Source organism: Pipra filicauda, unplaced genomic scaffold (genome assembly GCF_003945595.2).
Source record: "Pipra filicauda isolate LSUMZ 115617 unplaced genomic scaffold, ASM394559v2 scaffold434_size586239_pilon, whole genome shotgun sequence".
In the NCBI taxonomy this organism is placed as follows: domain Eukaryota; kingdom Metazoa; phylum Chordata; class Aves; order Passeriformes; family Pipridae; genus Pipra; species Pipra filicauda.
In genome coordinates, this window is record NW_024104570.1 from 511,653 (window position 1) to 583,741 (window position 72,089).

Genomic DNA, 72,089 nt, shown 5'->3' on the forward strand with positions numbered 1-72,089 from the left:
AGAGCAAGAGTGTTCACTGTGTGTTGCTGAGTCTGCCTCCTTTCATCATTAGTCACCCAGGTATCCTTTTTCCAAAATGAAACAGAAATGCCTTTGAGTAACACATATGAGCCACTTCAATGCACTCACAGTGTTTCGTCTATTGAACACGCTCCACTTCTTTCAGCTAATTCATGCCCGACTCTAAATTTAACCTAAAAATACATATAATTATACAGATCAAGAATGTGCAGGGTCTTCACATGGTGTAAGGCAACTTCAAAAGACTGAAGGGCTGCACCTACCTGTGAACTGCTGTTGTCTGGAAGAGATATCCTGTCTCTCCAACATGACTACTTTGATGAGACTCCCTTAATAAGCTGCAACCTACACCAGCATCTGCCATCAGATGTACAGCAAGAATTTAACACTCTGAGGACCTGGTAGCTGATATCTAGTCTGTGACTTCTTTAGGCAGCCTGCAAACAAGCATATAGACCATGACAACAGTGGCACCAGCAGGAATCTGTTAACGAGTGACAGTGAGACACGTCTACCCTGCTCTTTCACTGCCACTGGTTTCAGGGCAGGGGAAGAGAGGGTTTTTGTGCGCTAATAGAAGCCAATACGTTATAAGACACAGCCATATGAAAGAAATATTATGTTGTCCTGCTTTGCAAATATTTGATTCCATTCTGAAAAATGGACCAGCTTCAACAAGAGAGTATGTGATGGCCAACCCTGCAGAGCAGCCTGTGTACTATGGCAGCTTTCTGAATTTGTCTGCCCTCTCCTATTAGGGCAGCTGGCACTCATCAGCAGGTGAATTTGCCTTGTGTTTCCCCCATAAGGAAGAGATTACAATACTTTTTGCATGCTTTTCTCCTTATTATTTTGTACAACTGTCCCCTGCCATCTAATCAAAAGGGCTTAAATCCTTGCCTTATAGGTACCCGCTGGCTAGATAGTTCTGTACTACTCCAGCACTCCTCATTTTTCTCTTAGAAGCTTAGCTTTTCACCCTTCATCCTCTCTGTTTCACTGCTCCAACTTCCTTTTCCAAATGTCACTCAGCCTTTTCCCTTACCTATCTGTTCTCCCAAGTAACTGACCTTTGATTTGTAGAGACGAACTGTAATTTTTATCTGGCAGTTACATGGGAAGAGTTGCTTTTGGAAACCAATCACATTCACATTACACTGGTTTCCCCAGGCTTTTTGTTTGGATGACCACATAAGTTCAAACAGCCAGGGTACTAGTGAAGTCAGCCACTTAGCAGAAGCACTGCAAAAGATTTTGATAGTTATAAACTGCTTTAAAGATTTTTTCCCCTTAGAATTTTTATCAAAACAGCAGAGCATATTTTTGGAACATACCTAGCGAAAACAGAACATATTTTTAACGTTCCTGATTTTGCTCTAGTGAATTCCAACACTTCCAAAAAAGATTTATAATGGAAAGGACTATTTCCTCTGGTCCTGGAAACAGTTATCAACATGGTTTGTGTTCATAAAGCACCAGATGTAAGATTCTTGACACACTGTCATTCTTCATGTGAAAAATTAAAGCTTAAGAAGGTGCAGTAATATCTGCAAGAATGTGAATCCTGATCCTATGATTTAATACTCAAATTACACTTTTCTGCTCCTCAACTCCGTATGCTTAGTCTGTGTGCATGATAACCCTCATGGATGTGGTTAGAGCCAATATGCAATGAATGAGTGAAAGAGTTAATCAATTAATCAATCAATAACCAATGAACACTTGACCACCAGGAGAAGAAAGGTCCTTTACAGCTTGAAAGTTATTTTTCATCTCACAAACTCAATACACTTTATGGACCCCCCAAATATAGCACAGAGACAGGAGAAAGAATAAAAACATTACACACAAAATAATCTCTAGGCAGTCTAAAACCAACCATGAATGAAAATAAACACCACTTCTAATTTAAACTTCCTACAGGATGCAGTTTTGAGGGGTATATTTTAGTTGTTGCTTTGTTTCATATCATAACCTTTTGATAAACACTCTGTGTTTTTTTAAAAAGGCACCTGGGTAATCTGAACAGTGTCAGTACATGGTAGCTGATACTTCTTAAGTCATTTTGGCCCTTCTGCTTGGTCTGTACAAATCCTGCTGATGCAAAGTGAGCAGCTCACAATAATCTACCAGGGACCTCTGCCATTGAGCTGCAAGAGTTTGAACAAAATCGCTCTCTTAAGTAAGTAATGGGGCTTGAGCCATTACAAACAAATAATTGGGCTCAGGGTTCTTGCGTTTCTCTTCTCAGCAGGTACTGCCAGTTAGTTGTCCTGTGAGAGGGATTTAGGATGGGTTCTGTAATGACACTGAAAGTGAACATTAACAATTAATGCAATTCATTATCACGCTGGTTTTAAATGAGTGCAAATTGGTTTTTGAAGGGGATCCAAGACAATCTGAGTTAGAGTAACTGCTAACAGCAATTTACCTCTTTGTGGTGTTTAGCATTTACTGAAATAAAAATGCAGTATTCTAAAATTTATGAGAATTGACTTCAATGTTTTAATGAACTTTTCAGAAAGTGCAAATGTCTTGAATAATCTGCTTAGACTGGGATTCTGACAGCATAACTGGCATTCAGGAGACATATTTTATTCCAAGATAGTTATTAAAGTGCATCAAGGCCATTTGAAAGACCTAAACAAAAGTGTGTAATTCAGTATGAGTAAACATATAAAAATCTGGTATTATGAAGTGTTTCTCTGCTATCAGGAGCTTTGCTGTTCTTGTATGGAATCAAAAGCACTCACAAGTTCTGACTACCTATTTACAACCTCACAATCAATTAGTGCATCATTACTGGTTAATGTAAGAGTTACAGGAAAGCAGTGGTAAGGAAAAATAAATACAAGGAGGAAATACACAATTATTGAAAGTCCCCAACTTGCTAATGGCTATTTCTAATTAAATATAAATGGATGAGGATTGTCTGGCTCTAATCCTCTTGTCAGTTCACCATGGGGTAACAAAATGATGGATCACTTCACACAGGCAAACAGTTTTTCATGTAAGAAAGAAGCCAGATGATCTCATTTGGATTCTGCTGAAGCAAAGGATCCAAAGTGAGTTTGAGAGATAAAGTCAAGAGATGTGAACCTAAACCCCGGGCACGCTTTATACCCTTGCAGATAAAGCAGGGCTTCAGGAACTATGCAAAGAGCCACATCAGAAAATCATCATGCTGTCATCATGCTAAGAGGGTCACAACTCTCCATCAAGTAGAGTCATTAATATAATGGATTATACTGTGGATAAATATAATGAATTATACTGTTTGCACTTAGACATTTTGGTAGATTTGGATTTGAAAATACACAAATGAACCTCTTGTTCATTGAGTGATCCACAAGGTGCAGAGGTTTGCCATGTGTAGTCAGAATTTATTTAAAACAGGATATGTTGACCAGCAGGGACCGAGCTCTATCCAGAACAGAACAGTATGTAGAGAAAGACAGTTCAGCAACACACATCAACAGTTGACAAGGTGAGCACAAATATTTTTCCATCCTACATCAAATTTGAAACTGAATAAACAAACTCGTTTTCTCATGGAAACAGACTTTAGGTAAATGTCCTGTAGTTTGCTGTTCTTGCTAATGAAAGCAATATTAAAAAACCACCAAATTTAAAGCTTTTATAGTCTCCAGTAAAACACAGTCATTTCAAATCTGGTCAGTGTCAGTCTGATAACATTAATTCTTACTCAACATGAAAGCTTCAACCATTTCTATGGCTTCTTATGTTTCTACATATTTCTCTATTAAGAAAGAAAATTATCCTCATATGCATTTTAGATTTATGCCTTTCATTCCAGCTTTACCATTTTCTCATCTGGTCCCAGCTGCAGTGGTGATTACCATTTGAAAAGTTAACACTTATCCTTGAAGGGAAAAATATCTTCTTCTTTAGCTTCTGCTAAAATCCACAACACTGACTTTCAAAGAAACTGCCCTCACCAAGAACAGTACAAACAGGAATTTCACAGTGAAGGCACATAGTGCATATACCCTCATGAGGTTCCTAGCTTCCAGAAGGGTACCACTGACTGTGGAGCTGCCATGGTATCAAATCACCAGCTTGTGTAATACAATATAGATGCTCTGAGGTCTGAGGAATGATCACCTGGCAACCTAACACACCAACACAGGATCACAAGTTACGCTTGGAGACCAGGACTGGGAAAAAAAGTCCCTAATTGGCTACATCTGACTCCGGCACTTGTTCCAATGTGGATACTGCATGCCCTGACTCCCTGCCTTTCCCAAGTGTATCCTTTTCAGATCTTCTTGAATAACATATGTGGTGTTATGGCACATCTGGACAGGTTACTGTGGGAGTTACAGGCAGGATAAGCCTTTCTATGCAATCAGATCTTTGTGTAGTTAAGAAGCTACTGAGTTACAGTAAGTGACAGTATAAGAGTTTATAATCCACTTCGGGGCTAAGTGATAAATTATGTTACTCTGTTATGGATTGCATTGGAACAGGCTATGAATGCTTATTTACATCGTGCAAGCTGCGGGACAGCGATGGATGAGGCAGGTGTGGTAACTGTGCAGTTTGTACATCTCTCCCTCCAGCTATAATGTAAGAAGCCACTCTGACCTCCAAACTTATTGAAGCACAGGTACTTCCAAGACCCTCCTACAACTCAATAGGTGGCTCACAGTATTAGAAATTCTGTAGAAAACATTCTCGTACCCTTTGAGTTGCACTCTTTGTGAAATGTCACCTTTTACTCAAATATGTTTTCTCCCATGCACTGTAATTCCATCCCTTTGCTGACAGCTTTCTATAGTGTATTCCCAGCACAAAAAGACTCTATTTTTTCTTGCTTGAGCTATAACCTTTTGCAGGCATTAAGTGCCCACAAGCACAGGGTAAAAGCAATTCAGCATTTATAGCCTGTAAATGAGATTCAAATGCTGGACCTTTCTTAGTCACTATTAGTCACTGATGTTTCTCTCGCTCCCAGTTAGCTAAATCTTGGATTTTTCTGGTAAGATAAAAATCAAAATGAGTATATCCTGCTCCTATACTGTTACTTGTTCCCAGCAGCTGTGTGACAGAGCTGATATTCCATGTGAATCTGAAAAACATTACAGTAATCTTTCAAGAGTTAGCATATACAAACTAATTACAGCCCCTGAGCAGAAAAAAACCATTTTATATAGGTTTTAAATTAGTATGGCCACAAGTAAAAAATTGAAGTAATAGCAGCAGGTTGCAGTTTTCACAACATGTCTATGGAGTTAACACCCAAATTCCTGTTTTCCACAGAAAAATGTCAGGGTCACATTTCTCCTTAGCCATTCATGACAGATGATGGTTGTTCTTGACTCTTTCTGGAAATCAAAGGGCCCAAATCTCTTCCCACAGAGCACTCAGCTCTGCACACACTAATACATGTGAGATATTTCCATGTTCCCCACAGGCTCCTTGCACATTTGCTGTGTTATTTACCCATCTCTGCTGAAGTAATAAATCTTTTGGGGCAGGAGCTTCCTCTCACTGAGTTGTAGCACAGAATTTTGCTTCCAATCTCAGTGGAGGCTTTTAGCTGCTGCTATAAGATAAATTATAACAGACAACTACATTATAGATGCTCTGAGGTCTGAGGAATGATCACCTGTCTACAAGATTAGTGTTTCAGATGTCTCAGCTAAAGTTTATTTGCTTCTTGTTTATCTATGAAGTGAAAATACCTGTGCCCAACGGTAAGCAGTCAAAAATTATTAGTTTTCATTTGAAGGAACAGATATCTAAAGCCCATTTTAACCCCAGCTTTTGTTGATGGCTACAGTTTGCAAGCTCTTACAGGGAAATATTTTTTTGGATTTATTCACGTAACAAATAATTAAACATAGTACCAGGCAAACCCAGGGAATTGAGAAAACTTACAGATAATTCCTCCAAAATACTTCTGCTTCAAGTCAGGCAGAAAACACCCTTCACTTGTTTTCTCTGATCCACTGACTCAGTCAATACACTGAGCAATTTAAAAGGTAGCTGATGATAACATCTGTGGGCTCAGATAAGCAGTGTACTTGATGCTACAAAGAGCAAATGTGAAAAATTTGGTGTAGGATCACAAAAAGCATCCTTCATTTCTCTTTAATGATTTCTAACTGATAAGCCTCTTGCAAAATACACTTTAAAAAGTCTTTCCATGAATTCAGGGCTCACAAACAGTACAGGATTATCAACCCTGAGGCACAAGATGCACAAAACACATCCTGGAAAAACAGAAACTTGAGAAAACCTCACTCTGCCTGTTTCCCAGCAGCTCCTCCTCTGACAGCACCTTTACAAACATTAATCTTAAGGCTCACCCAGCCTTTCATTTCTCAAACTGTGAGCAAAGGTGAAGCCTCAGAGTTCAAGCAACCAAAAAGGAGAATGTGAAGGTGCATCACTGGGACCAGATGGGAGGTCCTGTCCCTCGTTGGCATCTCTCCAAAACAGAGGTATCTGTAGGGATAACGCTTGGTCCATAAAGTGCTCCCTGGGGAGGCGCTTCTGAGTCCTACTCAGACCTACTTCCCAAAAAACTCACTTCCCAATATCATGCAAATTTGGGTAGAAGTTTTGCACATCTCTTAAGCAAATAGGGAGCTGGGTAGAAAAGCTACTTATTTTGCAGATTGTATTATGTTTTCATGTTTTGTTTTTTGAATTAGTTTATTTAGGGTAAGAACATGCTGCTATGAGCTACTTTAGTACGAGAAAAAAATAACTTTGTCACTAGCCAGTGTATACAAAGAATGTTTTTCCTAATTTCTTTCCACAAGTTGTTTTCCAGCAATTTGTTTTTGTTTCTGTCAGAGGGATGCAGTACACACAAAGCTCATGACAGTAGTGCAAAGAGCAGAGGCATCCTGTCTTTGGAGGAGTAGAGGAGGATAATATTAGTAGTGTAGAAAAAGTTATGTATTAAGAGGGCTGTGTTTAGGTGTCACATCTCGATTTCAGGAAGCTGAGCTGATGAGAAGACTATGAATACACACAGAGTAACCAGTGGAGGTAGAAATATGGTATAACTGCCCTGTTACATCACTCACAGCTCTCAGAAACAGGCATTCAAACATGATTTTACACTACATCCCTCTGCAGATTGGCAGTCAGGAGTGTGTTTTGGTAGTGGAACAAGCTCCCGTCCCGTCAGATGGTAAACCCATTTGAAAGTGCAACTGAAACCGATTGATGTCAATTTTTATGAGAGGTGGCCTCAGGCAGAGAGCTGCACACGAATAACAATTGCTCCACAGCACACAGCAGTTGGCTTTTGATATTTTTTTCGTTAAAGAAAAAGTTCTGGGATAGGTTAAGCAAGTGACCCTGCAGGAAGGAGAAGCAGCAATGACTACCTGCAGTAAAGGGTGGCTATACTCCCTCTTCCTGCCCAGTCCTTCATGATGGAGGGCAGGGAGATATCTCTCATTTACCTCCTCTACTCTTTATTTCATGTACACTTAAAATAAACATTCTTTTTGTCAATAATCACAAAAGAGGAGGTGATCAGGGAAATCATGTATTTTGTTTAGAAAGAAATATAAGTTCTCCCACTTTGAGGCATAACCAAACTCTCACCACCAGAAGTTAGTAGGAGACTTTCCTTAAGGGGCAAATTTTTGCATAAATGTATAATTTTATTCTGCCCACCTCCAGACTCAGGGGTAATAACTTGAAAGTAGGTAAAACGTGTCAAACCAAAGGTCTTCAGAGGTTATTCTCCCTCTAATTGTGAATATGGATGTAGACTGTTCTGTATCCTCTTAATTATTGTTATTTGTTGTCCTCTGGTATCAGTTGTTTTTCTCCTTGGTGTTTTTTTGTTGTTGTTGTTTTGTTTTTTTTTTTCACTTTTCCCTTTTGTGCTTTGCTGCCCTGGAAGACTTCATTGATTCCTTAGGTTCATACTTGGCCGTACAAGGAGGAGCTAGCAGGGAATAGAGGGAAGAACACAGGAACAGAGAGAGAGTCAGATTTTTCCACAGGGGATGGAGTCTCAGCCTCCCCCTGTGTTTACAGCATCTGGGTTTACTCTCTCTTAAGCTGCAAAGCAGAGGTTTTGCTGCTCTGCATCAAACCAAGTATGAACGCAGACTGCAAACCATGACCTGAATCTGTAATGAATGACATCTGAAACTGTTCACAGATGCTCCATGAATATTTTAGTTAGAAATAGGTAATAACTCAGCCTTGCAAATGCAATATATAGAGAGTTGCCAATGAACAGGTGTAGAATGGTAAATCAACACAGCATTTGTCCTGTTTTTCCAGACAATACCTAAACCTTCTTTGTAACTTTTGAATACATGGGAAAAATAAAGTGTCTTTACTCTGGTAAAGCAGTTTTGACTCTACTCCCGCTCATGTCATTGGAGTTTGGTGATGGTCAGGAAATCAGGTCTTACATGGGCTTTTACATTTGAAATTTTTTTCTCAGTGTCCATAAACAGAAAAGCCTCATCTTAATCTACACAAGCTATACTTTCTCTTGTTTTTTGTCTGGGTGTCATCAAAGGCAAGGTTTGTTTTATCCATATAAAGCAAAACCAGATGAGAAATTGCAACCCATACAAACTGTTTCTAGAGCTTAGAATAGGTGCAATGTTTACTTCCTACACAGTGTCACTAGTAGAGGTATCTGATATTCTTTTGCGAATTCAGTTATTGAGAAATACAGGTAACAAAACTTCACTGAATTTTTAGTACTTCACTATAAAATAGTGTCTGAGAAACCAAGCAGGATGTGCAACCTATATTTGCATTCAAGAAATGCTGTATATGCTACTTCGGACAAGCCAATGAATAGACTACATGAGAGCTAAGAAGCTGATGACCAAAAGAAGTTATTAAACACAATCTCTTCAACTAGGAATATAAGGAATAAGTTGTGTCCCTAATGCAAAAAATCTGTAAAAATTTAGCTGGGATGAAGCTCTGACTTTTATACATTCTCTGTCTTTGGATTTGGGAGATTATGTTGCTAATGTCTTACAAAAAATATTTTTACATGGCACTTTATCCTTACCCCATTGCTACTGGATACTTTATCCTTCTCACTAAATACCTATAGTCTACAGAGCTTAAATTACTTAGCATCGTTTCAGTTCTTAAGTTGAATACAACACTAACAATTTCCCTTTGGGCTCTCAGTGCATTACTATAACACTGCTCTGCTTCAGATTGGCAAAGTTTGTATTTTTCACAATTAGGTGTATTTTTTCAGCATTTTATCCATTCAGTGTAGCAGCTCCAAGTATCTACACACAAGAGATGTCCCTCTTTTGTACATGAAAGACCATGTGGCAATGGTGGTCCTCAGCAAAAAAGCAGCAATCCGGAAGAAAATGAGGACCAGGTACTCTTGAATGATATCCATTTGTCATCCGACTTACGGGAGCCAGGCGCCTGCCTCCATTCCATGATGGCATCTTTGAAAACCTCCCCAAAGCAGTTTCTCAGAAGTCTGCAGTTACCCAGCACCAGTGCCCCCCTTCACAACGTTAAGATGGTGAAGTGCATTAATTATGGATTCAAATGGCACATTCTTCTTCCAAAATAATCACTGTATAATTGGGATAATGCTCTTGATTGTGTTCTACAGCCTAAGTAACACTCGGGTAGTAAATAACTCCTGGCTTTCAGCCATTTGATCAATAGTCAGAGCTGACTGAAGACTTACCATCAAGGCATTCAAGAATAATTAAACTTTTTAAATAAACAAAAATTTCACAGTAATACTCATTTTCCTTAAATATAGTATTTTTAGATCAAAAAGAATAAAACCTCGTGTTTTCTCACTTTTTTAAACGTTTGCAATAATGCACAAAGCAATTATGACAATATTTTCCACCTTTTCTCCTCATTAACCCCTTTCTATTATTGATCCCCTTGTATAAATAGGTGACTGTCAGATTGCAGTAGGGAGTTATTACCTGTGTGTAGGCAATACACATGTGGTATTCATGCCACTGAAGCCTTGGGAAGGTTTCAGAAAGAAATTAGGAAAGGTCTCCAGACTCCAGAGAATACGCTTTATAATGAGAAACAGGGGAAACAGAATCAATTTAGGAACTAAAAGAGAGAGTTAAGACTATGATAATCTTACTGGATGTGTTCCATAGTGTCATCCTGGAAATAAACTCAAGTTGTTGTAGCGCCACAGTAACTGTACAGCCATGGTAACATGTTGCTTGGGATGTTAATCAACTCTGAGTTAATTAACTCAGGAGTTAACACAGATTTCAGAGGAAATTTTGCAGAACCCACTGAGCCTTTGTTTTGCTAAACTGAGGGAACAGAGAACTCCACCTCGAGAAGTCTGAAGCCATTTGGAAAGGATTTTTTCCCCTTGACTTTCATGTCTAATTTGGAGAGATTCCACTTTCAATAAACGTATAAAAAAATGTCCTTCCTCCCTGTACTGAAAAATAAAATTTCAAATCCATGGCAGAACCAGACACAAGGGCAGGAACTGCACGCCTGAAATAGCACATTTGTGAAACAAAGGATCAGCAAAGGATCAACAGCACACCCAGGACTGAGCACCTGTGTGAGGGCAAAGACAGTGGCTCAGACACCTGTGACTACATATGGATACACCTCTCCAGGCTCACTAGCTCTGACATCATTGGAATATTCCAAATCACTGCCTCTCAATACAGGGTTTGCTACTGCTTAATAGTTCTTGGTAAATCCTGCACATTTTCTTATTGGCAGAATTACAAAGGTCTTTTCCCTTAAGTATCCAGCATTTATACTGGTAGGGCTGAGCCTCCAAGCAAAAGCAGATGCATTTCCTACAAAGTTTTCAATACCACAAGGCATTTAACAGCTTCTGTTTTATCTCTCCTGAGCAGAGCTGGGTCTGGAGCTGTTGCTGTTTGTCTGTGTGAGCTTTATTTCCCCATTTGTAAAACGTGATTACAGCACTTCTTTACATCACAATGATGTTACCCATTAGATTTCAACACAGTGAGCAGCCTACAATTAAACATTGTAGGAGAGATCCCCGAGACAAAATGGTGATTTAAGTATGGAAATATTCAGTGACCAAAAGAACCCCCCAGAAGATTGTTCCATATGTGGCACTCCAGTAGGGCCAGAAGCTCCCTTTCTTCTCTCTTTAATATCTGAAGATGTTAAATAAGGAAGACTGAGACCGGAGCAGCTAGCAAAAGGGAAACAGAGAACTATACAAGAATGAAAACATGTGCATGGAGAGTAATTTCCTGAATTTATCAATCTACACATACAAAAGGAAATAATTTCTTGAGAATTAAAGCAAGATTGGAGATAAAATAATTTGATGAAGTAGCAGCAGTAGCAGACATCTGCCTAGGTTGGGAACCTGGCTGTAGTATTGTGGATCAAGTGGCTGATATTTTTCAGCACAATTTTCTGATGAACCCAGGAAGATAAAGAAAAGAAATCACAGTAAATACAACAGTCTTCAGCAAAGTGTTTCTGTAGGTTCCTAAACTAGTAGCGAAGCAGAGGGAGGGAGGAAGACTATTAATCAGTGAAGTGTTGCCTTTTCTCTTACTGATCTGCCAAGAAAAAAAATCTACCTCAAATATCTAAAATAACTATTTGTATATGTTGAGAGTAATGATAGTGAAAAATACCATAAATCTTCCTGGCTGATTAATGTGATCTTTTAAAAGGCATAATAAACATTAATTACATGCAAATGACCACAATAAAATTGGGATAGCAGGACTGAGAGCTTGGTAATGGGCACTGTTACTCCTAATTCCCTTCACCTCGTGTAGTAGTGTTGAGAACACTCTTAAGTAAATAATATAACGATTGATGCACACTGAATCCTTCTTGAGCTGGGTAAAGATGGTGAAAACAGTGCACTCCTAGCATTGCATGAGACTGAGTGAAGACGGTACAAACTCAGTCCATCAAGCAGAGGGCTGTGCTGCAAGACACTACAAGAAACATGAACAGCAGTTCATTTTCCTGCATTTCCTTTGTACAGTTTTCCTTCTCCTCCAAGCTTCCTCTGCAGCAATACAATAAGCTCATCTACATCCTAATTTTTCAGCTTCATACCCCTGTTTTAACAAAAAATAAAATAAGCAGATTGAATCATGGTGCCTGCATTTTCTTGATTGTTCATTGAGATTTCCGGACAGGAGGAACCGAAAAGGTTCAGACAACCATAACCTTGAAACTCCTTGAACATGAGAGATGTTTGCCCTTTCCTTCCCTCCTGGAGGTAACTACAGAGTGATGGATAGCTCAGACTGACATAGCAGAACTAGAATCTGGCATTGAAACCTTTCTGAAATGCATTTGTTTAGTATTTCATTGCATGAGAGGTCAGATGTTCTGCAGTGTTTCTTTTGGAGGAATTTTGTATTTGTTCTGATTTCCAGAAGGCCAGAATGCACAAAGGATACCTCTCTCAAAATGCTGCAGAGCAATGTTTCTGAACATATATAAGCTGTTTCTGAAAAAAATAAATCTAAATCATAGTTTGCAGGCTCATAAGAGGAGTTTAGCTTTTAAATGAATTTTTAGATTGCTAAATAAAGGTTCTTAAATGAGTTACCACCCTTTCCCAATGTCTTTTCCAGACAGCAGAGATGCAAACAAGCAATTACTGACGTAAGACATTGGAGACTTCTTCCATAGAGGGTCATGTCCCAGCATATCCATAAAAGAGCGTAGTTGTAAATAATAAAAGTGGCTCCATGTGGTTTTGTATGGACTGGGATCTCCCAGAAGCATCTTTCAATCTACTTACATGGGATTATACCAGCTAAGATGCAACCCCGGTTGCTCTGTGCTGGAAAGACTGATGTAATTTGGAAAATCCAAGCTTTGTGGCCAATACCTCCAGGGGCTGTCACACAATGGAATTACACTCTCACACATCCCCTGAGCTGTGGAGCCTATCCTATTCGTGCTCTTCAGCCGCAGCGAATTTCATCTGAGTCTTTTCCTCTAGGAAAGAAAAGCTGAACAGTACTTGCAATCACTCCACTGCTGCCTCAGGAACCAACGGATGGTCATCTGGCTCACTTCCCTGCCTCCAATAGCAGCCAAAATCAGATGCCTTGGGAGAAGGAGGTGGTCAGAGCAAGCAAATATGAAGTACCATCTCCCAAGAGATGATATGCAGCAGGCTCTGCGAGACACTGGTGACAGCAGCGGGCTTGGGACCCTGAACAGATAAAGAGATGCCCTTGTTCACAGATAAATCTATCAAGTTTTCAGGTGTTTGCTCAAATATTATTAATTCTGCTCAGGTAAGGAAACATTTACTCCTAAGACACACAGATAACCTGCGCAGGCTTGGGGCTCTGTTGGCTACACCTCCTGCATCCTGTGCTGTCACTACATTGTGCTGCCATGACTCTGCAGACCCTCTCACTGAACTCACTCAAAAACTACCAGTGTCCTCCTGCTTGCAACTTGATGAGCCCAGCCTTAAGAGCTTTGTCTCTCACACAAAGCCAGGACAAATATGCCATTCACTGGCAAAACCTGCCGTTCACAGTGACCAAAAATTATCTCAGTGGTCTGGGGAGAAAAATAAACAACCGTTGTGTTTTCCGTGACTTTCTCACTTCTGTTTTCCAAGGAAAGAGAGACACAAGGCCTTCTGTGACTGAGATTTGCTCTAAGCTACAGCAATGTACAGTCAAGGTGACAACATCAGTCATGTTTTAAGGCAGTTGGACTTCTCAAGCTCCTCACTCTGGAAATCTGAAAACTTCTGGGGATAGCTGTGAAATTTCAACTGATCAACACAGATACAGCCTATGGAGTTGTTCACTAGTACACAGATAAACAGAACTTACTGCAGCAAATACAGCAGATATCTAATTAGTAAATGGACATTCATATTGTTTGCAGTAGAATTTGGATGAAGCCTCTGATTTGTCTCTGAATGGTCAAAGTTGGGATGGTGGACACATCCTCACATGGTGAAATAGCGATGTAAGAAAGCGGTATGCACAAAGCAAATGTGAAATCAGGCTGTGTACTATTTCCAAGGTCTTGTGCTGTTTCACTGGCACTAAGTCTGCTGTTTACTCTTCACTTTTTGCTATGCATAAGTGCCAAGTATTTATTAGAACAAATTATTAGAAATAATGAGAAGCCAATCAGTAAATCAGTAAATACGTTTATCCTCCCTTCTGATAAATAGCCAGGCAGGCAAAGCTGAAAGATCTCCACGTCGAATGAATAGTCAAGGCACTGAAAAATAAATTTTGGTGAATTAGAGCGGGTTCACCTAAAAGGATACTAAATGTAGTTTCATTTTTTGTGCCTACTCAGCATGAAAAAAGTTGGTACACAATGAAATCACTAGATGAAACTACAACATGTATGTGACTTAAACTTATTAACATCAGTTTGCCCAATTTAGATAAAACAGATCAATCGCTGTAGAGTTATTCCTTATTTGGAATAAAAGGGCTCAATTTCTGGTAATTTTTATTTCTTAATGTATCATATTTGTCCTGTTAAAAAAGCTCAGTTGTTCTTAGCTGTACCACACTGATATCATGGAAAATATCTGTCAGGAAATCTCTTTCGTCAGCTCTGTTTAGCCCACAAGATTAATAAAGGCAGACCACACAGACATCCTCCACCCATTTCATGGCACTCTAAAAAACCTCCTACCACAAGACAAGCTCCAATTATTTCATTTTCTTTCTTTTTCTCCATTTTTGAGAATCATCTATCATCATCTTAATGGAGCTCTCAGCTCATACATGTTGTTTTTTTTCCTATGATTTTCCTGTGACTTCCTATGTTGGGGTCATTCTCCTCCTTTTATAGGTGGGGACACTGCAGCAGGATTTGGTGTTCAGTGTGATGATAAGGAAAGGTATAGGCAGCTGTGGTCCTCTTTCAGAATGTAGGAGAAAGAGGATGACAAATTAAGATAACCAGAAAATTAGGAAATAAATAAATTTAAAAAAAATAATCTAAATTTGGTATGGACATTTGAGGTAATTAATGCTTTGGGTACCTTCAGGACCCCAAAAGCATAAATTGTATTATCAGTGTTAATAGCTTTTATAATATCATTGTATGTTATTCATGTTCCTGCTGTGTTTTTCTTCACTAGGTGGTAACCACAGAAACCAGAAATCAAACCAAAAAAGAGCTATCAGTGACAGAAGCATGGTGATATGGCACAGAATGATACTCTGCATTTGTTATCGGTGGCCGCCAGAAAGACAGAGAGAGAGAGAGAGAAACACCACAGTTGCTTTAAGATGTGTATTAACCCGGGATATCAAAGCGCAAAACCAGAAATACGGTGTCTGCAACAAACTCCTGAGGGGAGAAAAGCAAAGAATTACCTGACGCAACAGCTTCAGAGGATGAAGCTGCGTTTTTTTCCCCATAAATACAGTTCCATGATTTAGTCTTTCCTAAAGGTTGAATATAAGCTCTCAGCAGAGAGATGGCTCTAGAAAATAATTAGCTCTATGTGGTGAGCAGGCTGCAAGCTGCCTGCACAAGTCAGCATTCACTGCTTGTGGCAGAGTGCCAAGTACATACACATAAGATTCACCCAAAACTAGCTCCTCTGATCCCACAGCTAGCTGGAAGATATGGAATATTCTTGAATAAACCTCCACTTGCACAAATATAAACTTTATGTCCACCCATACACAGAACTTTAAGAGGTAAAACCATCCAGATGTTCACTGCTTTCCAGAGACAAAAAATGCAACCAGTACTAGAATTGCACATTAACTCTTGTTTAGAGAAATGTTGATCCTTTCACACTTCTTTAACTTGGGCAATCACCAAGATGAGCTGTGTCTAAACAGCCTCAAAAGTGTTCATAACCTGATTTACTTTCCATGCAGAGAGATTTACTTATATTCTGTAGCAGTGAATTTTACTTAAATAGATAATACAGAGAAGCACTTCGAACTCATGATTTCATAGCTCCTGCACTCCTCCGTATTCTGTGAGGCCTGAATTTCCCTGTATGTGTGGCATGGGAGGTGATTTCTGTTCACACACAATTGAAGAAAAGAAACTCAAATCTTTTAAAGCCTAGTCTATCATTAAAAAGCCAGCCTTAGCCAAGAGCCATCATACGTAATTGTTACATTTATTCTAGGTTGGTGGGTTTGGTTTTTTTTTTATTAAATATAGTTTTATTTTCAGTATGCAAATGTCTCCATCTAACTTAACTTCATCCCTGAAATGAGGTGGAATGCTGCAGGGTGAGGTTTGAAGGGCAAACTTAGGAAAATTGAAAATAGGTGATCTTACCTGACTTCTTTATCTTCTCTGAGAAGTCAAGAGGGCAACTCCTCACAGAACCCATAAGAATGAGCAATTAAAAAAATTGTATAACAAACTATTCTAGAAATAATAATTAAATTTCCCCCTGACCCATAAGGTTTGGGAGCCAAAAGTTTCTTCTGTCCTCTTTAAATAAAAAACTCTGCTACAGGTTGCTAAAGAAAGGGCTCTGACAAATATACTAAAGATTTCTGCTGAAGTGATTTGAGTTGGCAATGCAGCTCATTGCTTATTATTTTCTTTTCCCATTTCATATCCAGACAAGATGACCAAAGTATAAAACCCTCAAGCAAATTTTCAAAGCACATGGCACTAACAAAACTTCAACAGAAGCAGTTTAGACACTGAGTGTTTTTGGAAAATCCCATTTTCCTGATGCAAGATGAAGTTTCACATTACTGGGGATTGCTGCAGCTTAATAGGAATAAGTGTAATAACCATAACATAACCAAAGAATGGCTAAAATGCCTCTTTTCTCCTACCCTGTGACCTACTGTTTGGGCCCCCATCAGTCTCAGGGGTATTTTTCTCCCCACCCCCAACTGAATAGGAAAAACATTTTTCTTTTGCAAACTCTTATTTTGCAAAGGTGACAAATTTGCTCTGTTCTTTTGTTCCCTTTTGGGAGTTTTGTGCCTATTTCAAATGATGAAATCCTTCCTTTGTATCCCTCAGCCACTGGAACAGAAGCCACGTGATGCTGATAACTTTTAGAAAGGCGAGGCACTCAGAAGGGTGGGTGCTGCCATCACCTGCCCAGTTGCCCAGCATGGAAAGACCAAGTCAGGTGGAGGATTGGAAGCACAAGACAGAACAGTGCACTGCTGGAAGAGCTCCAGCTGGCTGTTAGTCCCTGCTTCAGGGCATCTTCCTGTCTGAAGGCAAAGAAGAAGTTATAAGGAAGCTGTGGTTTTAAGAAGCTCACTGCAGACCTCAAGAGAAGAAGGATGCTTTGAGAATAAATTTTATCATCAATAAGTAAAGGGATTTTTTTTCCCTCTTACACTTAGTCCATGTTTTATATACCAATATTTCTAATTACATGGACATGCACTACTAATGCTGACTTTTCAGAATGCTGGAAACTCACTGATTTTGCTGGAACATGTTCAGTAGTGAGGCCATTAAGCATCCCTGCAAGGAACAGATTTGCTCAACCACTTGTCTCAACCACTTGAGAGCCTCTATAAGAGAAGCAAATACTGAGACCTGTTAAAATAATGCAACTTCAAGCAAACATAATTGCTTCAGTTACCAGGTTGGAGGTGTCACCAGCAATTCACTTTCAAAGGAGTAGAATTCTATTAAAACCCTTCACTGGTTTGGCCTGGACAGATTGAAAACAAAGCCAGGAGAGAGATTACCTTTTGCACATGGCAAGACATTGCTGACTGCAAGAGTAACTCACAAGAGAAAAAACAATCCCACCCAGTCAAGTTTCATGAAAAATTTTTATTAAAAGAGCATTTGGAAATAACATATTTCATGAAATTACAGAGTCCTAAATAAATTAATTCCTAAATCTTTAATACAATATAAACTTCTGTTTAATGGAACAAACTATATTACGTATCTACACAGACAACACTTTTTTCAAACAACAACTACAATTAAAACTAACTACAAAAATGTTCAGAGAAATGGTTTCACATTAAACTATTCCAGAAGAAAAGGACATAACATTTATTATTTTTATATATTACTTATATATATCATATATTTTATTCATATATTACTTATATATATTATTATATATTACTATTGCATTACTTTATATTAAATAAAATCATTATATATATATTTTATATATAAATGTATATTAATATTTTTAACTACATATTACTTATATTACTAACATGTATTACTATGATATGACATTATTACTATATAATAATGTATCATCAAGAGTGATCTACATGGTGGATTGCAGCTGGTTCCATAGTTTAACATTAAGCAATCATAGCATTTCAAACCCATCATAAAAGTCCTTATTTCAAAGCTTCCATTTCCTTTAGGAATCCAGACGAGGTCTTTTCCTTGGACGTGCCTCCTCCTCTTCATCCTCATCAGTAAAATTAAATATTTCAAATATACATTTCTGCCAGTTGGAAAAGGAAAAAAAAAGAAATTTATCATATTAAAAAAAATACAAATGAGCAATTGCAGTACACAACCCCCAGCCAACCTGTGCAGGACACATAAGCCTGCCAGTAGCAAGTTTCTGGGTGATGCCTTTTGCATTCCAAGACCCTTTTGTCTGGAGAGTGGTTTTGAACCTCAACTTGAGCTTCCTTGCTCATCTGATCTGACCACAGAATTGTTTCAAAATCACTTTGTAAACTCCCAGCTTCAAATGCACAGATCCAATGTGCAGTTCTGCAGAAGAAGCAAGATTAACCTGTGCCCACCAGATTACCAGGAGACTCCAGTCCCACCTAAGCATTTCTTAAACCTTCCCCCAAATTAGTCAGAGTTTCACTAGGCAGAGATTTGGCTGCATTTATCTCTAACTAAGACACCCTGCCCACAGGTCATTGCTGACCGTGCCACGTTATACCCGGCAAAGCACCATGAGGCTGCTGCGCTGTCCTACACGAGGGCAACAGCTTCCATACAAGTTCTCCCACCTTGACAGGTGACATCACTGTGGTCAGGGGCGTGGATGTTGCATTGGAGACATTGGAGCTTTGTGGTGATGTCGGAGCTGCCTCCTCTTCAACTTTACTGCCCCGGGGTCCTTCATCCGCCTCGGAGACTGTTTCATCTCTGACAAATGTCTTGCCAAGCGACATGGAGGAGACACTGCAAGAAACATAGGACAAGTGATTTGAGCTTTGCCTGATGCTTCAGACTTAGACAGACTCAGAAATGGCTTCCCGAGCTTTCAAGGGAATTCAGCATGTTGCAGAAGGCAATCCAGCTCGATCTCCAGTTCCACCCTCACTGTAAACTTCAACAACGCAGCTGACAATGAGGCAAATGGAATCCTAACTTGGAGGGACAGAGCAAGATCCTGCTCTGCATAAAGGGCGAGTTTCTGAATGGAACACTTAATCTAGTGACCCATAGCAGCTCTACTACATGAGGCCACAAGAAAAGGCAGATGAGGGTTTACTGCAAATTAAGAGGGTTTTCAGCAAAAACGAAACCCAACCCCAATCCCAGCCACCTTCTTCTGCTGCCCTTCTGGAAAAGAAAAACAACCAGCAGTCTTGTGCAATGGCAGTCACTGGCAGTCTCAGAAGACAGAAATTGGGCCATACCTGTTCAGTGTCTGGTTTTGACAGTTTTTTTCTTGCTCGTATTTTGCCTTCAGTCCCTGGAACGTGCGAACATATTGGATGGAGTCCAGCTTGTCAGAGAAATTCTCAACTATATGTTCGATAAGAGACTGGATGTCTTCCTGCAGAAGAACAAAACAGGGTTTTAGTCTCCAATATTCACATTCATAAGGTCAGAAAGCTTTTGAGTTTTGTTTGGAAAGCAACTAAGCCCTTCTCCAGAGCCAAAACATTCTTGTCAAGAACAAATGGGAAACAGGCAGATTTATCCTTAAAAAAAAAACTGAGATCTAGAAAGAATTATTGAGCTTCCCATAGAAACAGACAATAGACTCAGCAGTGTCTCAGTTTTACTTGTGACCCTTCCACCAAACCAGGATGTTTCCTATCTGGGAGAGCTGCCTTTTGCCTCTCAACCTGAGAGTCCATGGATGTGTCAGTGCTGAGGCTGCTGCTGAACTTACCACCCGGATGAATTCAAACAGCTCCAGCAAGGCAGAGTTGAGCAAGTTGTACCTAGTCCCATTGTCCAACAGAGCATTTACAACTGGCTCAAAGAGGTTTCCCAGAATGATGTACCGGTTGTAAAGATCGTCTTTCAGGCCAATCATCCTCCTCATAAAACGAAGAGCAGCTGTGTGAAGAAAGACATTCAAGCATTTACTAACCCCATGCCAGGGCTCCAATCTGCTCCTCGTGGAAGAACTGAAAATTCTGGTGTTATCCCAAGAGGAAAATGCACCCCTAAAGCAAGAGCATTAAGAAGCACTTGGGGAAAGGGCAGAGGCAGCATTTGCTGACAGATCCCCTTTTCTTTCCTTCTTGGACTTTGCTGGGTATTTGAAGGTCATCGGGGACCATCGATTTCTTTCTCAGGTCCAGCAGCAATACACTTAAGCATGTGTGAAGTTCAACTGTTCACTCCCTCCTGTGCTTTTCTCTGCTCCCCTCCCAGAACCAGCCCCAAGTCTTTAACTATCCTACTTCACAGAATTTCATTCCCTCTCCACAAGGAGCACCAGATTTAGGACCTTCTTAAAGAAGGACACAATTTCCATGGGAATGAGACAAGACATCTCATCACTAAGGATCCTTACTGCCAGGAAGACCTGAAAAGATCCCTGAGGACTTCAAAAGAGACCACAATCCTCCTCCCACCAGGAACTGCAGTGGTCTACGCTCACGGACAGCTGCTACCTTTCTTGCCAAATTACTTCATGGTAGCCAGTAAAACACAGGAAATCAACAGGATTTCTAAGTTCAAGTGTAGACACTGGTACTCTGGTGCACCTTCCACACAGGACACACAAAGCCTTGATTAAGGAAACCACAACAGCTCCATACTCACACAAGGCCAGAAATTTGTGTTTGGATTTCAACAATACCAGGACTCTTCTTAGCAGATCATTGCTTGTAACATACTTCTTCATGTGATACCTGTGCCGTCGCACACAAAAAGAAAGTACCTCCAAAACTAAAGCAAGTACTTCTGCTGTTTGATAATCATCTACAAGAAAAAGGAATGTATTCAGTTATACCAAAGAAAGAAATAATGTACTGTCGTGTACACTGAGCTCCGTTGATATTACAGTTTGTGATGTGTTTTTAGTGGATTTTTGTCTTACTGGATTGCTTTAGGAAGCAGCACGTTGGGTCAGAACAAAACAACAAATACAACTGTGGCTTTTTTCCCCATTACAGCCAATATTCTTTAAAATCAGACTAGGAAAACTACTACATGACTCACAATAGACATCAAGAAAGTACATCTGTGCAAAGCACAGCATCAAGCTACATCAGCATTCACAGCTGCAAGAAAGGGCAATGAAAACTCCTGCCAGTAGAACCACTGTCCTTGAAGGAACAACAGTTTGTAGCGGGAATATTCCCAGCTGGCATCAGGGGCCTATTGTTGTTCTCAGGACTATAACTCCCATCAAAACATTTCAGGATTAAAGGGGGAAAAAAATCGTCATTACCTTTGTCTGATGTATCAGCCAGAAGTGGGGCAGTAAGAACATGAATGCAACGGTCGTAGAAGAAATCGAGAAACTCAAATATTTCTAAATTCTAAAACAACAGTAACTGCATTAAACTCTGGCAATCACATATAGTCTTTTAAATATGAAAGAGTAGTAGCAGAAGAAACAGCCTGGGAAGAATTCTACTGACTCCCTCAGTTCTGCCTGTATCTTTTATTTAGGCCTGCAGCACTGTCTTCACTCAAGCAAGACTGACTTATTTATTTTGGGAAAAATCTGTGAGACAGCCAATCAACCTAGCTATCACCAAAAGGCTCCCCAGCATGGATGCAAATATAAACACATCAAATGCAGAAACTCCTCAATGACTCAAAGTGCTTTACCAAGTGACCTTAAACCACTCTGATGTGCAGTTTCTTCTGCAGCCAGAACAACCTGCAAACCTTTTGACTGGTATTCTGGGACATTACAATGTATTAAAACATTGATTTGGTTTCACACAGACTCTACTGGACTCTCTTATTTCAGGATTCATCATCCAGCTAGAGGGAGCTACAGTTAGACAGTGCTATGGCACTGCCACAGGGGACTGCTTGGTCTTGTGCCTGCACAGTGCCCCAGACACACTTTCATTAGCAAAATTCACTTCTGTTTTGCTTATTTAAACTCACTACCAGACCACACTCCACTTAATAAAAAAACTCCTAAAATTGTTTATTCTCTGCCCACAATAATAGCAATAGAGACTCTCAGGCTTTTAACTTTGCTGAGACAGTGATGTCTCTTCTGCCCTTCATGTTCACTTACACTAACGCGTTCCCGCATATTCTCTGGATCAATCAGAATAAGCAAAATCTTCTTTAGCTGATTATCTCCTCCAAGTCCAGGGTCAGAGTTGTTGATCAGCTGCTCAATGATCACAATGAGGAGTTGGTTGTTCTGCAAAAAAACAAACCAACCAACAAAGAAAACACAAAATAATTACTAGCAGGAATGGAATGAGTTCCCCAGTTTCTGTAATTTTTTAAAATAAAAATGAAAAGGAAACACAGAAATTGAGACTTTGCCTCATTATTTCCCTGTTTGCCCTAAAACTAGTATGTTAACAATCTCCAAACCACTTTTACTTACATTGTCACTCTGATGGGCCTCTTGCAGTACAAAGTCGTGGACCGTGAAAGGATTAAAGTATCCTACATAAGACAATATATCTGCAGCAACAGATCTTACTTGCAGATCATTCATTCCCTAAGACAAAAGAGATTAATTTGTTAGAGTATATCAAGTTTGGTATTTATTATCAAGTGAAGATTCAAAGGAGAGGCACTTAAAAATCTGGACAATGTTTCATTACAAAAGTTTCTAGGAGAAACACAGTAAAACAGTTACAGAAGAACAACAAGAACCCAGACAAATCTTTTCCCACTCTTTCCCTCCTTTAGAAAGGACACAAGGTTTTCCGTGAACTTGAGAGCCCTAATTTAGGCCAGAAACATTCACATCAGCCTACTTGCTAAAATATCTCAGACACTGATCTTTTCTACCTGTTATCCACAATTCATTTGGTACAAAAGGACCAGCTGTACAAATCAAGGTGTACAACAATTTCTCTGCTCATTTGCAGGCAACAAGAATTCAGATAGGATTGTGTCTGACGAAAAAACCAATCAAGCTGCCACATCAAGAAGAGTCTCTTTCAAGGTTCACACCACCTTGTCCCAAGGACTGCACTGCCCATAGACTTCTCCATCATGCAAAGTAAAAATAATAAGAGCAATCAAGCCAGGCTGCTCCAGAGTAGAACTGTGGGCAGCTTTTGGAGGCTGAACATCACAAGGAACTTCCACTCTCAGCAGAGCAAAGCTCTCCCATCAGACTTAGATGAGGTAGGTCCAAAACACTGGTGAAATCACTAAGACCTTTTCTAGTTTTATTAAAATCAGCTGTACATTTTCACTTACCATTAACCTTTCAAGAGTTGGAAGAATTTCAAACTTTGCCAAAGTGTTGAGAAATTCACCTCTATTCTCAGGTAATGCATAAGAAAAGGCAAAGAATTCCCTGAAAAACTTCACCTAGTGCACAAGAAAAAAATAAGGCCAGGTTTATTTGAGTCAGAAAACTCTCGGAAAGGAGGAAACAGTTCTGCGGTCCTGGAGGCGTTTCTGGAGAATCAGCCAGGACACCCTCCCTTTAACACAAACTGTAACTATCAGAACAGTTTCACTCTTTCTATTTCATCTCTTTCATTTAAAGCATTCAAGGAAACACCGAGAACACTGGCTTACCAATTCACGTAGTTGCTCATCAGCTGTAGCTTCATCATTCAATTTTGCAAAAATTTCAGAGAAAAATATCTCATCTTTCTGTGGAACACACAAAAAGAACACAACTTAGACAGTGCCTCTGGAGAGTGAAAATAAATCTTTCTAGGATCCTCCACTGCACAAAGTCAAACTCTCCACACTGCCATTATTTTTATCCCAAAGAAAGCAAATGCCGGAGTACACATTCAGCAGGATCATTTCCAGTGTATTGTTTCAGCACTTCCCGTGTGTGGCACAAGCAGCTCTGGGAGACCAGAGCCACAGGTGAACCTGAGCAGAGGAGATGATCCCTTAAACTGACCCCTAAATTCGTCTCTACAGAGGGTGGCACTTCCTTTCCTTCTGTGCTGTTCCACCCCAGGGCTTTGCAGCTCTTCTCAACCTCATAGATTCCCTGTGGGATATGCCACACACCCCACCCCCAGCAAAAGGACAGAAAAGGGCAGTCCAAAGCTGTGCCAGGCTCCCGCCTTGCACCTTGCATGGAACCTTCCAGGGAAGCAACCCATGCACTTCTGCACTAGAAAGTGCCCACCAAGAGACAATATTGACCTTGCTGCACCCACGCTGTTCACACTACACTATGAACAACCCACAGGACCAGTTTCCCTCTTTTGGACCTGTAGCATTGCAAGGCATCTTTTCAGTCCACCTCTGCAAGGGGGACAAGATTAACAGGTTACAAGTTGGCTGCAGACACGTCCTCCTTAATCGTACTCACAATAAAACCTTCTCTCCCACTTGCAGGAGCTCTGCTTTGCCAAGATGGGAAACTTTTGGGACTATTCTTTGCTTCTCAGATTCATATCCTCTGCTGCCAAGGCTCACTCAAGGATATATAGGACAACATTTTATTTCTTGTAAAGCATTTGGGTTACCCTGTTTCTTCAGACTCCAAGAAAACCAGGGTGAACATCATCATCTCTCAAGCGTTTGAGTGCTCTCTGCCCTCTCTGCACATGTATTTCTTTGTACCCCTTCACACGGAAAACAGTGTAACAAATGCCCCTAACAGAGAATAACAAATGTTGCTTGTTCCTGAAATACCTACACAAAACCAGTTCCAAAGGTGTATGTTGCTTGGCAATCACAGAGAAGGACTTTAAACTCTTTACAACCCATTAAAAAGTATTAAGATACTCACTTGAAATCTACCGTTTATGAAAGTACAGAATGCAAAGCATCAGAAAGAAGGGGAAGCATTCAAACATTGTGCAAATGAAAGTGATTAACTTAGACAGTGTTCACCAGCTGTAACCCATTTCCAAACCACAGCCAGAGGGATCTATACAGATCCCATCTAGGCCACACTGAAACCCACTTACCTGCAAGACTTTTAAAATCTCCTCTTCGCTGTGTCTGATGAATGCAGTGAGGGTAGAAAGAAAACCCTCTTCCAAGTCAGATGAATTCTGCGAGATGATGGCATGAATGTATTGTGCCCTGAATGTCTGGCGGATTTTGTGCCTGATTTCGGGGTCTCTTGTAGGAATAACTTCCTGAAGCTTTGCTGTTTTCATCAAGAACTCCCTGAGGCTTTCTGGCTGAGCCAAAGACGGATCATATTCAAGGCATCCAGCAACATTCAGAATACACTCGTCAGAAAACATCACCTCAAACAGAACATCTTCATCCAGGTACAAAATTCCTCTCACAATGTCAAACAAAAGACGCAAGCCTTCAGTGTCCTTTAAATTCTCGCAGACTTGGAAAAGCTGCATCAGTTTGGGAATATAACCTTCCTTTTTCAAGGCCAGGGCTAGCTTTTCCTTACCAACGCGTGAGCGGCCAACAGAGCTCACGAGGTCTGCGATCTCCCCAAGTCTGTGGACTTCACAGCTGGGAAGGTCCATCGAAGGAATACTTGCACTCATTTCTTCAGGTGTTCCTCTTCCGACTCAAGAAGGTCCTGGGCGACTTCCACTGAACAACGCCAATGCCAAAAAAAGGGAATGGGAGGGAAGCAAGACAGGAGCACAGGCTGCACTGACTTGCTGCTGCGCTGGCCTCCCACTGCTCTGCCCCTCCAACTGCCACAGGTATTCCAAGGTCTTATGGTGTCACCTGGACCAGAGCCTTCTGATTGGTCCATCCCTCAACATTCTGGATTACTGGGCTCATGACAGCCAACGGTCACAACCAACCGACTCCTTTTCGTTGTTGACCTTTTAGGAGTTCTACAGTAACTTCCAGTGCCTTCAGGGGGTCAGTAAGGAAGCTGGAGAGGGACTTTTCCCAAGGCAGGCAGGGATAGGGGGAATGGCCTTAAACTGTCTCTGGACTGCAAGGGTGGTAAGGCACTGGCACAGGCTGCCCAGAAAGCTTGTGGATTCCCCATCTCTGGAAGTGTTCAAGGCCAGGCTGGATGGGGCCCTGAGCAGTCTGGTCTAGTGAGTGCCATCCCTGCCCATGGCAGAGGGCTTAAAACTAGATGATCTTTAAGGTCCCTTCCCACCAAAACCATTCTATCATCCTATGATCTGGAAGAGAGATAGACACAGTAGTAACTGTATCATGGCTCTTACCCCTCCTGGCTTTGTAAGAGCAGCAGTTTTTATCTTTTTGGGGAGCACAAAGGGTAATTTGTGTTTGTGCAACATGTTAGAAATTTCAAATGCCATCCAGCAAAGGTAAGTGCTCTTTTTCCATCAGTTAATTTAATGCTGCCACGTGGCTCTTCATACCACACTCCCCAAGGGCCACACTGGCCCTTCCAGCACAGGGCACACGCTGCTACACACAGAAACACCACCACCCAGGAAAAATCCCACCAGCCCATCAGGGCTGGAAAGCCTTTTGAAATCAGATGGCAATGAACAGGCCTAGTGTTTCCCCATTGAGGGTGTGTCCCAGCTTCTTCTACCCATGGAAAAATACATCTAAAACATGCATGGAATAAGTCCTGTGGGAAACAAAGCAGAAGGTTTTGTGGAGGCCTTTGGAAAACAGGAAGCCATGCACAGGCACAAGTTGTGATACTTTTGCTGGCCAGCATCTTTTTAATAGAGAGTTTTTACTGGAAGATGTTGATCTATTTTTAGCAAATTAATCAGGACAGAAGTCATTTTTGAGGAATATCTCGTTTGGACTTGAAGCTGTGAGGTTTCTCTTCATATTTCTGCTACCTTGCTTCCTTTCTCCTCTGGAAACAATTTTTCTTTAAAAAAAAAAGGAATTAAATGTTAGAAATGAGAGAGAGCAGAATTAAAATGTTTCAAGCCTGGTCATTTATTTTTTTTTTTTGTTTTCATTTTATGAAAATTCTCAGCACTGAATTTTCATCTCAATTAAAACTTCCTAAAACCAAGAAAAATGTTTCTACCTACTCTATTAAAAATGTTCAGTTTTGTTTGTTCTGACCCATCTTAACATGGTTAACAGAAGGAGGGTTGCAGAGTCCAGGCATACCACCCTGAGGAACTGAGGAGGGCACTAGAGAGCCCCTAAGCCTATTTGGGCTAAGCTTCAACACCATCATCAATACTAGCATTTCATTAGATATTTTCACATGTTATCATTAGCTGTAGTACTGTAGCTGTACTATCATTACAATTAATTTGTCTTACCTAGAATAAGAAATTCCAAAAAAACACACATTCCAGCCTCAAAAAATCCATTTTTCCCCCCTCTTTTTAGTCATTGTGATCTATGTACCTTCTAGCTACAAACATTTCTACCCTGAAATCCCTATAGAGGAAATCTGCTAGATCTCAAGTTTCTCTCTTTGCATTTTTGCAAAATTATAACACAACAGGGTGGACAGAAAAAGCCCGAGGGAGCACATATTGGGCTGGGTGCCCAGAGAGCTTCACCTCTCCCCAGGCCTTTTGGACTGCTTTAATGCCCAGTACATTGAAGAAAAAAACCCAAAGCCCTCTCACTCCAGTCGAACATAACTGCAAGCACAAAAACCTGTGGCAGGGCTGGCAAGACTAGTAAAGCTCATTATTTTGTACTAAGCCGCAGTGCAGTCAAGTGCATTTTGTTGCATAAGATAGAACACGTCAAGATCTTGAACTGGCACAGAGAAATGGGTGAAAGTTTCTGATTTAGTAGAAGCTAAGGAAGGTGCACGTTGCCAGAAAATTATAGTTATCCATTTTGCTCCAGCCTCAATGACAGTGGTTAAAAGCCTTCCCAGGTCTTAGAGCAGCACTGTGTGCTACAGCCAAATGGCAGAAGAGCCTTTGGGTATTAAACAGATCAAGAAATTATAAAGGTAGCACTTTTTGACAGTTTGCATGTCACATTTTCTGCCCTTTGTATTTAAATGGCACCTAGGAACAGACTAAAGATGAATACACTTAAATTTTACAATAACCTATTTCAGCCTTTATGCCTCCCTAGGAGCATCATCTTCCTTAGAAAGGGACTTATGCCATATATTTATTTCTGAGGGAAAAAATTTACTTTATGCTTGGTGAACATCAATCCTCCAGTGGGTCCCCTTCATACACACCTTGCTGTCAGTTTGCAGCCACTTAAGAGAAGAGCTGGGGAAGAGATTTGGGCATTTAATCAGTGGATGTGTAAGGTTACAGGAAAGCAATTTGTGAGAAAAGGAGAGCAGGCCAGGCTGACCAGCAGCCACCAAAGGGACTGGCAGAGTGGGTGCCCTGATGGCAGAGAATCCGGAGCATAGCTGGGACATGAGCAGGACACCTGAAGGAAATTCATGTGGGATGCAGAGTGGTACTCAGCCTACATCAGTCCCAGCAAGCCAGTGTTTGGGGGAAAATTATCAGAACAAAGTAAACTCAGTCTTTTTACCTACATCACAAAACCCTTCCCAGAAGTACTAAAGCATTAATTAAATTGCTGTCTTCAGTCATTCGATTTTAAAGACAAACTTCTTTTCTGGGAATATTGTCTTTTAACATCCCTAGTATATTAGAGCAGTTTGCTTTATATAATTAAATCAATCTCACAGCAATTTCCAGACTGGCTGTGCAGCACAGCAGTCCCTGGGCAATCCACACCTTATTCAATGTCTACTCTTCGCTTAGGCTGCACTCAGTGATGGTGTAAGGAGTGCTTTGACTCAGAGAAGAGACAGAAAATTGCAAAACGCATCCTTTCCTGACCATCTGACCTCCCTCCCTTCCCAGTGATGCAGCCTCAGGTTCAAAGGCCCCATGGCAAATATCATTCCCTCATCTGAGATGTGTGAGCAGGGTTTACTAAAAACCAGACACAAACGGCAATCACATACACCTGAGGTAGCCCAGCTTTTCTGCGGCTGTTGCACAGCACAGTTGGAATAAATAAAAACTGCCTTGAAATTAGCTGGAAGTGTATCTGTGTACACACTAACAAGGGATCTCGCCTCTCTGACTTAAATAGTTTTCAGTTTATTTCCCTCACTTCTCAAATTCAGAGAGAGACCATTTAAATCAAATACTACACTTCAAATCATGTCCCTTCTTGAAACTAAAGAAAACAAATCCCTAGCTGTTATTTGCTTCCCAATTCCTTTGCAGGTACTGCAGTCCTTGTTATTCAAACATAATCACAAGAGGAAAAACAAATCTTCTTCATGTAATTATATTTCAAACACTTCACTTTCAGGTCATTAAATCTCTGGTATCTTCCTCCCACTCTCCCAGCACCCTCTCCTGTTGTTGCTCTCCAATGGCTGCTGTCTATGTGGCAAGCCTTCCTGGCTGGGGAGCCGTTAATACCGCAGATATCACTATATTGCCAGTAATGAAACACTCAGTAAGGTGCCCAAGCAGCTGAAATTATTTCTTCCAAACGGTAATCTCCTGAATTTATTGACTATGGACTTGAAATGACACTTGCTGTTGTGCTGTTTGCTCATTGCTCCCAAGAAAAACCATCACAGTCTTTTTTAAAACTTTTTTCCTATAAAATCCTGTCAATTCTTTTTTTTCTTTTTTTTTTTTCCCCACCATTCTACTGCTCCTTTTCTCCTCTCCTCTAGTCATTCATGAGCACCTCAAGGGAAGGTCAGATCAATGGTGAGAGTGAGAGTGCAACAATCTGACACCTGTCACTGCCCTATCACAACGAACTATAAACCAGCACAAGTCACCTGCATTCTTCTATAAAATGAGGGAAAATATCTCCAACCCCAGAGATATTCTGAGAATTCCCCTGAAGGCATTAAACCAGTGCCTTAAAGAAAGTTTCAGTTCTAGATCATGAACTTTTTTTTTTTTTAAAAAGCAATTTTTCAGAAGAAAACTCTGAAAACATGACCAGGGATAGAGATCAGGACGATTACGATTATCAGGATCAAAACATGTGTACTTCCAGAGTTATTTTGCCAGAGAGCATTTATGTTCTTGTCCTGAGCTTTCATGGGTATCTTCCAACATGGTGCTGATGGCGGACAACACAGCATTCCTTACAAGCCCAGAGCAGCTTCCCATAAGTGAGTGACATCTGGTTCCTGCAGTGCCTTGCAAAAGCAAAAGGAGACTATTAAGATTTTACAGTGCTGATACTGCAACACTTGAGTGGCTTGTAAAACAAGGTGATTTAAAAGTGCCTGAATCCACAGTAACATATCAAACAAGGTGTTTGTTTGAAGGAGAACAGTACTCATGCAGGAGCAAATCCCCTGCCTGCTCGAGTGCACCATGGATTCTGGAGGAATTGCACAGGTTTCACGCGGACAATCCAGCTCCCAGTTTGTTTAAGTAAACACGCATTCAGCCCAAACAATAATGTTTTCTTCTTGACGTGGCTAAGCATCTTCGCAAAGTGGATTAATTAGGTAGTTAGCAGTTTTCCCTGATTGTTGATAAACTCCAAAGCTGAGAGGACAGTCAGCAGTTAAAGCACTGCGGCATGTTTGTGTGTGTGAAATGAGGGAGTATACAAACAACGTCTCCGAAATCAGGGGGATTGGTTTGATTTTTATTGAAGAATGGTGATGCTCAGAAGGATTTGCACAAGCAGCTCTGATGTTCTGGTTTTCTGACTGGAGTCAGCTCACTACCTCCACAACAGAGAATGTCACTGATTTCCTTTCTTCAAAATTAAGGATTGACAAATGTGAAAGAAGTGAGCTGAAATACCCTCTGAAAGATGACAAAAACCAAGGCAAAGTCTACAAAAATCACTGTTCTGTACTTACTTTTTTCTTTTTTAAAACTGTGTATACTTGAAAACATTGTGACCAGCTGTTGTTCTTAGACATAAAGTGCTTATCACTGTTATGATCAAAATGATAATGAGCTCACTGACATCAACACAAGGCTCAAAACACTGTCTTCTGAAGCATACAAAAAGAATTGAATAAATACTTCTCTCTTTAACAGCATCATTTTATCCGAATAGATTAAAAAAGATGTTTTAAACCAGTCTGCATCTTATCCATGCAAAATGCTGGATCAATTCTGAAAATGTAGAGGTTTAGAAATTTTAATTCATAGAAAATACTAGCAGAGGTATGTAGTGTGAAGTCTTTATATGATAAAGAAATGGAGTCTGCTCCCCGATCAGATGGTAATCAAAGAGAGTTTAATTCAAACTTGGCGCTCTTTTTATCCCTTAAAACCATGTGACCTCGTGACCAATGGGGTTGTCTATTTCGGTGCATGTCCTTGGGCTTCCCTGCCCTTGGTGCATCCCCTGCACCCCTGGACACACCTCCTACATCACTCCCTTCTTAATTATTTAAGATGGTCACAAAAACAGTGAAAAACAACAGTGCAAACAACAGAACAGTACATTGTAAACTACCAAAGCTTGCAATGACCCAGCATATCGCTTGCTTTGGTTTCTTATACCTCTACTGTAAACCTTTTAAAACCTTCTTATATTTCTAAAGGGTAGTGCAACTTGGAGTAATAACTTTATTAACCTAGGGGCCTTAGCCCAACCGTGCATAGACTTATAACCTTTATTAATCTGAGGGTTTAAATAACTGGGGAGTTCAACTTCATTTCAAAAACAGGCTAAGCTTAGCAAAACTAAATTCTCTTAAAGTGACCATGTGACTGAGGTAGTGTTATTTTGTGAGGTGTTTGGTGTTTAAGGCACTTGTCCAGTCATACAATTCTCTTATTCATTCACTCACACATTCACTGACGGCCGTCATTTCATTCATCATACACACACTCATGGATTTTGTATAGACTCTGCTTTCGCCACACTGGTCATCCTTAAATGTAAACCTGAAACTTAAACATTATTACTAAAACATAACCGTTTTATAACTTCTGCGTTACTCTGGTTCTTGCTGCTGTGGTTGTGTACCTAGGTAGGGTCTAACACACCTGGAAGGAATCCATTTCAGCTCTTTTCCTGTAGCCATACAGGCGTAGCCTCGCCCCCAAGTCACAAGCTCTACCGGTCCCATCCACTGCCCTGAAATCAGATCTCTTACCATGACTGGTGGTTTGGGAGAGGTGAAAACCTGAGGCCTGTGCTGCCTTTTGTGCCTGCTTCTTTCAGCACTGTCACAGTTTAAAAAATTTATAACATACGTGGCTTTCCACAGGCGCTCTTGCGGGCTACAGACCGATTCCCCCCTTTTTTGTTTAGCTAACATGTCTTTCAGTGTGCAATGTGCCCTTTCAACAATTGCCTGCCCAGTAGGTAAGTGTGGAATATCTGTGGTGTGTGAAATTCCCCAGTCTGACAGGAAGTTTCTTACCTTTTCTGAGATGAAAGCTGGCCCATTGTCAGTCTTGATCTGTTTTGGGGTACCAAGGGTAGCAAAACAACTGAGCCAGTGTCTTACTACATCCTTGGCCTTTTCCCCAGTGTGTGCTGTGGCAGTTATGTATTGTGAGTGGGTATCTACTGTTACGTGTATGTATTTTAATGTGCCAAACTCGGGGATGTGTGCAATATCTGTCTGCCAAATCTCATTTGCAATTAACCCTCTGGGGTTAACGCCTTCCTGAGATGGCATGGGTGTGATTTTCTGACAGTCTGGACATGACATGATTATGTCTCGAGCTTGATTGAGTGTTATTTGAAATTGTCTCTTCAGAGAACGTGCGTTCTGGTGGAAAAATGAATGAGAAAATTTTGCTTGCTCTAAGACTCTCGGTACTGTGTTAAACATTGCTGCTTTGTCAACCTCTCGGTTCCCGTCAGCTATTGGTCCTGGCATGTCTGTGTGTGACCTTGTGTGCATTATGTAAAAATCAAACTTTCTGTGATTGACAAGAAACCATACAGAACGCATTTCAAACAACAGGTGATGGTTAGCAACATCTCGAAGAAATGAACTTTCGAGACGGGATACTAACCCTGCAGCATAACAGGAATCATGGTTTGAGAGCCCCAGAATCCAATTCCCTAGTCCAAGTCCCCTCCCACATCTCAACCCAGTGTGAGATGGGTTTTCCAGACACCACACGAGACTCAAAATGGGGAGAAGGGATTATATATTACAGTGACTGTACAAACTGGACCTCAGTCCAGTTTAACTCTGTTTCCGAGTTTCTATGACCCCAGCCAGGGGCTGGGGGGGGAGCCAGAGCCCCCCAGGGCACTCCTGCCCCTTCTCCTCGTGGCTCTACAACATGGCCACCTCTTCAATAACAACTACAACTACTTTCTCTTCCGGTCTGCTTGTGATATGTTTATATTTTGCAAAAGCGCTCATTGGCTCAAACTTTAAGGGTCACCACCCCCTGGGGATTTACCATTTTATAACTTCAGGGGGAAAACTGTTTTCCCCCACCACAGTAACAATATTAACAGGTTGTTCAGAACATTTTCCCAAGGCAATACATATGGTAGCCAGTTCCAGAATCTGCACAGAACCTTAGTTCATGGTCTGTATCTCTCATTCCCATTGTCCTGTGTCAGGGTTTACCCAAGTCACTACAGCTTTTTGTGTCCTCCCAGATGCATCTGTGAAGACCGTAAGGCCTTTCACTGGTTCATGTTTACATCTGGTTGTAGCTTTTAAAAGTAAACTACCAATTTCTGCCCACAATCTGTGTTTAGGGAGATGAAATGTCACCGTCAAAGCCTGCCAAGGCAGCCTGGAATCCTGTGTCCTCAGCTAGCATCCAATCGAGGTTGTCCTTTGTAGCTGGGATGTAGATGGTGGCAGAATCTCTCCCATCCAGTTCCTGTAGTCGTCCTCTGCCTTTAATGACAAGCTTGGCAAACATTTCATTAGTAGTCCACACAGTTTTAGGTGGTGTGTGGGGCAGAAACAGCCACTCTAGAATTTGCAGTGGGTCTTTTTCATTCTGATCCCACTGAAACAAAACTGCAAATGGCTGGTACCTGCTGGGTATGAGGGCAAGGCAGATTTGCAGTTCAGGATTTCTCCTTCTGCCTTGTCTGCCTTCTATTGCCTTGGCACAAATGTCTAACACCTGCCTTGCCTCTGCTGTCAGAGACTTGCTAGACGTTAGGTCTGAGTCCCCCTTAAGCAGCTCAAAAAGAGGGTGGGTGTAGCTCCTCTGTGGTTATGCCTAAAATAGGCCTTAACCAGTTGATGGCTCCCAGAAGTTTTTGCAACTCGTGTAAAGTTAAATTGTCTTTTACCTCGAGCTGCAGTGGCTGCGAAGAAATTTCCTGCTGTGTGATTTTCCATCCAAGGTATGTCCAGGGTTGTGATTGCTGGATTTTCTCTGGAGCAACCTGTAACCCTGCATCTTGGACAGCATCAATTAGAGCAGTAACAACAATCTGCAGTTCATTTTCTGTGGCCGTGGTAATTAAAATATCATCCATATAATGATATATGATGGCAGAGGGAAAACGCCTTCTGATGGGATGAATAGCGTTTGCCACTACCGTTTGACATATTGTTGGACTATTTTTCATCCCCTGAGGAAGGACAACCCAGTGATACCTTTCCATGGGCTGTGCATTGTTCAAGGCCGTGATGGAAAAAGCAAACCTTGGTGCATCCTCAGGGTGTAGAAAGATGGTAAAGAAACAGTCCTTTAAGTCAATTACCATTAGTGGCCACTTTGCCGAAAGCATAGCAGGTGAGGGGAGTCCAGGCTCCAATGCTCCCATGGGTTCTATGACTGTGTTTACTGCCCTTAAATCTTGCAGCATCCTCCACTTTCCACTTTTCTTGGAGATGCAAAACACAGGAGTATTCCAGGGACTAGTTGTTGGCACAATGTGACCTGCTTCAAGCTGTTCCCTTGCAAGCTCTCTTAAATGTTCAAGCCGTTCCCTTTTCATAGGCCACTGATCCACCCAAACTGGCTGCTCGCTTTTCCAGACCAGCTTAATCGGTCCTTGGAACTATTGAAAAACCTGGGTGCTTGCAGGAGGAATTTGCATGACTGTGCCAAACTGTCCAAGAATATCCCTTCCCCATAGTGTACATGGAATGGGAGCAACAAAGGGAGACTTATTTTTAGTAAGGTCTTCCAATCGTGGCGTAAAAAGACATAGGTGGAATTTAGTGTCTCTAAAAATGCAAGGGTATTAGCTGAGGACACGCCAGTTTCCCTTACCAGTTGCCTCAATTCCTTTGTCAGCTCATGTGGCAGAGGCTGGAATTGAGGGGGCTGACATTGGCGAAAAACAACTGGGCATGCTTGTATAACTTGCAAATCTCCCACTCGTAGTGCCTCCTCCCAACAGTCTCTACCTATCAACCCACCTTTCCCCGTTTGTCTCCTCGCTCCCTCCCGGTGGAACCATCCCTGGTCCCTCCTCCTCATCCCCCCCATGCCTCCCCGCCTGTGGCCCCAGTAAATCCGGTTCCCTGTGGGGGTGTGGTGGTGGGTGGTGGATGTGGCGTGGAGGAGGGGTCCTCCCCCCCTCATGCCGTCGGCTGGAGTGGGGCGGCACTGGGGCCGGAAGAGATGGATCAGCTTCCATTCCATTTGGCGGGCAAGATGGCTGCGCCCATCCCAGTACACGTGGTCGGTGGTCATCTACAGCACGAGGTGGCAAAAAGGCTGGGTTTCCCCCCTCGTCACTGCAATGGAGCCCCCTGCGCTGATCCCATGGGTCGGGATCCCGCATTATAGGCGAATGCGGGCAGGCAGCGGGCTGCACGGAGCTGTGGCGCTTCTCCGCTCGGCGGAAAGGTGCGCCAGGGAGGTATTCGCGGGGTCTCGCGGTGGGGCTGGGGTGTTTGAGCAGCAGCGGCACCGCTTTCACACGCATGGCTTAGCCGCGGCAAGCGGCGGGGCGGCAGGGGCTTCCCGGCAGTCTTGGTGTGCTCCGCTGCTCGAGTTTCTCGAGCCGTGGGCTCGCTGCCGCTCAGGGAGCAGCCTCGGCCGTGATGTTGGGTGCTGGTGCTGCTTCTCAGCTCACTCACCGCTCCAGTGGTTGGTCGACCCCGCTCCGCTTTCTCCGGTGCTGCTCCCAGTTTCTCGGCTTCTTCTTTTCTTCTTTCTTCTCTGTTCCTGTGCACTTTTCCCTAATATTTTTGAGCTCTCTGTACTAACTGCATTTCTCAGATTCGGCTGAGACAATGACTTGTAGATGTCTGAGTTTTTTTCGGTGAAAAATTCCCGTATCCTAAAAATTGATACGATAACTGGAATTTACTGATATTCCCCTGATTCAGGGTATTCTAATCTACCTAATTTAGGTTCTAAGCCCCAGTTCGGGTCGCCATGTGTAGCGTGGAGTCTTTATATGATAAAGAAATGGAGTCTGCTCCCCGATCAGACGGTAATCAAAGAGAGTTTAATGCAAACCCAGCGCTCTTTTTATCCCTTAAAACCATGTGGCCTTGTGACCAATGGGGTTGTCTATTCCGGCGCATGTCTCTTGGGATTCCCTGCCCTCAGTGCGTCCCCTGCACCCCTGGACACACCTCCTACAGAGGTACTTTGGTGCAACTATCAGAAGTGGAAGTATGTTTAATATCAGCATGAAAGAGTGTTGAGAAAATAAAGAAATCAAATGCATAAAATTACTCAAAGCCATGCTAGTGTTAATTGGTACCAGCACTGCAAACCCTTTCCTATCTTCTCTTCTGCAAGACGAGGCATATTTGAATATGAACACAGATTTTGGATACCTAGAGAATCAATAGATAGAACGCGATTGCCACAGTGAGTTTCCAAAACTCAATCCTACTATTTTCAAATCCTCTCTGCTTGAAAACAGAAGAACAGCACAGGCCTCAGAGAATGGCACAGGACTCCAGGATCTGGGCTGCTCTGGTTGACATTGTGAGAATCCATCCTAGGAAGTTAAAAAAAAAACAAGCCAAACCAAACAAACCAACCAAAATCCTTCTTAATGACTACACAAATTTGAAGTTAAGAACAACGTTATCTTGAATTTACAATTACTTAATTCCCACTAACAGCAGAACAAAATTGATTCTCCTTTACAGTCAAGCCTTTTTATGGCAATCCATCAAAATCACAGAATCATAGAATCAGCCGTGCTGGAAAGGACCTCCAAGATCATCAAGTCCAACCCTTGATCCACTACTACCGTGGTTACTAGACCATGGCACTAAGTGCCACATCCAGTCTCATCTTAAAAACCTCCAGGGACAGAGAATCCACCATTTCCCTGGGCAGCCCATTCCAATGTCTGATCATCTTCTCTATAAAGAATTTCTTCCTAATATCTAACCTAAATCTCCCCTGGGCAGAGCTTAAGACCATGCCTTCTTGTCTTACTGATAGCTGCCTGGGAGAAGAGACCAAACCCCTTTCAGGTAGTTGCAGTGATGAGGTCTCCCCTGAGCCTCCTCTTCTCCAGGCTAAGCAAACCCAGCTCCCTCAGCCTCTCCTCATACGACTTGTGTTCAAGTCCCTTCACCAGTCTTGTTGCTCTTCTCTGGACCTGCTCCAGCACCTCAATATCCTTCCTGAACTGAGGGGCCCAAAACTGGACACAGTACTCGAGGTGTGGCCTCACCAGTGCTGAGCACAGGGGAAGAATCACTTCCCTGGCCACACTGTTCCTGATCCAGGCCAGGATGCCATTGGCTTCTTGGCCACCTGGGCACACCGCTGGCTCATGTTCAGCTTCCTATCAATCAGGTCCCTTCCTGCCTGGCTGCTCTCCAGCCACTCTGTCCCCAGCCTGTAGCGCTGCAGGGGGTTGTTGTGACCAAAGTGCAGGAGCCGGCACTTGGCCTTGTTGAACCTCATCCCGTTGGAATCAGCCCAACTCTCCAGCCTGAACAGGTCCCTCTGCAGAGCCTTCCTGCCTTCCAGCTGATTGACACTCCCCACCCCAGCTTGGCGTCATATGCAAATTTGCTAATGGTGGACTCAATCCCATCATCTAAATCATTAATAAAAATGAGGTAGTAATATTTAAAGGCCCCTTTAAATATTTAAAGAGTCTCTGGGGCTGAATAAAAATAAAACCATGGTCAGCCTATAGCTGTTCATCTGGTTCATGGTTTCTCATCAAGAAAGCAACTGAGGTGCCTGAGTATTTTAAGAACTGCAGCATAATCTTGATTTATGTGTGAGAATTGAGAGCAGAATTGGAGAAAACTTGAATTTTGGCAAAGCTGTTGGAAAGGAGAGGTGTTCAACAATGAAAAATGCAACATCTATAGACTTAAGGGTCATGGGTATATCTTTAGACCAAAGTATGCTATGGCCACACAAGTTGTGCTTTTTGAGAACCAGATACCACAACTGAAGTAGGGTTTCCATAGAAAGACAATGAATATATTTTCTTAAAGTATTAATCATAAAAATAATTTGTCTTTTCATTTGAGTAAAGGATTAAATGGAACGGTTCCACCTGAGTTGCATCCAGCTTTCAGAACTTCCCCCACACCCCGTGAACATTCTGGTAAGGCCACACTGCTGAAGAGAGCAACCTACCGTTTGATCACTTGGCAAAACGACCTGCTGTTGGTAGGTTCAGAGAGAAATATCTACTGGTCGTGCCTTATTTCAAAAGGAAAACACTGGGGCAGATAACCCAGGTGTTAACAACACCCAAACCACACTGAGCCTGCAGGGATCAGAGCAGGTCCTCTGTCAGGAAGGGTAATTATGAAACAGCACATATTTTACAAATGAATTTACTCCCAAAGTGAGGTAAGCAGAGCGGAGCAGACAATTGTGTAATTATTTTTTTCCTTTTCTCTTTCGTGAACAGAATTACACCCTCCTTTGATTTATGTTGTAGATGGTGGCTTTTTGGTTTTGTTTTTTTGGGAGGTTTTGCGGTTTTCTCTTGTGGTGGTGGTGGTGGTTTTGGGGTTTTTGCTTTGCTTTGTTTTTTTTTAAACAGCAATGCAGAAGGCTGAGAAGGAACATGAAGAACATGCTTCTATGAAATCATACTTTCTAATCAGAGTAATGAAAGGAAAGCCATAGCAACAGTTTCGTGATTTCTTATTAAGGTCACAGGAAGTTTCTTAATGCAACATGATACTGTCCACCAGTAATAATTCAACAACAATTAATAAATTCAACATCATGACAGAGCTGCCATCCAAGTATCCTAATACTGAGTCTAGCTGGCATTAAGAAGGGAAACTAAAACAGGGGGAGGAAGAAAGCTTTCCCCCCGAAAAGCAAGAGGAAAAGCACTGGAAATCTGCAATTTTTTACTGTCTTTTGAGTGGCATTTTTTCCTCTTTTTTATTCCTTTTAAAGTAAAGCCACAGGTCTTCTTTTGTTCAGCAACGCTTGTCTTACAGGGACATGTAAAATCTCCATCTGAGGCCAGGGCCCCTGTCTGGTATGTCATCAAAAGCAAGGGCAATGAGGATTTGTTCAAACTGTAGATGTCAATGCAGTGTTGAGGTATGGGAGCTGGTGCAGATGTTAGAAGTAAACTGACCATTGTAACGTGCAGCTTGTGAGAAGCTGAATAAAAGGTCCACATGAGCTCATCCTGATAGTAATACAGAATTTATCCTACAGCAACCCATGATGACAGTCTTAAGTATATTTCAGCAAAAGTTCCATGCGCATACCAACTAAAATAGAAAGATGAAAGCTGAAACGAGTGAGATGATCTCATACATGGACCCAGGAACTCAGATGACAGAATGCTTTCACCTAGCACAATCCCTCTTGGTTGCAGCTGAAGTGGAATTAGCACTTCCTCCAGGAGCAAGGATGTCTCACACAGGTTTGAAGGCCGTGCTTCTCAGCATAACTTTTCCCCCTCAGAAAAGTTATGTTCACAGAGATGTTCATTGAAAAAGTGTAATTAGTATTTCTGTGTAAGCACTCTATTCACAATTATTTCTCAAACCTTTTGTTAAAACTATTATTCTTTCACTCCAAAGTAGAAATAGATTCAATCAAGCTATCTGATAATTCACAATATAAAATTTCAAGTCTTGGAAAGAAAAAAGGTACAGCCTGTGTCAGAAGTACAAATTTACAACCCTTGCAAAAAACCTATTCACCCTGCAGCCAGCACACAGAAGCAGCATTTATTTACCCTTTTGATGTACAAATAAAGCCTGAGAACATTTCTCATATCCATTTTTATATCTCTATACCTATTACTTGCAGTGATTCACATTGGCTGAAACGAGGTTGAATCAAAAGTTTCGTTGGTGCTTCTTTGACAAACATATCACAGATTTCTCCCTTTCAATATCCTCAGCCTTAAAAAGATAACTGATGTTAAACAGATTGAGGACCACACCTGTTTCAGTACATTTCAGTATCACCTATAAAGAACACTCACACTCTAAGAAACCTCAAGAAAAGGAGAAGTAACAAGTGTTTTGGACTAAAAAACTGGAAATTATAATTTTTTTGTTGATACTTGAGAAATTTTTTATAGAACAGCATGAACATTGAATCCCATCTTTACTCATCAGACAACATGCTTGCATTTTTCACTGGGAATAAAGACACTTCAGGAGACAATAAATTATTCACTTATAATCAAAGGGGAAAAACCCCAACAACCAGACAGTCTTACCTTCTTTTCAAAGGATATGCCAACATTCCTGCCTGCAAATTCTGTTTTTTCAGTGCTTCCCACAACTATTTCTTGAGTGACTTCTTCATTGGATGGATCTGCCTTCATCTTGGGTTGCTCTTTGCAGTGTTTCTGCTCTAACGCCACATGCACACAGTAGGAACTCCTCAATGCTGATTTTAAAATAACAGGTTGTCTTTTCCAGTGTTCTTTTCTGTATAGACACAATAGAAATATTGAACTGGTTAGTTGTGTGTGACTTGTAAAGGTCTGCTGTAGCATTACTAGCAATTGGCATCTTAATAAGTAATTAGATGATCATGCAGCATACTTGAGTGATAATGCAAAAATAGATAATTTATGGGAGAAAAAATACTAGGCTGGGTAATTGACACTGGGCAATACACATGGTCTGCACTGAAGTTTGCCACATTCATTCATTCTGAGGGTGCCCCCCAGAAAACACCAGCCTTCCTGCATCTGCACTTCAACAGCTCCTGCCCTGAGGGACACTTTTACATCGTGGCAGCTATTCAATGAAAATCCCCAAACAAATAAAAATTCATGTTTTATGAACACGTGGCCTGCCTCTGCCACAAAAAACAAACAAACAAACAAACAAACAAACAAACCAACCAACCCACCAAGGTTTCTTCAGCACAACCCTCTAAATGTTCAAGACTAATCTCTCACAAAGTAAATCTAATGGCAGCTGAAGGCTTCAAAACCAGGCCTTGCCCATATCTTTTCTGTACAGAATTTATCCAGGTGGATTTTTACCACATATGGATAGCACAGAACGACTTTAGCAAAACTGTAGGACTCCCTGGTTCCACTTTACAGTAACAGGTTTGTCAAGCTGTAAGTCAGACTTCTCCTGTGCAAAGAACTCCAGGCTGTCAAAATGCCTGCAGTGTTGTAAATAAAAATGTCTGCTGAGAAATGAAACTACTGTATGAAAGTACCTATATTTTTTTTCCTGAGTTCCAAACTTCTCTCTGCCTTCCCACCCTCCCCCTGCATTTATCCCCCAGCTTGAGTTTAAAAATGTCATGAGCTGAGCAGAGGGCATAAGCTGTCTTCATCTAAATGCAAGAGGCAACTCCTCCTTTAGCTCATGTGTGTTTCACAGACAGGAATTGCAGGGAAGACAAAAAATTCAATAAAATAACCGTACATGTTCTCAGCATCATTATGGGGTAACTCTTTGTCATGATGATAAAAGGACATCAAGATTGAAATTCTTGGAAGTAGAATGACAGCTACAATAGAGTACATGCATCATTCCAACCTTAATAATTCCAAATTGTAAGAGTTTCAGACCAGGGTGCTTCAGCGTGTTGCTTGAAAGCACCCTCCCTATAAATCCAGACAAAAGCTTGGGATACGCTCCTTCCAATCTAAACTCATCAGTGACAATACAAAGAAGGAACTGAAGAGAAAAACAACTGTGGGAATAAAAAAAAAAAACTAATAAAAAATTGCCTGTAGCACCAAAACTACTCAGTTTTAAAATCAAAATTCTGCTTATGATTAGAAAGCCACCAACAATTATGTTGTGCCACTGAGCCTTTCTAGCACAGGAGAGGCATTCCTAGGAAGAAGACTTTCCTCAGGACTAAGAATTCGTTCTTTACTGTCATCCTACCTAAAAAAGAAAACTGTTTTTAAGACCTAATGTGCAGCACAGCAGCCTGTGCTGTTTGGAAAATCCTCAGAAAGTTCAGACATGAACTTTTGACGGGTAAGACATGAAAAGTCTTGTCTGTCAGACAAATTCAGAGTTGATGGAGAGTGTTCTGTGCTTTACAGAAGAGCCTCACCAGTGCACAGGATCTGACCGGCGACAATCTGTGGGGCACAGTGACATCCCAGTAAACTGAACCATTTCAGCAGGTGTATTTCTAGGATTTATTCAGGGAGGGCTACTCATATGACCTCTGAAATACCCATGGAAGAATCCTAAACACAAGTATGAAAGCTCAAGATTTCACTTATTTAAGGGTATATTTGAAAAGTTGATTTTTCTTTCCCTTCCCCTAAATAAAGAGAACCTACAGGAAGTTCAGGAATTCCTCCCAGTCTCCGTCATTAAACACGTCTTCCTCCCAATGTCTGCATGCACAGTATACACAATCTCAAAGCACAAATCCCAATTAGCCCAGCACAGACATAATTTCGATGCTCTCTGCTTCTGAATATCAGATTATGTGAAAATTTAAGCTGCTCTTCTGACCTCAGAGATAAACAGATTATCTTTTCCAAATGCACAGGTTATGGTTATTCATATTCATGCCCTCTGCGACAATCACAAGTAATAACTGCAATCAGATCATTACAGGAGAGCGGGTTGGGGGATAGGATGTGCTGAAGTCCAGCCTCCTTGGGAAAAACAAAGTCACGTTACCATGTGCATAAGAAATGTTAAATTTTGATTGTCTGATAGTTGATGATAATTCTAGAAACTCTTTTCTCAGTTTTATAGCCTCTGTTTCCTCAGCCTCTCTCCCTGGATCCAGTTCTCAGCCCACACAGTGGTACCAGGCCTCACGCCTCAGGCGCAGAACTGATGTGAACACACTGGAAATCCGACTAGGTTTCCCATTAAGTTTTCAGCAAGAAAGAATGTCATAAACCTGTCCTGGCCAATGCTGCAAGGACTGACAAGAGCTGAGCACATGCGGAGGGCACTTTGTTGTCTGGAAATCAGCTTCTGAGCATGTTAGAGGGGACTTGTCAGCCTGAAAAAAGCGTGCCAAAGTGTGATTTACTCGGGTCTGGCAGATAGCAAAAGCACTGTATATCATCCCTTGGTCCATGCACACTCTAAATTAGCTCAAGTGCTTAGAAAGTTATCTTACAGCTGCAGGAGTAGGTAAGTGAAAGCAGAGGGGCACTTAGACGATGACCATGAAAAAACATGTCTCAGACACTGCTTTATTGTGAACATGAATTACTGTGATGATCCATTCATTCTGGATGTTTTCGGTATGAAAACAAATTATTCACCACCAATATACAACATCTATATGGATTAAAGAGGAGTAAACACTGGATAACTAGCTTGTCTCTTCAGCACAATTCTTTGGAGACAAGAAGAGTGGCAAATAAACTCTCAAGATCATCTACTAAATAATGCATCTTTGTATAACTAAGTATATCTCAGTCAGAAGACTTCAGCTTTTAGACTTTTTAGACAACTTTCAGAGTAATTATCTGAGAATTCCAATTTGGACATTGCACCCAGCATGATTTTTATTTTGTTTATTTTAAACTTATGACTGGATAAATGAATTTTCATTGTCTGATCAGGGCAGAATGATTTCTGAAACTTATGAGTACTAAACTGTCATGGTTTTCACTGTTATATATATATTTTCCTCATTGATTAAAACCTTACATTTCTACAGCCATAGGATCATTTATTCTACTAGGAAACTATTACCAACAATTCATTTTTCACTAGTTTTGTAGAGTGTGCACTTGGCAGCACTTGGAAATCACATTAGGTTAAAAATGACAAAACAGAGGCCTAGGAGCTTTGACAGGAAGGGAAAGACAAGAGAAACCATGGACATAATGCCCCTGAGGCAGGTGGTCTGCTGCTCCAAGGGCACTCACACATCCCACATTACCATGCTGATGTGGTTGCTGCCTCCTCTTCCACCTCACACTACTGCTTCCCCCTCAAATTGCAGGATTTTTCGTACTAACACCTCGTACTCCCTTCAGCAGTAACTGCACTGGTGAATATACAGTCACAGAAGCCAACCGTGGAAAAGGTGTTATTAAGAATGTTATTTACGGATTGAATTATTGTCTCTTACAGACATATCCCATCAAGCCAGTTAAATTCACAGAGCCTAGCAGAAAACAGGGAATACTGGTGAGTCACAGGTGCTCCAGCATTAACTATCTCAGACCACAAGAACTGTGTTTCATAAACTTATTACCCTTGAAGTTTCAAAGCCAGGTAATAATTTGCTGGGCTTCCCAGGCATAAGGCACAAGCAATCCAGACCAGTCAGCTTCAAACAACATCTTCATTATAAAGCAGCAGAACAAATGAATGGTGAAAACATATGATTGCAACGAGACAAATACATAGCAGGCAAGAGAACAAAGAAAGTTCTTCCTGTTTTCATTACTTTTGTTACAAAACTGATTCTTCCGAGCACAGTATGTTTGCGTGCTCTGCTGAGCCAAGTGGAAAAGGCTTAGGAGAGGCTCCCGGAGCCCTGTCTAGGAGGCTGTGCAGAAGCATCACCTCACAAGTACCCATGTCATTATTTGGCCAGGATGCTGGGACTTCCCAGGTTCCTTCTGCAGGGCATGTCAGCCAGGCACAGTCACAGCCCGCAGGAGACACCAGAGTTGCAGCTATGCCCTGTCCCAGGGTACAGGAGCTGTTCTGCATTCTGCACAGAGGCAGAAATACTAACAGAGTGTGCTGTGCCTACATCCAGCTGTGAAAAGGTCCCATCTGTGCATCCTTCACAATTTTCCACATCAGAAGAAAAGTAGATTTTAAAGTACTATCAAAGCTGTTCATATAAATAACTCTTCTAACAGGCAGCCTGCCTGCAGTTTTATTTCACCTCCAGCTCGTAGCTGAAGCATTACCATAGTCACAGAACTGCTTTCCTGCTGTTCTGGTGTATGACAGTGACTGGCAACACAAGTGCTATTGAAAAGTGATGTTCTGTAAATCACCTGCATTACAGTAAACCCTGAAACTTCTAAAACAACTGCAGAATAAGGAAGACATGTGCTCTTCATGTCTAAAGATCCAGCCAAGCTCCAATATTCTCTTTTGTATGGCAGATAAACCTGTTTTCCAAAGAAAACAAGAAGGCTCAGAAAACTCAGGCCTGCCCTGAGTGCTGGTGCCCAACAACCACAATACCCAGTGTTGTCACTTGATATCCCTGTGCTGAATCCAACCCCTGCCAGGCAGGTCCTGGCTGCAGAGGGAGAAGAGATGAAGCTAATTCAGTTTTCTGCACTGCATCTCTGCACGAAACATCTCTCTACAAGACTTCTTCTTCTGTACAGTGTCAACTGCAAGGCAGATAGAAAAGAGCAAAAAAGTTGAAGATCTATAGATCTATAATTAATAGCCAGTAAGATCAGAAAGAAAGAGAGACCCCAATATGATGACACTAAAGAAAAAGAAAAGTATATGTCAGCTGCTTAACAGGGAAAGTGAGCAAACATGTAAGAGAAAGCTGGAATGTTGAGCACTGAACTATTGAAATACAAACACTAGCCAGCCATCCTTAGGAAGCTGTGTTGGAGAGTGGGTAAGAATCTAGCCACAAAGACATTATTTCAGAGCCAGCTAGTTAAATAGTAGCTCAGCCATGTTTCCAGTACTGTGTTTGAGATGACTCCGGTGTACCAGACACCCTTTGCCTTCCTGTCAGATGCACCCTGGCTTAGAGAACTTAGGAGTTAGAAATGAGTATTACTGGGAGTGTTCTGTGGTCATGCAAGAAACTGAGAGATGCACTTGTCCTTAACGACCTTCCCTCAACAGACTTACAAATACCAGCCTCTGACATGCTGATCCTTACAAGCATTTAGGAAATTTGGGGGCAAAATCACAGTCCTCCAGTGACTCTCCAGCTATTCCTTTCCTGCTCCTCCCTACATCTCATAGAAGACAGCAGGCACAGATTTTCAGCCTTACTGTCTCGTGTCTGTCTGGTGGTGGAAAGACAAGGTAAAACCTAACCAGCAACTTTAAACTCCCCTTGCCAAGGAAACTGCTGTTCAGAAGGGATGGAAATTGCGATGAGAGCTTATCTGAAGCACAGCCAGTAACTGAAATGAAATTAAATATAACCGTTACGGGTTTGATCTTTGATTTTATTTTTAGGTAACATGGAACAGTATGCAAAACTAAACATGCTACTTTCAATTTGAATAAGGCTATAAAAATCTGTATCATAACTTTAGGGTGGAAGAACAGAACACTAAAATAATCTATCACCAGTTATCTATTTAAATAAAGACTGCATTCCTAATTGTTTCCTACCATTTTATAGCAATTGGCCCTTCACTGAACTTAAACAAATGAGAGCATTGAAAATACAGCTATTAAGAGAGATTAATAACAGCTTCTTATCTCTTATCCCAGGAGCCCAAGACATTCTCCCATTATTGCTATTCCTCTCTTCATGCAGAATTAAAGAAAAGGGCATGAGAATGTGGGAAATGTAAGCAGTTTCCAATTGTAAAGATATGGCAAGACAGGCAATAACATTTTGTTTCAAAGTGTAGCTTGTTTAGTCCAGTGAAATTATTTTGGCCTTTAAAATTGTAATTCCACTTAAAACTAGAGGTCACTGAGCATCCAAGCTGCCATGCAGCAGTAGTACAATCAGGTGCCTTCCAATGCTTGCAAAGCTCAGTGTTAGCAGATCCTCTGACTAGTGCTGATGTCTGGTTTCAATGTTCTCTTTCATCAATATTTATTATTAAAGAATATAATCCCTCTCTACGGCTTGTGTAGCTACAGTATTTTAGGTAGTTAGAATTTCCAACAAGTGAGATTTCTTCAGAGCAAGGTCAGAACAGTGCTAACAAAACTTAATTGCTCTGAATATAAATAACTGCCTTCTGAATCTGTACAACTTCCCTTTATTGAAGGAAATAAACAGTGAGCAGTTATCAAACAGATATCAGATGCTCCCGTGTGAGATAAATGCTGAGACTTAAATAGAGCCAACTATCTATTTTGGAGGTCACTTGATGTTTACCCGGAGAAATCTTGACAATTTTTCTATGAGGAGTACAGCAGCTAATGCAATACAATACATCTATAAAGGAGAATGTTCAAAGCAAATTAAATCTCTTTGCTGCTTATTATAAATCAAGACAAGGTTGTCACCCCTCTTGAATCAAGGTTAATCTACTCATAGCCATTAAATTCACACACATGCATTATCAAGGATCTATTTTACAGCTCCCCACTGCTATAATTTGAAGCATTACCAGCTGAAGTGGGAGCAGCATGACATTTCATATCACAGATGTGGAAAAGCCAGAAAGGATTTGTACTGTTATCTCTGGCTTTCAGGCTATGCTTTTAGCTGTACAGGAACAAGATCAGTAGGAACTGATTAGCAATACATAGCAAGGCAAAGCTGTAAAAGCATGGACAAACAAGACATTCTGGCACACTACTGGCTTTTTTTTCTCAGCAGATGATGGAGAATATTTCTGCACAGCAACAGAAGTGTTAACCTAGCTCCTCAAAAAGCATAGGTAAAAGGTGACCAAGCTAAGCTTCGCCATTTCCAAAGACTGGAAATTAGTGAATGCTGAAGCCCAGCCTGCATCATCCTTGCTAACAAGCTGAAATTTTATTCCATTTAGTAGATTTTGCTGCACTAACTGACATCCCTAACTAAAAGAAGCCAAGTTTTCCTGTGAAAAATTCTGAACCGTAGAGGAAAATCAGAATCCTATTCCACTCTTCATATTTCCAGGAATCACCAACAAAATCCTAGCAGTAGTAAAAGGTATATGTTTTGGGAAGAGAAGACAAACTACTATGTAGCTTTGCAAACTGAGTAAATCAACAGCAGTTTTACACCACTTGAAGATCTGCCCTTCTTCCTCTGCCTTGCAGGCTGCAAACAGCTGGGCAGTTTGTGAGAGCATCGCAAATATCTGTCAGTCTCAAAAATCTAAGGAAAAGCAATGGCAAACATAAGATAAATGCAGACTTAAAAACTGTTTCCTCCACAATCAAAGAGGATTGATTTAAGGCGTCTAGGCTAAGTGCATTTAGTGACCTGCTAGCATTTGCTGCAAAAACCAGTTGCATTTGAAATATTAAGCCTCAACTTTGATTAACTACACAGTAATCTATGAGGGCAGCTGCTCGAAGACACTGAACAGATTTATCTTTAAAAAGAAAGCAAACTGTTTCCTCCAACGAAGTTTTTTAAAAAGACCCTTGACATATATACCTTTGAAAACAGGTGGAGAAGTAGAAAATACACAGATCGGACTCATAGAGAGATGAGGCACCGTCTCTTTTTTTTTGTAGCAGGAGTAAACAGTGTAAATTTGAGACTAATTGTCCTACTTTAATGTTACAAGAGGTATTGTTGGTGCCCAAGATTAAACTCAAAGCAGTGGCATGTTTAGCACACGCAGTGCATTACTGAATAAAAAGCCAAATTGGAGGCCAAGTTGTTTATCTTACATTTAACAAAACTCACAAGATCCTCCAAGATCCATCCTGCATGAAATGGCTGTACTGATTATGTGAACACTCCCTAGGAGCACTCACGTGGCTGCAGAGTGAACAGACAGGGACTGGACTCACAGCACCAGGCACTCAGAAATTGAAATGCACCATTCACAAACAATCCACTAAATCAGTTTTAAAAGAAGCTGCAAAAGAGATTTCAGTGAACTGGAAGTTCAGTGAGTTCATCCATTGACACACACTTTCCAAAGCAGCATTTTCACAGATTAAAGCAGCACCACCCTCAGTATATTACAAAGGTGTAATTACTTGGCAGCAAATCACACACTTTTGCTAAGGAAGATGACTGAGGCTTTTTCTGAAGACCTGCATACTTTAAATGGGATGAAGATTAAGCTCCTTAAATTCACATCGAAGAACAACAGCACATTCAAACATCCCACATAATGTCTCAGCTCACACAGCCAAAGGACCCAGAACTTCCTCACAGGGATCTGGTGAACACAAGGACCCCCAGGAGAGCTGAGGGAGGGGGACCCTGGGACAGAGCACACAGGAACACGCATGGCCTTGGCACAGCCAGGAGCTTCAGAAAGACTCTGCTTCCAAGGAGGCTCTGCCTCTACTTCTTTCCCCTCTGTCAGAAGACACTAAATGGACATGATTTGGAACTGCACTTTCAGCCAGACTCCAACATGTTTCAGCCCAGGTGAAATAACTGAAACTATATGGAAACATATGACCCACACACCTGGGCTCCTTTTTGTGGCAGCTTTCCTTAACCCATAACAGACACATCCCTGCTAAGAAGTCCTGCTTTTTTCGAACTAGAGAAGATTGGCATTGGTTCAAAAGACTCCCTCGGGCACTTTTTCCACAATTTCTCAATCCAAAATTTCACTGGCACACTTTCTCTGCCAATTGTGTGCTCACGGCACAGTCTTAACCTGCTCATACATTGGTGAAAGGACAACTGCAACAAGAACTATCCATCATTTAATGCAACAATGCAGAGGTGACCAAGACTATCAGATGTATACAGGTACTGTGGCCATGTCTGCTCTTGTACAGACTGAATCTCAAAAATTGGTGGTCTTTCCACCCACAGCTTTGCTGAGTGACTAATTAGGCTAAGTGGACTGCTGGGCTACAAGCAGAAATGCCAAACTAAAAAGAGGTTCATGGAGCTTTCCCTTCCAATGGCATTTCTCTTATAAATGAAGGGAGAATCTACTCAAACTGGAAGGGAACAGTGTCTAAATGTAAATACGGATAAAGACACCTGGAACAAGAGGCAGCTGTCTGGAACTACTCAGCATCAACTCAGTCAACATGACAGGCTTCTGACTGTCTAACAAAGTGTAAAGAATGGCCATATTCTCTGCCAAGATTTACCTTTAAATGGATCTGAGTGTAGCCTGAAGTGAACTACACCATAACTCTACAGCAGTGATGAGGCTGAGGCAGGGAGGAGAGCAGCAAGTTTTTCAACCAGGAGGAAAGGACACAGTTGCACAGCCAGATGCCAGTTAGAAAACCACAGTGGCATGTGACATGGTCATCAGAGGCCAACCAGATGTCTAAACAGTATGAGAAGCACTACACAAAAAGAAACGTGCTCTTGAAAGAGCCCAAACCATATTTGTTGTTTATTCCCATTTCTGCATGAAGCCTTCTGAGCTGGGATTTATGCACACCTGTAAGGTGATAGCTAAAGCCACACAAAAGAAGAAAAAGGCTTCTGATGATTTCCTGGAAAAACCCAGCACCTGGGAAGACATTCCCAGAAACTGAAAAAAGGATTAAAATGAAGAAAGGAGTGATATGGAGATAACACAGCCTTTTTCCATTAACATCCTGGTTGCCGGAAACTCGGGAAGTGGATCTTTGGGCCTATTTCATCTGTCTGTCATCCCAAAAATTATTTTATTGACTACAGCCACTCAAACTGCCTAAAGAAAAAGGTATAAGAAGAGATTGGACATAAGCAAAAATGGGGGAGAAGTTCCATCAACACTGAGGAGGTAACCGAGGGACTACTTTTTCTCCTTCCACCTTCTTGGAATGCTGCAGGGTGAGCGATTGCCTTATACATATACACTAATTTTACTTTTGCTCCATAGTACTTTAAAATTTTTACTTATTCTTTGTTAGTTCTTTTGCTTTGGGGCGGGTGCTTAAGTTTTTGCTTTACTTATTATTTGTAAGCTGTCTTACTTATTTGTAAGTTGCTTTGGCTTTAGGGTGAGCGCTTAAGGTTTTGCTTTAAGTTTGTAAGTTATTTGTAAGCTATTTTAGAGCATGTGCTTTGTGAGTGGCTTTGCTTGAGAGTTTTTTGCTTAGGTTTTGCAGTATTAATATTCTTTGGAAGTTGCTTTGCCTTAGAGCATGTGCTCCTGCCCGGCCTTGTTGTTGTTGCTACCTGGCTTTAGTATAACTTTGGCAGTTAAACGTTGTCACCGATGACACAAACCCTATAAATTGTCACAAACTTGTATTAATAAAGGTGTTATTTCGTGAACTGTTAGAGTGAGTCCATTTTTAGGTGCTGACAGTTTCATCGACCGCAAAATAACTCACAGGAGAAACCTGCTAAGGGGTTTTCCTACCACTATTAAGTGCAACCCTTACATAACAAGGTATCAAATGTCCTGTCCGTCTCAGTGAATCTGTTAAGTGAAGGGTCTCATTAGGTGAGGCACTAACAGACTGTTTTGGACATTAAAGGCTTTGATATTCTGGGAAGGACACTGATAGACAAAAAAATAAATTAATACAGGTTCGATAGAAAATTCTTTTTTTCTGCTGCTTTTCATATGACAACACCTTAACCTCTTTGAGGAACTAAGAGAATTTTAACCTTCCTTTCTGAAACAGGCAAAGGGAGATCAGGTCTTCAGCATCCTGAATATCCCCCTTATTCCCATAGTTCTACACCAATTCTTTCACTCAGTCAGGCCCAACTACAACATTCCTAATCCCTGCTGCCTGTTCAGAGTCACAGCGTGCTAATCCCAGAATCTGCAGTACTGAAGATAATACAGGTTGGAGAGAAGAAAAGTAATTCAAAAGACTAAAATACTGATGAGGTTTTAAATACCATTATCTGTCAACATTCTCTTAATTTCACAGGGTGCACACACAGGCACTGTAAGAATCTCTTTCCCCTTGGAAAAGGTTATAACTTGCTTTAACGTTACAGGGATTTTCTTAATCTTTCCTCAGTACATTGGAATGATCCTATAAATTTCCTGATTTATTTTGCAAATTAATTCTGCAAATATGGCTCTAGAGACTGATTCTCCCTATGCCTGCACTTTGTTTAATTATGCTCAAGGAAAAGCAGCAGCATCTGAGGACAGAATGCTGCTGTCAGAGAAGTGTTCACCATCCCTAGGAGCAGGAGTAAATGCACTGCAAGTGCCAGGGCACTGCAAGTGGAACAGCAGGTCCAGATACTTTAATGCCTTTGTTCTCTAGATATTTCCAAGTCTTGGAATAAATCATGGAGGAGAGGCAAACAGTTCGTCTGACATTTTGGAGCTTGGTAAAAACCCACATGACTAAAAGCTACAATCAGCAGCTTGGCATTGGGCCATCCAGCCATTACATTTGGTCCCATTAGACACTGTCCCTGTAACAGAGCTATCTGCACCGTAGGAGCAAAACATCTTTTCTGGTGCAATTTTCAAAGTCACCAGAAGTTTTAATTGAAGAAAACTTCTGTTGCAGATCATCTGCTTTGGTGGGGTCCCAGGCTCTTCAGTCTGACCTGTAGCCTGTCCCCTTTCCCTCATACACAGAAGTTTCAATTGTTCACATTGATATTCTGTGCAATTCATCTGCTGACAAATCACCCTTTGATATTACTGATGGTTAAACAACTTTGTCTCTACCTGCTCCCAACAAAAGCAAACAACCGTTTTTCTTACATGTGCTCAGGTTTTTTGGTTGTTTGGCTCCAATGAAGCCTTTCACAATCACCTATAATTTTGCTTGTCCTGCAGTCCTGAAGGCACAAACTCAGTAGGGTGCCATTCTGCTTTTGGTTTTTTTTTTTTTTTTACTTGACTGAATGGCTGTCTGAAAAATGTTTTTAGCTTATGTTCTTCTCCTGGGAAAAATGGGGCTCTGCGAGCATAAGATAAAACACTAAAGTACACAGTTTGCTTTTTTATCTCCCCCCTAAACATAAATCATTTCTTGTGAATACTCTTTCCCCAAAGGAAAAGGCAGCCCAACAATGAATTAAGGTCTGAAACGTGAAAGCACAGCAACACATTTTGGAAAGGCAGCTTCTGATGTTGAGCAAATTAATATGAGTGTAAAATTCAGAACAGAATCTGTCCCTGGTCACTAGCTCCTATTTGTTCAGTTTTGTCCTGAGGCTGATTGTAGTTCTCCTGTTCTGTGAGCCAAATTTCTACAGATCTTTTGCAGAAAATTAAGTAATTTGATTCCACAACATTTTAAAACAATAGGTGAATACTATTTTCACAAAGACTAATGGGGGGTTGCACAGAGGAAGATGGTCTTATGTATGGACAATGCAGTTGAACAATATTCTGCTAGATCAGTACATGCTTCTGCCACATTTTCATTCCTGCCTTTTAATTCACATATTTGTTGTCTTCTTCAATGACTGTTTAAGAAATATGTTGTCAAATCCTTGGCATTCACATCAGAGCATCTCAACAACTGGTCATGCTACCAGGGTTGAACAATGTTGCCTCTCCAAGTATCTTGTCATTGCTTCATAATGCATTTACACTGATTGCTGAGGCCAGTCGTCATGTCCATAAAGAAAGCTCTTTCAAGGGCTACTTCAATAGAAAAATATAATTTGAAGAACCATGAAGAAATTAAAGAAAATGGCTTCTGCAAATTGCCTTCCACAGCTTTTTGAAAGAAAAAGCAGTTGCTTCTGCATATTGTGGGAACTGAACTTGATTTCAAGGATAGAATTATGTGTGTTATTATCCCAGGTAACATAATTTTAGAAGGAAAAGTACTGAGACATTTAGAATCACAGAATATGCTGAGTTGGAAGGGACCCACAAGAATCACCAAGTCCAACTCCTGGCCTGCACAGGACCATACTCAAGAGTCACACCATGTGCCTGAGAACATTGTCCAAACACTTCTTGAGCTCTGTCAGGCTTGGTGCTGTGACCACTTCCCTGGGGAGCCTGTTACAGTGCCCAACCACCCTCTGGGGGAAAAACTTTTTTCTAATATCCTACCTAAACCTCCCCTGACACAACTTCAGGACATTCCTTCGGGTCCTATCATTGGTCACCACAGAGATCAGTGTCTGTCCCTCCTCTTCCTCTCACAAGGAAGTTGTAGACTGCAATGAGGTCTCCCATTTACAGTTTTCACAGTTACATTTAATAAATACATTAAAAAATTAGTAAGCATTCCACGAAGCCACGTAAGAACAACAGTTCCATACCGGACACTTGAAAATATTTGTTCCATACTCCAATTAGCAACTTCCCATGACGAAATTTTCCACTCCTAAAATCTGTAGTGAGAGGCTACTTCTGCTCATTTCTGAAGATCCCAAATGGATGTTTGTATTGCCAGGGACATAAGTGGGTATATTCCTTTAACTCCACATCTACTCTGGCAGCTTCTGCAGCTGCAAACAGCTGTGCATCCTCAGACACCCTGAGAGCTCCCTTCAACAGAGCTGTGAAACAAGAGTGAGCACAAACCAACCGACTCCTGCAGCATAAGTAGGAGGGAAGTGTGCAGTTAGATGAATGCTCGAGATTTTCCACGTGTTTGGACCTGTTAACTGTGAAGCTGTAATCAGTAATTCTTCATGCTCCCAATGCTAATAGGCCTGCCTTCTGTGGTGCTTGCCATCTTCAGGTATCCAAACATTATTTGGAAGACACTGGAGTGATCCTTGCATTTCACAGGGAGAAAGCAAGAAATTGTGCCAAATAACCACAATTACCCACTAAGTCAATAGCCAAGTAAAAAAAAAAAAAAACAAAAAAGACTTCTTCCTTAAATTCCAGTCCCAAACTTTACATATGAGAACCCAATGATTATTGGAAATGCAATTTCTGTGACTTTTAAATTCTAATACTAACAGCAGAACTAACAGCATGGCCATCTGAGCCTCTGTTCCCTGCCCTTGGCCAGATATTGGATTCATACATCAAGACATATAGTGGTTGATTATTGTAAACTTTCCTTGTTGTGCAGACTTTGGAACTGATTTGGGAGGAATTCTTGCCTCACAGCAAAATTACATGCCAGTTTACAATAACATCAAGTAAGTGTGTTTTATTGAGTTTCCTTTAGGATTTAGTCTTGGTTTTTTCTCATATCTATCTATCCAAAAGTAACTATTAGCTTCCAAGCATGACAATTCTTCTGTCAGAGAGTTTTTTACCTGCCTATTCTATTACCATTCCCAAACCTACCACATGTATGTGACTTCACACTTGCTTAGACATTGTAGACATCAGACTAGAGAAGATAAGAAACTACTTTGAAACCAAGAAGTACCTGAAATTTTCTTGAGCCTGCAGAAAATGGAATCTAAATAATCCTTTCCAAAGCACAGTTCTCAAAGCAAATGATCAGCAAGGGTGCTTTCCAGTCAAAAACCCAGGTTCATCTAGAGGAGGAAGAGACCCTGAAGCAAGGCAGGAAATTCATACTTGATGTATGTTGGAGGTGTGGAATTTTTCAGCCATTTGTATACAGTTTTATAGGCTCTATTAACCCAAATTCCATCTGATTCATGGAAATTATCTGTAAGGAACTAAGATGTATCATCACATCAAAAGTAAAACTTGACCTTCAGGAGGTAAATTGAACTTTTTGATCCAGTATTGACAACTTGTAGAAACTCACAGAGCATTCAAGGCTTTGGAGTTTTTTTCCCCTTTATGCATTTCGTCACATAATCTCATGCAGAACATCTCAGTCACTCATGAAATCCATTGACTGATATTTGCTGGACAAAAGTAGAAAAAAATTTCCTTTAAATTCTGAAACACATCAGTGTTTTAAAGACAGATCTTGTCACTTCTTTGACAGGCACTGTGTGAAGCTGGCATTGATAGACAGCAAGAGCTTCAGTGTGGTTTCAAATATGTCACTCCATAATATAAAGTTAACTACAGCAGACTTTGTGGTGCTGGACCATCCACAGAGCTCTTTGAACAGAAGAGCCCCTTCCCATCTCCCTTTATCCCACCCAGCTTAGCAGTAACTCATTTGTCTGCCTGCATGACTTCTGGAGAGGTTTATCACCCAATCAATGTGATTAATTTTTCACCTTTCCTGGATTACCTCTTTTCCAATAGTTCACCTTTACAAAGCAACAAGCATTGGTTTTAATGACCAGCAAGTTGTGCTGCTGCCATTTTATTGGCAGAATTTGTTTCGGACTCTTGCCTATCATCACTGAGGCTCAAGCCTTAGACCACTCCACCAAAACCAGGAGACTTTCTTTTAAAACCTCAGGCAGGAGGACCTGTGTACCAGAGCTCAGCAGCAGTTTGGTATTTATCTTTACAATAGTAATGTTTCAGGAAAAAAAACACTGCTGGAGCAATGCAGAGCAATGCAAGTAGAGGATTAAACTCCGATGCACTGCTGCAACCACCCTTAAAATGATCAACATTATCTTAGGGTGGTTTTGCTCTGAGCAGAACCCAAGTATAAGAAGTGACACTGGCTTTAGGACCTGTTCTTGGTAGAGATGAGGGTTCTCAATAATTTCTTGTCCATCTCCTGCTGCCTTGCCAGCCACATCTGCAGACTTTCCTGTGGCTGGTACAAATACAGCTGAGGAGAAGTTTCCATTCCAGGGAGCAGATTGGCACACTTCCATCTGCCTGATGTTAGACTTTCTGACTTAATCTCTTTAGTCAGGTGTACAGGGACTGGAAGATGACAAGTCTCACTGCAAAAAAATGCACACCCTGAAGACAACAGACAGTTGAAGTCTTCTGTGCAGCACTGGTCCCTTAACTTTCAGAGCATGCTTTGGAATTGCCCTTCCTTAGCAGGGGACAGAATCTTGGGCTCTTTGCATCCCAAAGGTCCCCTTCACACACACTTTCACACCGTCACATCAGTGCCTTTCTCACTAAGTGGGCTGAAATAAATATATAAATGGACTAGTTTTCTGTGGGCTTTAGCAAATGACCTCTTAACTCAATCAGTCAAATAGAAAAAAACCCCACAAGTGAAAAATGTTCCTTTGCCCAGGAGACCAATGCAGAAAGCTCAGGAAAATCCATTTGCCCTGGCAGAAAGGCCATTGCCTCATGTCCCTGTGTAGTAGGGAGGGGGTTACTTTCCATCGTCTTTATTTTTGTCTAAAGGCTGTGTTAGCTTCAACAGGGAGCTACAGATCTGGAAGATGCAGCCGGCTCCAAAAGCAGCAAAAGGTAAAAAAACAGTAAGGTAGAAACCTCCAGTGAGAAGGGAATGAATAATACTGGATAGAAATGAACCTGACATGATTTGAATGTTAGCAAGTCTGAAAGAGAAATGAGCCTTAAAAAAACCCTTCTGAATGGTATTCAAATATCCAATCTGTCATCCTTTTCTCTTCCAAATGAACTCCCTCCAGCAAAATTACCTAAACTGGCATACCGGAAAACTGTAAATTTTTTATCTACTGTCTTTACAAGTGAGTTTCCTGGTGGCTAATGACAACAAATTGGTTAATAAAGAATTTCTTTTGAAAAGGTCAGCTGGGCTTAGATTAAATATTTCTTCTGGGAGAACTTTGGGCTTAAAATTTCAAGCTCATTTAAATAGAAGTTTGCTCAGAAGAATACTCTGGAAAAGAGCAGGCCTTCAGCAGGCCATCCTCCTCCATCCTCCAGCCCAGGAGCTAACTCCCAGCCTGGAAGGGGTGATCTGCCCTGCCCCCCTCTGCAGTCACGTGGGCAGGAATTCTTCCAAAGGAACTCTCACAGCAGCTCAAGTAGGCTGTGGTTCACAAACAGCATTAGATCCACTATCCTAGCCTTTGTGCATTATATATCATGGGATGACATTTTCCACAATGAACTCCAACCAATTTACTTTGGGATCAGTCATCACGAGACACAAATGACCTCTGAACAGCTAAATTTCTTTTTAAAAAATTCTAGAGATTGTATTCTAGCTGATTAATCCATTGTCCTGGTTTGGGCTGGGATAGAGCTCATTTTCATCTCAGTAGCTGGTACAGGCTGTGTTTTGGATTGGACTGGGAATAATGCTGATAACACTGTGACGTTTTGGTTGTTGCTGAGCAGTGCTTACCCTATGCCAAGGACTTCTCTGTGTCCCATGCTCTGCCAGAGAGGAGCTGCACAAGAAGCTGTGAGGGAGTATGGCCAGGACAGTTGACTCGAACTAGCCCAAGGGATATTTCATACCATAGAACATCATGCCCAGTATATAAACCGGGGAGAGTTGGCTGAGAGGACCTGATTCCTGCCTGGGGACTGGTTGAGCTTCAGCCAGTGGGTGGTCAGCAACTGTATTTCTTGGTTTATTTATCTATTCTTCTTCTTGTTATTATTGTTATTATTATATTTTTCTTTGTTTAAATTGTTAAACTGTTGTTATCTCAAAAACCCACAAGGGTTTTCTTACTTTTTTTCTGATTCTACTCCCCATCCCATTGGGAGGGGGCAGGCAGTGAGCAAGTGTCTGGATGGTGCTTTATTGCCAGCTGGAGTTAAACCATGACATCCATGACACTGAGATGCTAGTTTGGGCTGAACAGCTCATTCTTCCAGTCTTGTGACTAAGTCATAGCTCCTGTACAGTAGGCCTTTTAAGATGTTCACAGCTAACAGGGTTTGATTTCAAAAGGACAATTTCCTGCATATATTGGTTTCTACCAAATAATAGGAATTTATAAATAAGTGCCTTAAAAAATGCCGGGACTTAGCTTACATTTTATTCCTCAAGGACTTGCAATCCTGGAACTGAGGGCTGCCCCTTCCCACACAGCTGTAGCCATGCCACATTCTCCTATTGCATCTAATTTGTCCACATCATTTCTATACATTCTGGGAAAAGCAGACCAGCCCTGTTTTGAACCAGAAGATGATAATTTGTTGTGATCCCAGTAAGCAAGGCACTCAAACATTGTGAATTATAACGTAAAATGCCATTCATTAGAGTTAATATGACAAAGAGGAGAGTATAGATAGTCTTACCTCCCTCAGGTGGAACCCTTGAGCTGTGCTGTATTCATTGGTTGTCCAAGCACACCAAGCACCAAGGTCACCCCACTTTGGGCTTTCGAGCTTCAACAGCATGTTCTGAAAAGAAAACAATTCTGCTCATCATTCCTACTATCAAACAAAAACGATGTTTACATGAGAACTTGTTGCTGCACTTTTAGTTAAAGACAAGGACACGCAGGGGTGTAATTGCCTGTACTGAGGGGAAACTGCCCACAGGCTCCTTGGTTGCAATCAGGCAATGGAGATCCTCTTGCAGCAGGGGATATGCACAGGACCACACAGGTAGGAAAGCCAAACTACACCTGGGGCATGGGGCAGCACAGAACAGCCTACACTTACACAGGTAATCTGGCTTGTGAATCCCTACCTGCTCCTTGACAATGTTCTTCCTGTCACAATCCCTGGTGACCACCATCAGAGAGAAGGGAAGGTCTGCCTCCTCACCACCACCAAATGGCAAAGAGATTCCTTTCTCAGGGGGCTTTGTCACTCCTGTTCCACAGCGTTTAACTCCATCTATGCACAACACCAGGAAGTGAGATGCTGAGCCCTTGGCTCTGACATTCATGCCCCTGAGCTGTCCCTCTCAGAAAAATCAGCATCTGTCTCCTTTTGACCCTAAATCACCTGTATTCCCACAGAGCCATGGACAGGCAGCCTGTTCCACCACACTGCCAGCCACACAGACAGCAGTCAGCCCTGGGGTGCCAGGGGGCATAGCCATCAACCCCAACCATGGATGTGCACCTTCTGGCATGATTTGCTTCCTCTCCACCTAGTTTGGGGAGTATGGATACGCCTGTCATCTCCTGTCCCTTCTACAGTGTTACTCTCAGACTTCAGAAATGAGAAGGAGGTAGCTGATCAGGTCCTGCACTTTTGACACCACATCAGAAAAACCACAAAGCCTTTTGTAAAGTCAGAAATGAGGTGTGACAGCATCTTTTCATGACTCATCCTGACACCAAGACTGTGGTTTCATGCTCTGAGTAGCTTCAAATGGAACTACCATTAGGCATTGTTCTGTCGAGTAAGAATTGAAATGTGTGCAGAAACAGCTGGCAATATCTGCAATAAGGGTTTCACAGAATATTAATCTCTTTCTCTGATTGATAGTGAACTCCAACAGCCCTTTAAATCTCAAATAACTTGTGAGAAATAAAGAACTATTAACTTTTAATGAAGCCCCAAAAACCATGTCAGGCTGTAGAATGAGGCATGAGCTTTAAATATTTCATGTCTTGCTACAGGGAGAAGCCAAGGACCTGGAACAGAGGACTCCTCTCTCCATGTGCCTGAGCCAGCCAGACCTCCACAAATCACTGCTGGATGTAAAAGTGCTCATAGTGATGTGCTCTGCTCTGTCTGTTTATGCTGAGGGTAGAAATAAGGAAAAGGAGGGTGTCTTTTAGGTGAAAGTGGGATTATGGGAACTGCAGAGGGAAATTCTTGGAACCATTCTGCCTGCCATGGTGAAATACCAAATCACCAGTGACAAATGGCAATGGCAAATGGCAATGGCAAACCCACCACAATATTCCAAAGGGGAGACATGATTCTGTCCGGGGCAAGTGAACAGGAAGCAATGATCACTCAATATAAAGAGCAGAAGAAAGAAGATGCTGAAGTGATGATAACACAAATTGCAGGGCTTTGTCAAAAGAGAATAGCAATAGCAATGTGCTCACAATTGAGCATAAATTTGAGATTAGCTGAAATGGATGACAATTTAATCTTTTAAAAAATGCAGCATCCAACTTTGCCTATTTAGACCTCCAAAGAAGTCAGCAGGTTTTTGAAAGGATATATCTCCTATCAAGACACTTCAGTTAAAGAGCTGCTTTGTTTCCAAAAGCATTCTTCTGCTCATAGCACCCCCTGAAAGAGAAGATCCACTAAGCGTATCTCTGAGTAAGATCCAAAATCAACAAGGCAGTCTCTGAAAATCCAAATGACTGACAAGCCTGACTGAGACATAGGACATATTAAGCTCCTTTTTGTTTCTAAATTCAAAGGCTTCTGAATATTGGTATGTATAAACCTGTTCTTGAGGAAAAGGCCAAATGCAGACTTCAGATCTCAATCAGAAATAGTAAAACGAGGAATTTAAAGTAGGTCCATTAAAATTCTATCTGGTGCAGCTGAAAAACATTTGATAGTCTCATACAGAAGACATGAGCCCTAGATTACAAAATTTCTTCACCAACAGGCCAGGAAAGCACTTGTCATAAATTATTTGGGTATATGTAATGCAGCCCAGGAACAGCACTACAGATTAGATGATAATCCTGAGATCTCTTAACATCTGCCATTCAGAGGCCTTCTGCTCAAGAGAAGGGTTTGTGCTAACAGACATTTGCTCTAAGGAAGGCAGATTTAAGAAAAAACAACCAAACACACAAAGTCCAACAAATACATCCAAAAGAAAAGAAAAATCAAAGGAATAGTTAATAATTAAAAAAATGTTCGATGTTTAATGACTGAAATGTTTTTCTTGTGGTCATTCATGTCATCTACTGTTGGCATCAAAACTCATGCACAGTCCCTGAGCTGGACCTTGCTTTCCAACCTGCCCCAAATACTGTCACTTTTGCTTCTCTAGTGAGGGTGACAAGTGCCAGTTAGGAACATCAGCTTCCTAGAGATATTTCTACATATTTCATGGACTGTTGTTGAGGCCAAGGGGGTGCTTCTCACAGGGGATTGCCATGCTAAACTGAACTGAGCAAAATAAATGCCATTTCTTACGCAATCACAAAAGGATGAACAAAGATGAAGAAAACTGTCAGAGAATTAAAAAGTTGGAAAAAAAACCAGAAAGTGAAAACACAGAAGCTTCTACTTGGAAAAGAGTTGCTGATTGCCTCTGGGTCACCTTGCACATGAAGTGAGCTCTGGGCAGCTCAGCTAAACCTTGTGTCATTCGGCTGTGAAAGACACCTGAACACCCCTGTCCAGAGAAACCTGTGCAGCTCTGAAAGGAAAAGACCTTTTTGGATGAAAGCGCCACATCTACTGTTCCAACAATGCTGACAACCATCCTAACACAATGTCACTGTCTGCTGCTCCTTCAGATGTTTTGTCCCTTTTCCCAAGCCACAAGGTTTACTCTCAGTAAGGAATCAGAAGAAAGATGGTAACAGGAAAGTAACACGGTGGCATAATCCAGTAACAAAGTCAAACACTTCTCCGCTCACTCCTTCCCAGGATCTTTCCACATCCCATGTCACCACTCGAACAGCCAAGTAGGTGTGATTACTCCTGTGTGCACATTTTTGCCAAACTCTATCCAAAAGTCACTTTCCTCTTGTACCACACAGCATATTTCCATGTATTAAAAAATTTGCACCTAACTCTTTCTGCAGGCAACTGCAGAAATGTTCTGTCAAACATTAACATCAGCTACACACTCTCAGGTTGAGTATGAATGTCTGCTGGGAATTCTGAGCAGGAATACACATGGTTGTAAGCCATGTGTACTGGCACCTTTTGTCTGATTTCCCAGAAAATCACATGAAGTCTGATGCTTTCTCCCATTTCACCAACAGATTTCTATCAGCAACCTTCGTAAAACCCCAGCCAGACTTTAAGCAAAGCTTAGGTCAGCTCCCTAGGATTAATTACCTCGGAGTCCAATTTATTTAGCAATTAGGAAAAATTAGACAGTAGCTGGTGAGTTGGCTCTTTTGAAACAAAGGGTCACAGTCCTTAGGTCTGTTCGCAGGCTAAATGCTGGGTTTAGAAATTCATTATTTGAAAGTCTCAAAACAAGTACTTCACATTGCAATTCTTTTTGCATTATTTAGCCTCCAAATAACTTCCCTGTTCAAACTGTGAGCATGCTAATGACAAAAACAAATGAACAGGAATGTAGATTGTTTACATGATAGTTTTCAGTACCAACTTTTCCTTCTAAGCCTGGCTTTGTCACACTGGTTAACACTGATCTCAGGAAACATCTTGTGATATTGCGTTAAATGTTGTGACACCATCGGGGAATTGCCAATAAACTTTATCAAGGAGAAACCTTGTCCTAGGCAGAAATCCTACAACAGAATCATGTGCATACACCTCCTGCATGTACTCCATGGCTTTAGAGCCCTTCTACTACTGCCCCAGCCCTGGATAGGGATACTGGGACATTTATTGAGGCTCTAGATCCACCTCTGCCCATGTGGTTGTAAGGGCAGCTCCCAGCACTGTTGGTTTCATTCTCTGTTTGATTCCCAGTCAACAACTACTGTCTTGCACAGCACATACAAAGCACATTATTTCACAATCCTACTGGTGTTTCCTGAGAAACAGCTTGACACATACAGCACAATTCCTTGGATCACAGGAGAGGAACTCCTGCTGTGCAGAAGCTCCATACTGAGCTCATCTGGAGGGGCTGTAGTTATCAGGGCTCTGATGCCAACTTGCCCTGAGTCAATGGAGTGAGACAGTTCTGCAGCAGATGAGGTTTTGGCCTAAAGGAATATAAATATTTGGATATCATGTTGCTTGATTAACTCATTAGATAACTTCATGTGAGACAGCTGAACAAAGTCTGTTCAGCATTTGGATGTTCCAAATGTAAAGCTCCCTTTAGAGTACTGGCTTTTCCTCAGGGACATTGAAGGTTTACGTAGCCCATTTTAGGGATCTTTTTGATGTGGTTGTGATGTACACCCTAAGTTCACTTTGTCTCTCCCTATACTTACTCTATTTACGTTTCTTGTGACAGAATTTGGAAAGTGGATCTGATTTCCTCACTATACATCTGGTTGCACCCTTTCAGGTTATTAAAAATCCCTTCATGGCTTTTCACCTATTACACTGACTTCAAAACAAAGCCAAGCAAAGTATTTGCTATGAAATTCTTAATGCTGTCTGCTGGCTCCAGACAGTGGGGACTCTCTGGCCTTGCCTTGAGTTTCTGTAAGAAATGCCACAGCAGCAGCCCTTTTACCCCAGACACATTTTATATTAGCATATTTCTTTCCTCACTTATTTCTTCCAGAGCCCACTAGCTCACAAGAGCCCAGTCTTGCAAGTGTGCATTGAGGGTCACATAGTTTAAGTTTTCTGCAAACCTTCTACACTTTTCATGACCCTCTACTGCCTCTGACAGTCTTATCCAAAAAGGGACTATGCAATGTGTCCCAACTGTGCACCTTGGAAAATGTCAGCTAATGCGAATAAGTCTGGAGGTGAAGAAGAGGACTGGGCATGTGCTGCGTGTTTCCTTTCCTTCTGGAGAACTGGGAAGCAAAAGAACTGCTCCCTGGGGTGCAAGTGCTTCACAGATGTGAGGAGGCAGCATTAGCAAAGGACAAATCCTTAAGGATTCACTGCCACTTTCCTGCTCTGAGTAATTCCCTGAGAGGGCAAGGAAAGCTGTCAGGGGTCCTCTGATGTACAGCTATTCACTGTTTGACCCTCCGTCTGCAGGAGCTGCTGCAGCTGCAGTCCTAAAGACAATAGCCTAGAGAGAGATCCACAGAGAAAGGTCCCTGGGAAAGAAGATCACCGTCCTTCCTCCCCCGCCTCTCCACTGGGAGGTCTGTGTTTTGCCTCTGTGCCACATCAGGTGCAGGCAGCTGTTGCCCAGCACAGGCAAAACCCAAAGAGCGAGTGCAGACCGGGGTTTACACCTTCTATGCTCAGGAGGGCTAACAAAGCAATTCCATGGCCAATTTCATGCATTCGTGGGGTTTAAGGCTGTGCTCTATTGTCTGCGGATTGCGCTGCCTCTTTAAAATCAGAAATGCATGGACAGTTTCAAGGTGCCTCCCACTGAGCAAAGGCTTTGGATGCAAGCACAGAGGCAGAAGAGCCATCCTCCCCTGAGCACAGGGCAAACCAGCCTGGGAGAGAAATGAGCACTCAGCAGTCCTCCAGCTGCTTCCAGCTATCCTTTCTCTGCTCCGGTGACAGCAGCACAGGTGCAGGGAAGAAACCTGGAGGCTCTCCCAGGGTGCCTGAGAACTCCAAGAAGATGAGAGCAACTGCAGGTACACTTTCCTCCTGATAGTGTTATGTCAGTTGTTGTGTTATGACAGATAGTTGTGTTGTCTGTATTTATTTTATAGCTCTCTTGGTATTTTGCAGCAAAACCTGTCTGAAACAGATAATGTTCCCTGCTCTGACAGACAGATTTTGTGTCCCAGTGTTTGTTTAGTACTCCTCTTAAACGAATGTTCGCATTGTCCCTTGTTGGAACTGTTCTTCAGTTTCAGGCTTTGGCTTTCTGTTATTCTCTTCTTCTGCAACCATCAGTTAGAAGAGCAATATGGAGACCAAAGTTGTACAAGAGAGTTTCTCTCGGAAATTTAAGTGTCAGTACATCAGGGGCTGAGGGTGGTTCCAGGGAAAGGGAGCAAGAGCTCCACTACAGAGACTGTCCTTTGTAGCCACGACCGCTATTGTTCAATAGCATTTAACACCCTGAAGACCTACTGCCTGAGTGCAGAAAAAGCAGCAATTCCCCCCAGTCCTCTGCTGGGATGGGGTAGGACTGTCCTGACAGCTGAAAGTCTGGTGTGAGAATTCCTAGATGGGGCATGGGAAGATGCAAGAAGACAGCCCTCTCAGCATTTTGATACAGAGAGGCAAAATGGGGGGGTAGGTGAGAGGTTTTTTTCCCCTCTGTGTGGAAAAATAAATAATTTTTTAATATTTGGTACAACCAGCAGTACAAGGAGGGGAGCCTGCTCCTCCCCAGCATCAAAAATTCAAGGCACTCTGTCTCACTTAAGGAAGATTTTCCCTTTCATCTCAAGGGCCAGTTTGTGGGAGCACTCTCCCTGTGAAAGGCAGATTTGCCTTCACAGCAAAGCCCTACAAGCTGATTCACTGAACAAAATCTCACCTCTGCAAATCGGCAGAGCTTCACCTGTTTGACAGAAGCAATAATGGATGATGCTGGCTGAAAATCTGGTCCTCATACTCAATTAATGGCTGCCAAAAGGAAAGTGCTGGCTTCACTATTTTCCTGCGTCTTTGCAACTCCTTCTTAATTAAGGAATGTATTTAGAAGCCAGGACATCAGTTCTTTTTTCATTCTCATCTACCACATCTCTTTGAGACATCTAGAATAACACACAGACTTTGTCCAAAGGGCACATCAGATGCTTTTCAGTACATTGAGATGTCATTTTAGTTTCTTTTACGTTGCGCAGGGATGACAGCACCATAAGCTTGAAGGTTGGTGGAGGTTTAAACTGGATTTTACGCTCCCCCTATGTTGTCATTTCACTTTGTGTTGAAAATTTCATTGTTGGTAAATAAAAGTGCCACTGTAACAACCAGTGTATGATGCAAATCAAGGCATTTATTTTACGAGAACAAAAGCATCCCTTCACAGGGTATTTCTTCCCACCATGCACAGGCACCAACAGAGCTGTGGGGCAGTAAGAAGACTATTGCTTTCCTTCAAGCTCAGCATTTTTGCTGTCACTTCATTTCAGGAAACATTTTCCTCTTTTTGTTCCCACAGGAGGAGATGAATGAGGCTGTTGCTCAATAGTCTTCCAGGGACAAAGACAAGGTGACTCACTGCTCAGAAGGAAACCTTGGATGAGGTCTCATGCCCTGCCACAGTGGGTAACTCTAACACAACACCAAGGGCCCTTCAAGACACATGTCACAAGAAAACAGACATGGCCACAGAGCGAGCTGAACGTAACCCAAACACCTCCACCCACCTCAGCTTTGCTGCAATTTACAACCTCCACGATGGAGATTTCAGCTCCTTGCGGAACTTCTCCTTCCCTTTCAATTTCACTTACAGTGACTACGACCTGCCCCTGGACAGCGAAGACGACGTGACCAAAACCCGCACCTTCTTTGCGGCCAAGATCGTGATTGGGGTGGCCCTGGTTGGCATTATGTTGGTCTGCGGCATCGGCAACCTCATCTTCATCGCTGCCCTCGTCCGCTACAAGAAGCTGCGGAACCTCACCAACCTGCTGATTGCCAACCTGGCAATCTCGGACTTCATCGTGGCCATCGTGTGCTGCCCCTTCGAGATGGACTATTACGTGGTGCGGCAGCTGTCCTGGGAGCACGGCCACATCCTCTGCGCCTTGGTCAACTACCTACGGACTGTCTCCCTTTATGTTTCCACCAATGCTCTCCTGGCTATAGCTGTTGACAGGTAAGTGGGGTGCTGTGACTGCACGAGGAGGTGGCCAGAGCTTCTGAGCCATGTTCACCACTAAACCACATCCTCCACATGTTTTTTTAACTATTACCTGGGCAGGTTGTTCCAATGCCTGACAACCCTTTCAGCAAAGAAATTTTTCCCTAACTATGCTGCAGTCCTGAGAGACTGCCTGCCTCTTACTCCAGGAATTTTAACAATACAATATAGTCATAATATAATTATTTCTTATGATTCCTCTTCTCTGAGTCTTGTGCACCACGGACTCCGACAGACCCAGGCTCTGAGGATCAGTCTCATGCTGACATATCTGACACAACTGACTCACAGAAAGATAGTGACCCACTCAGTAAACTCTTCATAGAAAGGCCACCATTAAAAGCCCTCTCTTGTGTACAAATGCAATATACATATATACATTGCATGATTCCCACCCTTCCTTCTCTTTTGTGCCCAATTTCTCTCATGTGCCATTTCATGCTCTAGTCTAATGCTGCATGACTTTTGGCACCTGATCCAAAAGACAGCTTAGGAGCAGTGAGCTCTGATGATGGCTGCACAGATACAGCTCGTGTGTGGCTGATTCAGTTGTTCCTGATGTCAACAGAACCCTGTGGAAAGATTCTGGGGAAGTTCAGAGAGATTTTGCCTGGTGTGGGTGAGGGGACAATCAGCTCCTATGAAACAAATCCTTAGCAAGCATCTAACAAAATAGCATCTCAACAGCAGTTGAGGACTCGGGGTAAAGCTTCTAAACACTATCATGTATGTATTACCATTTTCTAACACTTTTTCAACCTCTACAAAATCTTCTTGGAATGCTTTGCTAGTGCATCCCAGGTTGATGAAGTAACATGGGTCATGGAGCTCTTATGTCTGCTAAGAAATCAGTTTTCTAGCATATCTCCCTACACATCTTTAAAAACAACTCTGGAAAAGATTAAACACTGAAGCTTGTTGTAAGAACACACTGTTTTTTGTTTCACTGCCCTTTTTTTTTTTTTTTTTGTGAGGTTTTGACTTGGTAAACAGAGAGAAACCTCATTTGTTTAACAATCACCTATTCCATGTTGGTTATGTCAAGTGGATTGTTGACTTCGGTCTCTAAAAAAGAATAGGCTCTAATAAAAGTCTTCTCATGTTTAGATCATTTAGAAGGAATCACCTGTGTCAACAGGGTGAGTCTGTCCCACAGGATTTTCCTCAGGTAGGGCTCTCCTTCATCTTCACTGATATCTGTTCACATGAAAGTAGGAATTTCACACATTTAAGGCCACACCTACACTAGAAAATAATACAATGTAAAAGGAGAGGATCTGAAGAGCAAGATCACGTGATAAGAGTCCACTGTAAATATGGGGGGGGGTCAGGTAGCTTTAGCTGGGTCCCCCGGACTGAACGTCCATGGGCACTTGGTGTGTTTTACTTACACTTTTGGAGAACATCTACCAGGGCAGTTTCATCTGAATTCAGTTCACGTGCTGCAGGACCACTCCACAGTAAAAGACCAAGTGTGGTAAGCAATGACAATCAGGAAATCCACCACAAAAGCTCTGTCCTGACTCTCTTAGACAGACTGACTCCATTGAGTCAAATGTTCTGCCGAGCAGATATGCATATTTATGAATTCATACACATACATCATCCCACGACCTGCTTTCATGGAAATCAAGTTAAAAATGTTCATTTATCAGCTCCACAGTGAGGGTGACTAATTCTGCTGGCCCCTGACACCTATCCTGCACTATTAAGAGCCATGAACAATTCATCTGCTTCCAAGATCTGTCTGGTGAAAAGCACTGCTGACTTTCCATTTTACTTTAGAATTAATTTATCCTGTGGATGCTACCTTTGTATAGAATATATACAGATGGAAAAGACTCCGCAGGAATGAGAAATTCTATTTTTTGAAGCAATCCTTTGGGTTAAATATAGTTGTATTGGGAGTTCTGGTGTACCTCAAACATCTTCTTCTAGCAGGAATACCCCAAACTTGCAGCTATACAGTCATAAGGAGTGCAAACATCTAACTCAAGTTTTCTGCTTTGCCACATTACTTAACACAGTACATTTAAGATTAATAAGCACCTCCAAAAAACACACACAAAAAAAGATTTGCATAGGCAGAAAACAGGTACACTGTCCTTTGTTGGTGGCTTGAAATCATGCTCACCTGTAACCATTTATTAACATCACCATCAGCTCTTTGCACTCCATGGAATAACCAGGGAAATAAGAAAAACACTGTAATGTATATTTGACCTCTTTGTAAAAAAAGCATATTTAAGTAGCTCTGTGCCTAAGGAAAGCACTTTCCTCTTTCTACATGTTTGTCATTTCTTCCCTGCACCTGACTAGGTGTGTATTACTCCACATTTCAAACTCTCACTCCTTTTAAAAAGGAAAAGTGGTGATGCAAAACTGTAGCTCAGCTCCAGGCTGTTACTTCAGACCCGTAAGCTGTTCTTACAGACAAATATGTTCAGGAATGACAGCCATTTCCTCCTGCCCAGTTCTGCCCCTTCGTGTTTTGAAGTGTATTCGGACTAACAGTGTTTTCGGGCTTCATTTGAATGCATTTGTCTATTCCAGGTATCTGGCCATTGTTCACCCACTAAAACCACGCATGAATTACCAAACAGCGACCTTCCTCATCGCCTCGGTCTGGATTGTCTCCATACTTGTAGCTATCCCATCTGCATACTTTGCTACTGAAACGGTGTTATTTATAGTGAAAAACCAGGAGAAAATTTTCTGTGGCCAAATTTGGCCAGTTGACCACCAAATATACTACAAATCGTACTTCCTCTTCATCTTTGGCATTGAATTCGTGGCACCCGTGATCACAATGACTTTGTGTTATGCCAGGATCTCTCAGGAGCTTTGGTTTAAAGCCGTCCCAGGATTCCAGACAGAGCAGATCCGAAAAAGGCTTCGATGCAGAAGGAAAACTGTTATGGTCCTGATGTGCATCCTGACTGCCTATGTTCTCTGCTGGGCACCTTTCTATGGCTTCGCAATCGTCCGGGACTTCTTCCCTACCATCATCGTGAAAGAGAAGCATTATCTCACTGTCTTTTACATAGTTGAGTGCATTGCCATGAGTAACAGCATGATAAACACCATGTGTTTTGTAACTGTGAAAAACAACACCATGAAGTACTTCAAGAAGATCATGTTGCTCAGATGGAGATCAACGTATAACGGAAGCAAATCCAGCACAGATTTGGACCTGAGAACAAGTGCAATGCCAGTCACAGAGGAAGTAGACTGCATAAAACTGAAATAAATTTTCTGCAGTTCAAATCTCATCTGTTTTGGAGAGGGGGTTAAAGAAGAAATAATGTCTCCTCAGAAGCTTCTCCCTTGTCTGTGGGAATACCCACTATTGGTGAGATCCCTCAAAAAGCAGCCTGCATTCCCACCAGAACTCTTCTCAGTGGACTTCTAGATAATACCCCTAACTCCGTGTCTTACAACATCCCTAAGACTGATGCTGTGCTTCAGGTCACTCATCTGTAAATTTGAGATGTAGACACTCATTTTAGAGTTAAGAAGAACAATAAAGTCTATGAATGCATTAGACCGTAATACAACAACGGAAGAGTTGAGTGCTGATCCCAGCACTCTTAAACCCTTTGATCTTATCACTTGTCCCTTTAAGCTATTTAGTGTCCTTTTCCTTCTGCTCAGGAGAGGAAGGATGGCAAAAAAAGCCCATTTGTCACTCTTTAACCTCTAAATTTACCCCTCATCACGAAGGTCCTTGAAATCTACAGACCACCAGCTTCCTATTGTCTAATGTGCAGCATGCTCTCATGAAAGGCACATGCTCTACAAAGCTGAAACCTGCTTCACAGTCTAGTGAAAAACCTCAAGCCTCTTCCTGTGACACCTGGTTTAAGAATGTTTTATCACCATTCCACTCTGTAGTTTTATGAAGAGTGCTACTCTCTCATGCATTTGGAAATGGCACAGATACATATGGAGGGACCTGCTCCCTCACCTCCAGGCACCCTATGACCAGCTTTTGCTGCATTGAGATGCTGAGGTCATCACAGAATCCATCACAAAATTGTACAGGTGGGGAATAACATCTCCACATCGTCTAGCCCACCCCTCTGCTCAAGCAGGTTCAGCTAGAACAGGCTGCCCAGGATTGTGTCCAGTTGAGCTTTGCCTGATTCCAGGGAAGGGGCCTCCACAGCCTCCCTGGACCACCAGTGTCAGTGTTCAACAGCCCCCACAGTGAAGAAGTGCTTTCTTATGTTCAGATGGAATTTCACGTATTTCAGCTTGTCTGTCACTGGGACCTATAAAAAACATGTTAGGGAGGAAAATCCAGCTTGCTGAACCAGGCCCAGACATCTTACCAAGTCTGTGTGCACCTTCACCATGAAGTACAAGGGGGGCCAAAACACCAAGGAGATAGATCCCAAGATGATCTGTCCTCCTGGGAGCAAGAGAGGCTTCAGCAAGTCAGTGTCTGGTTGAGTTGAATAGCTTATTGTCAAGTCAAATGTGAGGCACCAGCTCCAGATGAATTCTGCATTGCCTCCCCCAGTGCTCCTTTTACTGTTCTGATTTTGTGTGAATCCAGTTCGGGTGTTTTTAACTGATAATCTTGACAAAGCAGGTGACAGTAGAAGTAATACCTACACATTTCAACTGCACATAAGATATCGTGGACTTTTCTGTATCGAAATCAAATCTTTTCTATCGTGACGATAAATACTTCCTGTTTTAAAGT

At 41.7% G+C, this 72,089-nt stretch overlaps 2 protein-coding genes and 1 long non-coding RNA gene across 3 annotated transcripts in view; 1 reads left to right on the top strand and 2 right to left on the bottom strand.

Annotated features, from left to right (window-relative positions):
- Window positions 1–18,140: 18,140 nt before the first annotated feature.
- On the bottom strand, window positions 18,141–26,213 carry LOC113996116 (serine/threonine-protein phosphatase 4 regulatory subunit 3B-like). Its single transcript, XM_027736813.2, is given in 12 exon segments — window positions 18,141–18,433; window positions 18,963–19,137; window positions 19,599–19,738; window positions 20,081–20,250; window positions 20,965–21,123; window positions 21,596–21,686; window positions 22,406–22,537; window positions 22,730–22,846; window positions 23,560–23,673; window positions 23,887–23,964; window positions 25,251–25,807; window positions 25,810–26,213. Coding segments are annotated over 12 exon segments (2,028 nt in total). The 5' UTR covers window positions 26,018–26,213; the 3' UTR covers window positions 18,141–18,346.
- A 98-nt stretch (window positions 26,214–26,311) lies between these two features.
- Window positions 26,312–59,261, bottom strand: LOC113996114. The gene is made up of 3 exons (XR_005565187.1): window positions 59,164–59,261; window positions 40,735–40,948; window positions 26,312–27,082 (listed from the first exon to the last, which is right to left on the bottom strand). It is a non-coding gene; the product is annotated as an uncharacterized LOC113996114 (long non-coding RNA).
- A 5,343-nt stretch (window positions 59,262–64,604) lies between these two features.
- LOC113996113 (prokineticin receptor 2-like) overlaps window positions 64,605–72,089 on the top strand; it is a 7,596-nt gene continuing 111 nt past the window's right edge. The window contains exons 1-3 of the mRNA XM_027736805.2: window positions 64,605–65,189; window positions 66,674–67,333; window positions 69,932–72,089. The exon at window positions 69,932–72,089 is cut by the window's right edge and continues 111 nt beyond it. Coding sequence (XP_027592606.1) covers window positions 66,837–67,333; window positions 69,932–70,628 — 1,194 coding nt within the window. The 5' untranslated portion in view covers window positions 64,605–65,189; window positions 66,674–66,836 and the 3' untranslated portion in view covers window positions 70,629–72,089. The remainder of the gene's footprint in view (window positions 65,190–66,673; window positions 67,334–69,931) is intronic.